At 42.9% G+C, this 69,587-nt stretch overlaps 1 protein-coding gene across 2 annotated transcripts; it reads right to left on the reverse strand.

Moving 5' to 3' along the window:
• Window positions 1-32,334: 32,334 nt before the first annotated feature.
• Window positions 32,335-57,261, reverse strand: LOC109890468 (adhesion G-protein coupled receptor G7). 2 transcript variants are annotated; one of them, XM_031823966.1, is made up of 17 exons: window positions 56,746-57,261; window positions 54,778-54,891; window positions 51,917-52,029; window positions 48,496-48,600; window positions 47,838-47,947; window positions 47,233-47,376; window positions 47,028-47,113; window positions 46,815-46,948; window positions 46,514-46,627; window positions 45,657-45,826; window positions 44,572-44,724; window positions 41,240-41,352; window positions 40,717-41,048; window positions 35,854-35,935; window positions 33,380-33,538; window positions 32,949-33,108; window positions 32,335-32,716 (listed from the first exon to the last, which is right to left on the reverse strand). In XM_031823966.1, the coding sequence occupies exons 2-17, from the start codon at window positions 54,831-54,833 to the stop codon at window positions 32,507-32,509; spliced, it is 2,241 nt and encodes a 746-aa protein (XP_031679826.1). In that variant the 5' UTR covers window positions 54,834-54,891; window positions 56,746-57,261; the 3' UTR covers window positions 32,335-32,506. The 2 variants fall into 2 exon arrangements, with proteins under 2 accessions (XP_031679826.1, XP_031679825.1); XM_031823965.1 differs by having other exon boundaries at window positions 51,917-52,213.
• Window positions 57,262-69,587: the final 12,326 nt, after the last annotated feature.

Raw genomic sequence — 69,587 nt, forward strand, 5'->3', positions numbered from 1 at the left:
CGGTGTCATTCAAACATCTTGCTGAGGCTTCTGGTAAACCGGATGGAGGAAACAAGACAAAAAGAGAGTCAAGGTTTTGTTTTACCTAATACAAGATTAATTAGGATTGTAACAAAATAATAAAATGGTTTCATTTTAGGTGAATAAAAGTAATACCACTGGTTGTCTTCTCATCACACAACTCTTCTGAATAAGCAGACCAGCCAACCGGTGTTCTTAGGAAGGAAAAAGGACCAATGATGGTGGAATTGCAGAAATTCCCTATAGAAGTAAAATACATTTCAACATGCAAACATGAAATATACATTCTGAATGTGAGATCCAGGGTTAGCTATAGTATTGTAGTGGTGTGTACTGTGAATGTGAGATCCAGGGTTAGGTATAGTAGTGTAGTGGTGTGGACTGTGAATGTGAGATCCAGGGTTAGGTATAGTAGTGTAGTGGTGTGGACTGTGAATGTGAGATCCAGGGTTAGGTATAGTAATGTAGTGGTGTGGACTGTGAATGCGAGATCCAGGGTTAGGTATAGTAGTGTAGTGGTGTGTACTGTGAATGGTAGATCCAGGGTTAGCTATAGTAGTGTAGTGGTGTGGACTGTGAATGTGAGATCCAGGGTTAGCTATAGTAGTGTAGTGGTGTGTACTGTGAATGTACCATCTGAACAGGTCTCTCCAGTCCACTCATCAGGACAGATACAAACTTGACTCTGTAGCTTACCACCGTTGATACAGACCAGAGGAGGGGTGGTGGTCGAGGTGGTGGTCTGAGAGGTGGTGGGAGAGGTGATGGTGGTGGGAGAGGTGGTGGTGGGGATTGTAGGAGAGGCGGTGGTGGGAATTGTGGGAAAGGTTGTGGCGGGAGAGGTGGTGGTTGGGATTGTGGGAGAGGTGATGGTGGGAGAGGTGGTGGTGGGGGTGGTGGTGGGGGTGGTGGGAGAGATGGTGGTGGGAGAGGGTCTGGTGGGAGAGATGATGTTGGGGGTGGTGGTAGAGGTGGTCGGAGAGTTGGTGGTGGGAATTGTGGGAGAGGTGATGGTGGGAGAGGTGGTGGTGGGAAAGGGGATGGTGGGGTTGGTGGTAGAGATGGTGGGAGAGTGTGTGGTAGAGGTGGTGGTGGGAGAGCTGGTGGTGGGGGTGGTGGAAGAGATGGTGGGAGAGGGTCTGGTGGGAGAGGTGGGGGTGGGGGTGGTGGTAGAAGTTGTGGGAGAGTTGGTGGTGGGAAAAGTGGTGGTGGGAGAGGTAATTGGTCCACACACTATTGTGTTTGGAAGTGAAGTATGTTCAGTAGTTGAAATGTCGGTAGTTGGAATGTCAGTTGTTGGCATGTCGGTTGTTGGCGTGTCAGATGTCGGTGTGCCGGTTGATAGCGTGCCGGTATTTGGAATGTCGGTAGTTGTGAAGTCGGTAGTTGGACAGTCAGTAGTTGGACAGCCAGTAGTTGGAGTGTCAGTAGTTGGAGCGTCGGTAGTTGGAATGTCCGTTGCTGGAGTGTTGGTTGCTGGAGTGTTGGTTGCTGGAGTGTTGGTAGCTGTAGTGTCAGATGTTGACGTGTCGGTTGTTGGCGTGCCGGTAGTTGGAGTGTCGGTAGTTGGAGTGTCGGTAGTTGGACAGTCGGTAGTTGGAGTGTCGGTAGTTGGACAGTCGGTAGTTGGACAGTCGGTAGTTGGACAGTTGATAGTTTTAGTGACTGTAGTTGGAGTGTCGGTAGTTGCAGTGTCGGTAGTTGCAGTGTCGGTAGTTGGACAGTCGGTAGTTGGAATGTCGGTAGCTGGACAGTCGGTAGTTGGAGAGTTGATAGTTTTAGTGACTGTAGTTGGAGTGTCAGTAGTTGGAGCGTCGGTAGTTGGAGTGTCCGTTGCTGGAGTGTTGGTTGCTGGAGTGTTGGTTGCTGGAGTGTTGGTAGCTGTGGTGTCAGATGTTGACGTGTCGTTTGTTGGCGTGCTGGTTGATAGTGTGCCGGTTGTTGGAGTGTCGGTTGTTGGAGAGTCGGTAGTTGGAGAGTCGGTAGTTGGAGTATCGATAGTTGGAGTGTTGGTAGTTGGAAAGTCGGTAATTGGAGTGTCAGTAGTTGGACATTCGGTAGTTGGAGTGTTGGCAGTTGGCGTTTCGGTAGTTGGAGTGTCGGTTGCTTGTGTGTCGGTTGCTGGAGTGTCAGTTGTTGGAAAGTTGGTAGTTGGACAATCGGTAGTTGGACAGTTGGTAGTTTTAGTGACTGTAGCTGGAGTGTCGGTAGTTGGAGAGTCGATAATTGGAGTGTCAGTAGGTGGACATTCAGTAGTTGGAATGTCAATAGTTGGCGTTTCGGTAGTTGGAGTGTCGGTTGCTGGAGTGTCGGTTGCTGGAGTGTTGGTAGCTGTAGTATCGGAAGATGGAAAGTCTGTTGCTGGAAGGTCGGTTGCTTGTAGGTCGGTTGCTGGAGTGTCGGTTTCTGAAGTGTCCGTTGTTGGAAAGTTGGTAGTTGGATAGTTGGTAAGTTGGTATTTGGAGTGTAGTTTAATGACATTTCGGAAGCTGGAGGGTCGGTAGCGAGAAGGTCGGTAGTTGGAGGGTTAGTAGTTGAAGGATCAGCAGTTTTAGTGTCGGTTGCTGGAGTTTCAGTAGCTGTAGTGTCAGATGTTGATGTGTAGGTTGTTGGACAGTCAGTAGTTGGACAGTCGGTAGTTGGACAGTTGGTAGTTGGACAGTCGGTAGTTTTAGTGACTGTAGCTTGAGTTTCGGGAGTTGGCGTGCCGGTAGTTGGTGTGTCGGTTGTTGGAGAGTCGGTAGTTGGAGTATTGATAGTTGGAGTGTCGGTAGTTGGAAAGTCGGTAGTTGGAGTATCAGTAGTTGGACATTCGGTAGTTGAAGAGTCGGTAGTTGGAGGATCAGTAGTTTTAGGGTCGGTTGGTGGAGTGTCGGTTGCTGGAGTGTCAGTAGTTGGATTCTCGGTAGTTGGAGGGTATGTAATTGGAGTGCCGGTTGCTGGATTGTCGGCTGCTGGAGTGTCGGTAGCTGGAGAGTCAGTAGTTGGAGGGTCAGGTGTTAAAGGGGCTGCAGTAGTTGGAGTGTAAGTAGTTGGCGTATAGCTGGTTGGAGTGTAGGTAGTTTGTGGGGGACTAGCTGGAGGGTCAGGGTTTAAAAGGACATCAGTAGTTGGGGCAGTGATGTCAATGGTGGTTGGAATGGCAGATGATGTGGTGAGATCCCCCTGTGATAAAGAGACTTTAAAAAAAGATAATCAACTCAGTAAAGCACACGAACAAGGGAACATAGTGTCAGTTCCTATAATCAGAGCAGATGATCCATGCTGTTCCAGTTTCATTGTGTCTGCATCAGTGTAGAAATGTTTCCTACTGTACTTTATGAGAGAAAGAAGTCATTATCACTGCCAATAAACGGTAGACAGTTGATAGCAAAGGCTACTCTGTTATCAACTGTATCTGAGACCTGACAGTAGTTTATCCACAGTCTGTAAACAATGGCATAGCGATACATCTAAATAGTGTTTGGATAAAAATTAAGTCTGAAACAATGTCTTTATTGATGCTATTGTATCCCTCGCAGCAAACAGACATAACATCAATCAATCATTGACTATAAAACAAACTTTAACATTCATTAAACACCACGTAAAAACAGTAAGGTCATATATTGGTAATAATCCATTGAGAAGTTAAATTAATCATACATTTTTGAACATCTGGACAGTGACAGCAATTTTGTTACGCAATTCTCAATCATACAACAAACTTAACAGCATCATACATCTGAACATCTGAAATCACTCTGAATGAATCAAATATAGAGCAAGTCTTACCTGTAGCAAAGACAGCTATAACCCATAGCTCCTTCATCTCTGCTGTTTCCAGTCATCCAGTGTCAGCAGACTGCACATTATTAGGACGTCTGTTGGTCTTATGCTGCGCTCCACCTATTACAGAGTCCACATTGACGTACAGGTACCAGTTAATGATTTAGTGTTGAAATTAAGGGAAAAGTACTGTACATTGGCTCCAACACAATCAATGTTGTCAACAGGATCAGTAAAGACAATGACACAAATTCTTTGAAAATAGATCAGACATGACTGGATAAATAAATGAGATAGACATGGATGGATACTGTGAGGACCAGTCAACCAATAGCATTACCCTTCTCTATGCAAAACATTCTTGGTTGCAGCTGGGAGGTAAAGTATATGTTTTGGTAAACATAACTTTTTTCCACTAGAGCAGGTGTAATTCGATCTCCTGATTAGAGGGGAAGAATAAAACAAAGTAATGGAAGTGTCATGGAGGTCTGGATTATAATGTGAGGACACTAGAAGGTATACCTCTTTAGAACAGGGTTTCCCAAACTCAGTCCTGCCCCTCAGTTCTGGATGGCTCCTCACATTAGGCCACATCATGCCCTGACCTAGTCATGGGTATGTCCCAAAAATATCTTCTTCGTCCTGAAGTGTACACTCGTTCACAATTTCATCCACAAATCTAAAAACATTGGATTCGCAGAGGCATTGTCCAACTCAGAGATGGGCAACTGCTGGCCCAGTGTAGACCCGCGGATACATTTAAAAAAATGAAAGAAAAAAATTAGGGTTTCAACTTACTTTTGAGAGTTAGAATAGTAGAATACACAAAGTGCAATTTCAATATTTGGTTGTGCATCAGCAGTTTTTCTCTTGTTATGTTAGTCTCTGATAGTCACTCAATTACCCCATGTCAGCTAACACTTGTTTAGATTGGTAAGATAGTCTAGCCAGTGATCTAAACTTGTAGTAATTGTGGTCGACACTCTCACTCAGATATCATTTAAAAAACTGCAAACATTTCTCTCCATCCAATAGTAAAGCGTAAAATTTCAGGAAATTAGCTGGAAAACTGTAAGTTTCTCTCCGCCCCATGTCAAAATGTGTAGAACATCAGGGACACACACACAATTCCACTTAGGGCCACAAAAGGCTAGGGCCGGCTCTGACTGCATGTGTAGGTATGGATGAGGTTACGTAGACCCGCGAGGCACTGCAGCCCCCTCATGATGAGTTCAGATGTTTTGTGGTCCCCACCCCATCAAAGCTGCATGTCCCTGGTCTAGTGGGAGTTTCTACCATATTTATTATTCCAGTCATTTCCTTTCAAATCAGTGAACAAGTGTGTTCAGTAATTTTGTAATCAATGTTCATAAATTCCAATTATATTTATCTGTCCGATAACCAGAGGTTGTAAAGTTCTGGTCTTAAATGAAACAGACAGAATTCCCAGCTCACTCCAGATTTATTTGCGAGAGCTCTCTCGTGCACACACAAATACATTCCTTTTATACCATCCTAACCTACGCAGATACATACACACTAACATTTGGATTCTCTCTTTTTCTACTGAAGTCTCACCACAGTTTTTTACCACTCAGCTGACAGTTCCAGTCCCCCTCAGATGCGGGAAACCTGGAGGGGCTCTCCGTGTCCTATCTTATCTCTCCAGAGTTATAGCTGGGTCGGTTCAAACATAGGTTAGGCACACACATGCATTCCTTTCTTCCTAGATCTATGCTACATAACCCCTTCCTAATGAACAAACATTATTTAACACTACTAGAAAGACAGGGTAGAATTCCTGCCAGTTATAGTTCTGTATACATCATTTAGTCAATATTCATAAAAATCCCATAACAATCCACACTTTGACTAAATATTATACTCACAAGCACACATCTATTTTTATTGGAAATATCTATTGTTATCCTAAATCAAAGTAACAGCTACCAATATATGTAATTACATTGACTGTTCTAGGCCTATTTCAGAATCATAACTCTTCATATCAGGATTTTTGTTATAATCTTCATCAAATAAACAGTTTAAACATCAAAACAAGGAAACCTATACATCAAAAATGGTCTCATCAAACATAGGCTCCTCGTAATTAAAAGACACAGAGCCCTCTCCTAGGCCTGGAAGTCTGTATTCTTCATCCCACTGGTCAGAGCTTTGAATTGTTCCATATCTCACCATCTGTTGAGTCATAAATCTCTCCAGAGTCCTGGAAATGAGAACTTTCACTCAATCAAACCACATCCGCACAAAACTAACACAGTCACACAGGTGAAAGTTGCCCACAACACCGTGATCATGACATTTTTTCCTTTCCCAAACACACTATCAAACCAATTTGTCAGAGCATTATCTACTCCAGTTCTCTGCCAGGGCCTTGGTCACTGATCCGTCTGGAGCTGTGTTATCGGGGATGAAAGTACAACATTCTGCACCGAACCTCATACACCCCCCTTCTCTTTTCAGCCAGTAACATATCCAAGGCTATTCTATTCTGTCATCCCATCAACCTAGTTGCAGCTGTTATCACCATAAGATGCTTGATTCCAATCCAGAACCAATCAGGTAACCCCCTTGGAACTCCAATGCTATCAATGTAAACTCTATTGTCAAGAGATCCTGACGGAGCACTCCTTCGCTCTCTTCTACCTGGCTCTGGGTAAGGGTGAAGGGCATGCCTAACTGCACTAGTGCACAACTACCGGTCCAATTGGTGGGCAGGTTAGGCCACGACTGCACCGTATTGAGGGGAGGATGGATGGGGCCATGTATCGTGAGACCAACAACCTCCTTCCCTCAGTAAGAACATTGAAGATGGGTCGTGGCTGGGTTTTCCAGCATGACAACGACCCAAAACACACAGCCAGGGCAACTAAGGAGTGGCTCCGTAAGAAGCATCTCAAGGTCCTGGAGTGGTCTAGCCAGTCTCCAGACCTGAACCCAATAGAAAATCTTTGGAGGGAGCTGAAAGTCCGTATTGCCCAGCGACAGCCCTGAAACCTGAAGGATCTGGAGAAGGTCTTTATGGAGGAGTGGGCCAAAATCCCTGCTGCAGTGTGTGCAAACCTGGTCAAGAACTACAGGAAATGTATGATCTCTGTAATTGCAAACAAAGGTTTCTGTACCAAATATTAAGCTCTGTTTTTCTGATGTATTAAATAGTTATGTCATGCAATAAAATGCAAATTAATTACTTAAAAATCATACAATATGATTTTCTGGATTTTTGTTTTAGATTCCGTCTCTCACAGTTGAAGGGTACCTATGATAAAAATTACAGACCTCTACATGCTTTGTAAGTAGGAAAACCTGCAAAATCGGCAGTGTATCAAATACTTGTTCTCCCCACTGTATATCTTTAACTTCCATACCTACTTGTTAGCTAGAATTTTTTTATTTATTAGTTTATTATCACAAAGTGTCCTATCCTAGGCCCCCCTAGGCCCCGTCCTATCCTAGACCACAACTTACCCATCCCCCCTTTGATACCTGGCTCTGCCCAGGTAACAACCTTGCCTACTCTAAACACTGACTTAGGTAAGATTAGTAAATTATCCTTTTGGCTGACATTATCATGTAGGAACGCCCCTTTCATTCTCCACATGTCCAATTCTCCCTTGGGCGTCCGTTCATGTCTATCCTGTATCAATTCTCTGTCAAGTGTCTTATCTACTTTAAGCGTTGTCTGTGCTGCTTTGTATGTTCTTAGATGTATATGTGCTCGTCTATTTAAACAGTAACCCTTTTCTCTCCTTTCTTATTTCACAGGCACTAGTCAATGCTACTATTTCGGCCTGCTTTGCTGAATAATTTCTGGGCATTGTTTCCGTGTTTTACACCTTAGCTCCTGAAAACAACTAAACATTCATTCCCCTTTTGACTCCACTCAGTAACTGTTTATGTACCCATTCTGTGTCACTCCTATCTTGCTCATTTCCTGGCCCCCCTTCTAAACCTTCTCCTCTCTGCTCTCAAACCTTCAAGGTCTCAGCAGTGCGGGGAGGGCTCCTCCGTCTGCCCTTCCTCCTATCTGTCTTTCGCTCTTTCTCATAGCAGTCAGTATCAAATATGGGTTGTTACCAACTATTGACTAAGTGTCTCACTGTTTGGCATTATCTGAAAACACGGATTTTAGGAAAAACATATGTATGGTGGCAATCTCTAAAGTCCTTACATAACCTTAATCTCGATCCTATCAATAATCCTAAATCTTCACAGATGTCATATATCCCTGTCAATTTTAATACTATTTAAATAAATAAAATTATACTGATCAAATAAAGCCGAAACGAATGCTAACCATATCATATGCTTTCTGTACTAATGAAATCCCTCCATCGGGAGTCCACTGTGTTTTATCTAACAATAACATGGGTTAACCTTAAAATCAGTCTCATCAATAATGTAATATATGTTGCATAATGTGGGATACGTTATCTACAGTAATTTACCATCCCTAAGAACAGCAACATCTTTTTTTTCATAATTAATTTTAATGCTTATAAAATCACTATTTTTCTATCTCAATCTATTTTCCTGCCTTATTTGCTTTAACTATGTCCTGTCCAAGCCTCAAAGGACCATATCCTCCCCCATTTATTATTGATGATAAATAGGATTTCTGTTCCTGTTGTAATACCAAATCAATAGTGGCTAGTTCGAAACCTTCAGTCAGTGTTTACAACAGAATCCTGAACCTCCTCCTCCTCCTCAACAGAGTACATTTCCCCGCTCCCCATAACTTGTCCTGCCTCAATTTCACTTTCTCCTCTGAGTCTTGCTGCTCCTAGTGAACTGCTTATCTCTCCACCTCTCCTAGCTCGACTCGCCCCCACCCTACTAAGTTCTGTTTAATGGTATGGCTTATCTCGGGACGCATTCCATTGAGTCCCTCCACTGCCGGGGATTCTTTTAACCCACTATTCTCCCGGAGCATCGTATATATATAAAAAAAATACTACTACCGGTCAAAAGATAAAACAAAGTTTCAAATAACATGATCAGATCAGTTACTACTCTGGAACCCTCCACAAAGAGAAATTATTGTACCCTTATGGCCATCGGAAGAGAGACTCAAGAAAGTCTGCCCTTAGTCCAAGGCTATGCCATTTCATTCGTCTTATTGGTTCAAATTACAACTATGTCAAAGAACTATATACTCATTCATAATTATCAGTTACTCAATTTACTCAATTTAATTAATGTGTTTAATTAAAACTCAGAAAACAAAACTTCTAATATTCCATATGTGAGTGTACCCCTTTAAGATATGTCTCTTGGAAAATGGAAATGTACTCCCTCCAATCATTCTTTTTTACATTTCCACAATGTTTCATGTAACTCATTCAGTCCTTCTCCAAATAGTCTCCCCAAAATGCTTGATAGGAATACCCTGCCATTAGACACACACAACTGGGATAAACATGCCCTGTCCCTTTCAAATAAAATAAACTCAGCCTGCAATCCACTTTGCAGACCTTTCATTGTTCCCCGTAATGTGAGTGACGTCAGCAGCAGGCGCTCAGCCCGTGCCCAGACAGCAGCAACTTCAGCGAATTGCAAATAATTGTTGGCTGACTGCAGCAGCAGTAGTACGCGTTCGACAAGCCAAACCCAATGAATATAGTTGGTCACATATGTTTGATCTTGAGTAGAACTTTCAACATCAATCAACATTTCTCCATCGCTCCATTGGGGGGGCAGGGTAGCCTAGTGGTTAGAGCGTTGGACTAGTAACTGGAAGGTTGCAAGTTCAAATCCCTGAACTGACAAGGTACAAATCAGTCATTCTACCCCTGAACAGGCAGTTAACCCACTGTTCCTAGGCTGTCATTGAAAATAAGATTTGGTTCTTAACTGAGTTGCCTAGCAAAACAAAAAATTCTAAATTGTACTGCCAAAAGTACAGAAAAGAGTGGGAGTCTGTAACTGTCAAATCCATTTGAGTAATGTTATTGTATATTCTATGTAATGGCCAGTTTTACGTTATCAAGCAATGATATCACAATGTCATTTAGCAACAAATCAACCTTCCTCCAGCAATTTACCCTGAAAATTAGTTGACAACACTGTAAGCAACCCTCTTGTTCCTGCCTCTAGGCAGTAAATCCAAACTTTCCAACTTTCTCTACTCCAAAATGTAAAAGTACCATGTACTTCGCTAAATTTATAACGTATGTCAGTCAATCCATAACAATAAAAAATATTTGATGGGCACAACTATCGTAATTATCTCTCCGTTATTATTTAGAATTCATTAGATTAACTGTCTCTTCTATGATTCAGTAATTTAAATACGACTCAATTCTCAATACATTATTCTAGCAGATCATTTAGGCAACAGACACCGTCTTTCATCGAAATTCGCTTCGCTATTATTTTGAATGAATTAGTCTCTCAATTTAACCTAGACAATCTATTAAAAAGTTCAATTTATCTTATACAAACACTAGCAACCGTATCTTTCCAGGCAAAACATACAAATAGTTTAATTCCAATCAAAAACTAAGATTTTAGTCAGAGCATTTACCAGGAACCAAACTCAGGTCTAAAGCTTGGAAGGCAGCTATTTAAACACCGAACCACCATCACTATTGGAATGATGGAGCCTCCCCGACAACAACCCTATTATTATAATCATTGGTAGTCGCAAACTCCGGCACCGAGACAATTCCCCCCAAAATAACCCTAACTGTTAGGGATAGGGGGGCAGCATTTTCACTTTGGATGAATTGGTTGCCCATAGTGAACTGCCTCCTACTCTGTCCCCGATGCTAATATATGCATATTATTATTACTATTGGATATAAAAAAAAATCTGAAGTTTTTAAAACTGTTTGAATTATGTCTGTGAGTATAACATAACTTATAGGGCAGGCAAACTTCCAAACAGCAAGTGGAAATTCTGGGGCTGGTTGATTTTCATCACTTATTCCCATCCCAGTAAGATATGGAACTGTTCGCACTTCCTACGCCTTCCACTAGATGTCAACAGTCAGTAGAACGTGGAATGAAGCCTCGATTGTGAGATGTGGGACCGGATGAGAGGGGAATGAGTCAGTGGTCTGGCAGAATGCCAGTTCCTGGTTGCGCACATGACTCTTGATATCGTCTTGCGTTCCATTACTCTGTAGACAAAAATGAATGCTCTAGTTGGAACATTATTGGATATATATGATAATAACATCCTGAAGATTGATTCTCTACTTAGTTTGACCAGTTTATTCAACCTGGAATATAACTTTTTGAAGTTTTCGTCCGAGTTCGCCTGGACCAGCGCAAGCTTTTGGACATGCTAGCAAAAGTAGCTAATTGGACACTAGTAATGGACATTATCGAACAAAACAACAATTCATTGTGGAACTAGGATTCCTTGCACTGCATTCTGATGAAAGATCATCAAAGGTAAGGGAATATTTATGATGTAATTTCGTATTTCTGTTGACTCCAACATGGAGGAGAAATATATTTACGTCTGAACGCCGTCTCAGATTATTGCACGGTATGCTTTTTTCGTAAGGTTTAAAAAACATCTGACACAGCAGTTGTATTAAGAACCAGTGTATGTTTAATTATATGTAAAACATTTATCTTTCGTCAAAGTTTATGATGAGTATTTCTGTTATATGACCTGGCTCTCTGTAATTACTCTGGATATTTTGGAGGCATTTCTGAACATGGCGCCAATGTAAACCGAGATTTGTGGATATAAATATGCATATTATTGAACAAAACATTAATGTATTGTGTAACATGATGTCATATGAGTGTCATCTGATGAAGATTATCAAAGGATAGTGATGAATTTTATCTCTAATTCTGCTTTTGTGACTCTATCTTTGGCTGGGAAAAATGGCTGTGTGTTTTTTTGGATTTGGTGGTGATCTAACATAAATATATGTTGTGTTTTCGCTGTAAAACATTTTAAAAATCAGACACGTTGGGTAGATTAACAAGATGTTTATCTTTCATTTGCTGTATTGGACTTGTTAATGTGTGAAAGTTAAATATTAAACAAATATATTTTTGAATTTCCCGCGCTGCCTTTTCAGCGGAATCTAACTGTGTCCTAGACATGTTTTAAAGGTCAAGGCATCTCTCCGGCGATGATTCTCCTTACTCTCTCTCTCTTCCATCAGAATTTAGGAATAGTTACTATTGTGATTTTTGATAAGTTATTAGGTCTCACACGTGAGCGAATTATCGTTTTTGCGACTCTCGACTGATTAATATATCTATCGGCACTTTTCATAGTCTCAGACTACTTCCCATACACAATAGACTATTTAGATCTCACACATAAAGTGGGGCAAAAAAGTATTTAGTCAGCCACCAATTGTGCAAGTTCTCCCACTTAAAAAGATGAGAGAGGCCTGTAATTTCCATCATAGGTACACTTCAACTATGACAGACAAAATGAGGGAAGAAAATCCAGAAAATCACATTGTAGGATTATTAATGAATTTATTTGCAAATTATGGTGGAAAATAAGTATTTGGTCACCTACAAACAAGCAAGATTTCTGGCTCTCACAGACCTGTAACTTCTTCTTTAAGAGGCTATTCTGTCCCCCACTCGTTACCTGTATTAATGGCACCTGTTTGAACTTGTTATCAGTATAAAAGACACAGCCTCAAACAGTCACACTCCAAACTCCACTATGGCCAAGACCAAAGAGCTGTCAAAGGACACCAGAAACAAAATTGTAGACCTGCACCAGGCTAGGAAGACGGAATCTGCAATAGGTAAACAGCTTGGTTTGAAGAAATCAACTGTGGGAGCAATTATTAGGAAATGGAAGACATACTGACCACTGATAATCTCCCTCGATCTGGGACTCCATGCAAGATCTCACCCCGTGGGGTCAAAATGATCACAAGAAAATCCCCCCCCATAAAGAAACACTTTTTTATTGAACTGTCCCTTTTTTCCCTATAACAGTAGGCAAAATGTATAGCAGTTCTCTAAGAATGTACCCCTAAATGAACCTTGTGAAACAAATGAACCTTGAATTATTGAAATTAGACATACATAAGTGACAGTGAATATGCTCAAAGTGTTTTCATAAACATCTCTATTTATCTGCACAATAACGAGGAAGACAGGTGAACAGTTTGGATGGAACGTTCCACAGCCATAATAAATCCCCCTTTAGAAGAAGAGTTTGACGCCACCACATGGCAGTTGAAGGTAGAAACAGAGATGTTGGTGTCAAAATAAATTCAAATGTTAATTACGAGATGCTTTGTAAACAACAGGTGTAGACTAACAGTGAAATGCTTACTTATGGCTCCTTCTCCAACAATGCAGAGTTAAAGATCAATGATATAAATAGTGACAGAATTAATAGATACACAGTGACATGCATACTTCAATGCATTGAGACTTAATCAAATCAAATCAAATTTTATTTGTCACATACACATGGTTAGCAGATGTTAATGCGAGTGTAGCGAAATGCTTGTGCTTCTAGTTCCGACAATGCAGTAATAACGAACAAGCAACTAACAATTCCAAAAAAACGACTGTCTTATACACAGTGTAAGGGGATAAAGAATATGTACATAAGGATATATGAATGAGTGATGGTACAGAGCAGCATAGGCAAGATACAGTAGATGGTATCGAGTACAGTATATACATATGAGATGAGTATGTAAACCAAGTGGCGTAGTTAAAGTGGCTAGTGATACATGTATTACATAAGGATGCAGTCGATGATATAGAGTACAGTATATACGTATGCATATGAGATGAATAATGTAGGGTAAGTAACATTATATAAGGTAGCATTGTTTAAAGTGGCTAGTGATATATTTACATCATTTCCCATCAATTCCCATTATTAAAGTCGCTGGAGTTGAGTCAGTGTCATTGACAGTGTGTTGGCAGCAGCCACTCAATGTTAGTGGTGGCTGTTTAACAGTCTGATGGCCTTGAGATAGAAGCTGTTTTTCAGTCTCTCGGTCCCAGCTTTGATGCACCTGTACTGACCTCGCCTTCTGGATGACAGCGGGGTGAACAGGCAGTGGCTCGGGTGGTTGATGTCCTTGATGATCTTTATGGCCTTCCTGTAGCATCGGGTGGTGTAGGTGTCCTGGAGGGCAGGTAGTTTGCCCCCGGTGATGCGTTGTGCAGACCTCACTACCCTCTGGAGAGCCTTACGGTTGAGGGCGGTGCAGTTGCCATACCAGGCGGTGATACAGCCCGCCAGGATGCTCTCGATTGTGCATCTGTAGAAGTTTGTGAGTGCTTTTGGTGACAAGCCGAATTTCTTCAGCCTCCTGAGGTTGAAGAGGCGCTGCTGCGCCTTCTTCACGATGCTGTCTGTGTGAGTGGACCAATTCAGTTTGTCTGTGATGTGTATGCCAAGGAACTTAAAACTTGCTACCCTCTCCACTACTGTTCCATCGATGTGGATAGGGGGGTGTTCCCTCTGCTGTTTCCTGAAGTCCACAATCATCTCCTTAGTTTTGTTGACGTTGAGTGTGAGGTTATTTTCCTGACACCACACTCCGAGGGCCCTCACCTCCTCCCTGTAGGCCGTCTCGTCGTTGTTGGTAATCAAGCCTACCACTGTTGTGTCGTCCGCAAACTTGATGATTGAGTTGGAGGCGTGCGTGGCCACGCAGTCGTGGGTGAACAGGGAGTACAGGAGAGGGCTCAGAACGCACCCTTGTGGGGCCCCAGTGTTGAGGATCAGCGGGGAGGAGATGTTGTTGCCTACCCTCACCACCTGGGGGCGGCCCGTCAGGAAGTCCAGTACCCAGTTGCACAGGGCGGGGTCGAGACCCAGGTTCTCGAGCTTGATGACGAGCTTGGAGGGTACTATGGTGTTGAATGCCGAGCTGTAGTCGATGAACAGCATTCTCACATAGGTATTCCTCTTGTCCAGATGGGTTAGGGCAGTGTGCAGTGTGGTTGAGATTGCATCGTCTGTGGACCTATTTGGGCGGTAAGCAAATTGGAGTGGGTCTAGGGTGTCAGGTAGGGTGGAGGTGATATGGTCCTTGACTAGTCTCTCAAAGCACTTCATGATGACGGATGTGAGTGCTACGGGGCGGTAGTCGTTTAGCTCAGTTACCTTAGCTTTCTTGGGAACAGGAACAATGGTGGCCCTCTTGAAGCATGTGGGAACAGCAGACTGGTATAGGGATTGATTGAATATGTCCGTAAACACACCGGCCAGCTGGTCTGCGCATGCTCTGAGGGCGCGGCTGGGGATGCCGTCTGGGCCTGCAGCCTTGCGAGGGTTAACACATTTAAATGTCTTACTCACCTCGGCTGCAGTGAAGGAGAGCCGCATGTTTTCGTTGCAGGCCGTGTCAGTGGCACAGTATTGTCCTCAAAGCGGGCAAAAAAGTTATTTAGTCTGCCTGGGAGCAAGACATCCTGGTCCGTGACTGGGCTGGATTTCTTCCTGTAGTCCGTGATTGACTGTAGACCCTGCCACATGCCTCTTGTGTCTGAGCCGTTGAATTGAGATTCTACTTTGTCTCTGTACTGGCGCTTAGCTTGTTTGATAGCCTTGCGGAGGGAATAGCTGCACTGTTTGTATTCGGTCATGTTACCAGACACCTTGCCCTGATTAAAAGCAGTGGTTCGTGCTTTCAGTTTCACACGAATGCTGCCATCAATCCACGGTTTCTGGTTAGGGAATGTTTTAATCGTTGCTATGGGAACGACATCTTCAACGCACGTTCTAATGAACTCGCACACCGAATCAGCGTATTCGTCAATGTTGTTATCTGACGCAATACGAAACATCTCCCAGTCCACGTGATGGAAGCAGTCTTGGAGTGTGGAGTCAGCTTGGTCGGACCAGCGTTGGACAGACCTCAGCGTGGGAGCCTCTTGTTTTAGTTTCTGTCTGTAGGCAGGGATCAACAAAATGGAGTCGTGGTCAGCTTTTCCGAAAGGGGGGCGGGGCAGGGCCTTATATGCGCCGCGGAAGTTAGAGTAACAATGATCCAAGGTCTTTCCACCCCTGGTTGCGCAATCGATATGCTGATAAAATTTAGGGAGTCTTGTTTTCAGATTAGCCTTGTTAAAATCCCCAGCTACAATGAATGCAGCCTCCGGATAAATCGTTTCCAGTTTGCAGAGAGTTAAATAAAGTTCGTTCAGAGCCATCGATGTGTCTGCTTGGGGGGGATATATACGGCTGTGATTATAATCGAAGAGAATTCTCTTGGTAGATAATGCGGTCTACATTTGATTGTGAGGAATTCTAAATCAGGTGAACAGAAGGATTTGAGTTCCTGTATGTTTCTTTCATCACACCATGTCATGTCATGACTTACTAACGGTGTGCATGTGCTACACCACTGGGTACCTAAGGAGTAGGGATGCAAAATTCTGGGAACTTTCAATAAATTCCCTGTTTTTCCAGATATCCTGGTTTGAGAATTCTGGATTTCCTGCTTATTCCTTCCTCATTCCTCCAACCAGGAGTTCGAGAAAACAATGTCATTTATTGAAAGTTCCTGGGATTTTGCAACGCTACCAAGGAGATATCCTAACTGTCATCTATAGTGACAATATCAGTGCCTGTTGAGGTAGAGAAAAACCAAATCATATGTAAATAAGAATTACTGTAAACTGTACATCAGACTTTGTTTGAGGAGCACAACACAGATATACAGTACAGTTTGAGCATCATAATTCCTGGTGACATCAACATCACCCCTTTAGCTCACAGCTACATTACCATCAGCATCAACTCTCCATTATATAATACCACAGTCATCCTTTATGCAAAATATATTGAAATACATCTATTGTAATCTTATTTTTCCCTTGTCTAGTTTAGGCCAATATCGATTGGATACATCACGACCCAGTGAGCCCATTCAATCCGGCCCAGATGCATACTCCACAATGCCACCAAAGGTCTCTTCATAATCACCTATTCCAAAACAGTCTATGGGAGGGATGCGCACAGTAGAGCCATGACTATGGAACTCGATTCCACAACAGGTAACTGATTGCCAGCTGTAGGGACCGACGCTGGAGGTGAGAAGCAGGTACGGGAATTGACATTTAATTATGAACAGACAAAGAGCAAGACAAAAATAAATTTAAAAAAATCATCAGCACCCGGATACACAATGACAAACAACAATCAATGGTGTTATTATACATTTCGTATTGTAGATATGTAGTGGTATAATAATGTTATATGATGTACTGTTTTAAATGTTGTTTTATGTGTAATGTAAGTGTCTTAATGTGTTAGGATCTCAGGAAGAGGCTAATGGGGATCCTTAATAAATACAAATATATGTATTTTTATCTTCTGGAGAAAAACAACAGCGTTGAAATGACTCAAACCAAATCTAAACTGTGTTGAAATGATAATGGACATACGTTTATAGTCTCTTCACTCTGTCCAGCTTGATAAAAGTCAAACAAAAGCTAGACAGTCGGGGAGCATTGAAAATTCCAAAAGTGCTGAACAGAAGGTCATTTTTAGCAAATGTTGACTGCAAGGAAGTATAATATCTAAAATACAATGGTGGTCATCACTGTCGGCTCACCTGACAGGTACTTTCCACCCTGAGTATTCTGTGTGCCGGATGGCTCCGCAATCGCTACTCCTTCTTCCTCCTTCAAGGAACTCAGAATCATGTCAGGAACCGCAGAGTTTAAACTTATTTGGCTACGGTGTATGTAAACTTCCGACCTCAACTGTATACAGACAATATATTTTAATCCTAGTAAATATTCCCTGTCTTAGGTCAGTTAGGATCACCACTTAATTTTAAGAATGTGAAATGTCAGAATAATATTAGAGCACATTTTTTATTTCAGCTTTTATTTCTTTCATCACCTTCCCAGTGTGCATACACTCAATAAGTATTTGGTAGCATTGCCTTTAAATTGTTTAACTTGGGTCAAACATTTCTGGTATCCTTCCACAAGCTTCTCACAATAAGTTGGGTGAATTTTGGTCCATTCCTCCTGACAGAGCTGGTGTAACCGAGTCAGTTTTGTAGGCCTCCTTGCTCGCACACGCATTTTCAGTTCTGCCCACAAATGTTCTATAGGATTGAGGTCAGGGCTTTGTGATGGCCACTCAAATACCTTGACTTGTTGTCCTTAAGCCATTTTGCCACAAATTTGGAAGTATGCTTGGGGTTATTGTCCATTTGGAAGACCCATTTGCGACCAAGCTTTAACTTCCTGACTGATGTCTTGAGATGTTGCTTCAATATATCCAAATAATTTTCCTGCCTCATTATGCCATTCATTTTGGGAAGTACACCAGTCCCTCCTGCAGCAAAGCACCCCCACAACATGATGCTGCCACCCCCGTGCTTCATGGTTGGAATGGTGTTCTTCAGCTTGCAAGCCTCCCCCTTTTTCTTCTAAACATAACAGTGGACATTATGGACAAACAGTTCTATTTTTGTTTCATCAGACCAGAGGACATTTCTCCAAAAAGTACAATCTTTGTCCCCATGTGCAGTTGCAAACCGTAGTCTGGCTTTTTTATGTAAGTTTTGGAGCGGTGGCTTTTTCCTTGCTGAGAGGCCTTTCAGGTTATGTCGTTATAGGACTTGTTTTACTGTAGATAAAGATACTTTTGTACCGGTTTCCTCCAGCATCTTCACAAGGTCCTTTGCTGTTGTTCTGGGATTGATTTGCCCCTTTCACACCAAAGTACATTCATCTCTTGGAGACAGAATGCTTCTCCTTCCTGAGGGGAAGTTTGTTTGTAGTTTGTACAGATGAGCGTGGTACCTTCAGGCATTTGGAAATTGCTCCCAAGGATGAACCAGACTTGTGGAGGTCTCCAATTTTTTTCTCTGAGGTCTTGGCCTATTTCTTTTGATTTCCCCATGATGTCAAGCAAAGAGGTACTGAGTTTGAAGGTAGGCCTTGAATTGCATCCACAGGTACATCTCAAATAGACTAAAATTATGTCAATTAGCCTATCATAAGCTTCTAATGTTGTGACATCATTTTCTGGAATTTTCCAACTGTTTAAAGGCACAATCAACTTAGTGTATGTAAAATATGTGAAATATGAGTGAAATAATCTGTCTGTAAACAATTGTTGGAAAAATTACTTGTGTCAAGCACAAAGTAGATGTCCTAACAGACTTGCCAAAACTATAATTTGTTAAAACTTCTTAAGGCTAGGGGGCAGTATTTTGACGTCCGGATGAAAAGCATGCCCAAAGTAAACTACCTGTTACTCAGGCCCAGAAGCTAAGATATGCATATAATTAGTTGATTTCGATAGAAAACACTCTAAAGTTTCTAAAACTGTTAAAATTATGTCTGTGAGTATAACAAAACTGATTTGGCTGGCGAAACCCAGAGGACAAACCATCCAGGGGAAAAAATTGAGGTCATAGGATTTTCCAATGGATTTCTATGGGAAACCCTATTTATGGGAAACCCTATTTATTAGTAACCTGGTTGCAGTTCCTATGGCTTCCACTAGATGTCAACAGTCTTTAGAAATTGGTGGATGTTTTTCTTTTGAGAAATTAAGAAGTAGTGCTGTTCTTTGTACGTGTCACTCTGAAGGTCCCTAGTCTTTTGTTGCGCGTGAACAGGAGCGCACTCCGTGTTATTTTTCTTCGGTATTGGAAACAGATCATCCCGTCTTAAATTTGATCTATTATTTACATTTTAGGATACCTGAGGTTGGATTAGGAACGTTGTTTGAAATGTTTGGACCAAGTTTACAGGTAACTTATTAGATACTCTGTAGTCATGTTGGGCGAGTTGGAACCGGTGTATTTCTGAATCAAACGCGCCAAATAAATTGACATTTTGGGGATATAAAGAAGGAATTTATCGAACAAAACGATCATTCATTGTGTCACTGAGACATTTGAGACATTTGGGATTGCAAAAAATAGAAGGTCTTCAAAGGTAAGGCATTTATCATATCGTTATTTCTGACCTTTGTGTCGCACATGCCTGGTTGAAAAAATATTTTAATGTGTTTGAATGCGGGGCGCTGTCCTCAGATAATCGTATGGTGTGCTTTCGCCATAAAGTCGTTTTGAAATCTGACACAGTGGCTGGATTAACAAGAAGTTAAGCTTTGTTTTGATGTATTACACCTATATTTTCGTGAATATTGAATATTGATATTTCTGTAGTTTTAATTTGGAGCTCTGCAATTTCATCGGATGTTGTCAAATCTATGCCGTTAACAGGATTGGCGCGTTTATTAACAAGACATTTGTGGAGTGTTTGAAAAATGAGTTTTAATGACTCCAACCTAAGTGTATGTAAACTTCTGATTTCAACTGTATATACAGTACTCATTAAGTATTGTAACATAACTCCTGATTTGAAATATAGTATATACAGCATCAGTGAAAGGTTTTCTACATTGTAGAATAATTGCGAAGACATCAGAATTATGAAACAACACATATTGGATCATGTAGTAACCAAAAAAAGTGTTAAACAAATATAACATATATTTTAGATTCTTCAAAGTAGCCACCCTTTGCCTTGATGACAGATTTGCACACTCTTGGTCTTCTCTCAACCAGCTTCACCTGGAGTGCTTTTCCAACAGTCTTGAAGGAGTTCCCTGTCACAACGTGGCCCTTTGGGGTGTATATCGTGGCTCTCCCCCTCTCTCACTCTCATCACAAATTGTATGACTTTACAACAGGCCATAAATTCTAAGACTCTCTCCCCCTGGTCATGCAGAAAGAGATGGGAAATAAACCTATGGAACAAAGAGCTTCTCCCAAAATTGGATGATTAAACAATATTTCTATATTTGAGAATGTGGGAATGGTCCAGGGGTATTTAAAGAACATCCCTGTCAAAGTTGTTTTATTTTGTGACATCAGGAAGGACAGTAGCACAGAATAACAGTAGCTTTGGAAGTGTACATTTTTCAGTTATATGTTTTCTACCTGAACGTTGTATAAAATATTTGATTGAATATGAAACTATTTGTGTTAAGATGTAACATCATGTTGTCCTTCTAAACAAGATACTTGTTTAGTTATAACCTTTTAACTAGTCAGTGACCACACCCACGTGAACCCAGACATTACATAGGCGTCATAGAACCGCATCTTCTTCCACAGACTATAAATCCCACTTCCTACAAAATATACATGAAGTCAGAGAACGCCGGGACATAGTCCCCATGTTGGAATTGCTACAATTCTATAGGCCATGGGACCATACAGCTGAGGTTTGGCTACACGGCTGGAAATAGTTAAACTCTGAAACTATTGATCACTACAGAATAAGAGCAAATCATAGACGTATAATTACTAGTCTGTAGCTAGAAATTCCATAAGTCTAGTACGAGAATACAGACAACAACCGAAACATCTATTCTAAAAACAAGCCTGACGCATCCATTACAACAGACACTATCCAGAGCCACGGAGAAAGCTACAACCACAAAGGACATTGTGACTTCTGGGGAAGTAAACCAGAGACTCTCTGATGAACTGACTCACCAGCAGATGGACAGGCAATTCCAACAGAGAAGACAACAACGACATACGGATATTAAAATATACATTGCAATTATTCTGGAATGAGCGGCCGTTCATGTGCAAAGGATTAGCATTTCAATGAATATAATTATCAACTGTGTGTAGTGAATCCATTTTGTCTTTCCTGCTCTCTCTCAGTCACCACATTTTCTTTGTATCATGTAATAATCCAAATATCTACTGGTTGTTTGTTATGTAATTCTGTGATTATTTAGTTAGTTAAAAAATAAATAATTAAGCCAATTTGTATATCGCGGATTCATGATTTAGGCTAGGGTTCGTGCAGATATTCAAGGGTTTAAGACGTTCAGTAATGAGAACTGATGAGGTAATAATAATTCTTTAACTTCTAAAGGTATAGGGGGCAGCATTTTCACTTTTGGATAAATAGCGTGCCCAATTTCAACTTCCTGTTACTCATGCCAAGAATATAAGATATGCATATTATTAGTATATGTGGATAGAAAACACTCTGAAGTTTCTAAAACTGTTTGAATCATGTCTGTGAGTGTAACAGAACTTATGTAGCTGGCAAAACCCCGAGAATAACCGTTCAGATTTTCTTTTTTTGGTTTCTGTCTGTTCAGTGTTCTCATTGGGAAACGGTATTTCTTAGGAACTTGTTTTCAATTCCTACCGCTTCCACTGGATGTCACCAGTCTTTGGAATTTGGTTGAGGTTATTCATTTGTGCAATGAAGAAGTACGGCCATCTAGGAACTGCGTAACACTGTTGAGAGTTGCGCAAGACTTGAAAAGTAGCTTGGTTTGTCGTCTTCCTGTATTGAACACAGATAGACCCGTCTTCAATTTGATTGATTATTAACGTTTAAAAATACCTAAAGTTGTACAAAAGTCGTTTTAAATGTTTTGGCAAAGTTTACAGGCAACTTTTGAAATATTTTGTAGTGACGTTGTGCAATTAGGAAGCAGTTTTTTTCTGGATCAAACGCGCCAAATAAATTGATATTTTGGATATATATGGACGGAATTAATCGAACAAAAGGACCAATTGTGATGTTTATGGGACATATTGGAGTGCCAACAAAAGAAGCTCGTCAAAGGTAAGGCATGTTTTATATTTTATTTCTGCGTTTTGTGTAGCGCCTGCAGGGTATAAATATGCTACCCTCTTTGTTTACTGTTGTGCTATCATCAGATAATAGCTTCTTATGCTTTCGCCGAAAAGCCTTTTTAAAATCTGACATGTTGGCTGGATTTACAACGAGTGTAGCTTTAATTGAGTATCTTACATGTGTGATTTAATAAAAGTTAGATTTGTATATAATTGTTTTGAATTTGCCACACTGCATTTACCCAGTTTTTTGCCCAAGAGGGACGCAACCGTCTCCTATACCATAAGAAGTTAAGAAGCCCTCCTGTTCTCCACTCATTACCTGTATTAACTGCACCGGTTTGAACTCGTTACCTGTATAAAAGACACCTGTCCACACACTCAATCAAACAGACTCCAACCTCTCCACAATGGCCAAGACCAGAGAGCTGTGTAAGGACATCAGGGATAAAATTGTAGACCTGCACAAGGCTGGGATGGGCTACAGGACGATAGACAAGCAGCTTGGTGAGAAGGCAACAACTGTTGGCACAATTATTAGAAAATGGAAGAAGTTCAAGATGACGGTCAATCACCCTCGGTCTGGGGCTCCATGCAAGATCTCACCTCGTGGGGCATCAATGATCATGAGGAAGGTGAGGGATCAGCCCAGAACTACACGGCAGGACCTGATCAATGACCTGAAGAGAGCTGGGACCACAGTCTCAAAGAAAACCATTAGTAACACATTACACCGTCATGGATTAAAATCCTGCAGCGCACACAAGGTCCCCCTGCTCAAGCCAGCCCATGTCCAGGCCCGTTTGAAGTTTGCCAATGACCATCTGGATGATCCAGAGGAGGAATGGGAGAAGGTCATGTGGTCTGATGAGACAAAAATAGAGCTTTTTGGTCTAAACTCCACTTGCCATGTTTGGAGAAAGAAGAAGGATGAGTACAACCCCAAGAACACCATCCCAACCGTGAAGCATGGAGGTGGAAACATCATTCTTTGGGGATGCTTTTCTGCAAAGGGGACAGGATGACTGCACCGTATTGAGGGGAGGATGGATGGGGCCATGTATCGCGAGATCTTGGCCAACAACCTCCTTCCCTCAGTAAGAGCATTGAAGATGGGTCGTGGCTGGGTCTTCCAGCATGACAACGACCCGAAACACACAGCCAGGGCAACTAAGGAGTGGCTCCGTAAGAAGCATCTCAAGGTCCTGGAGTGGCCTAGCCAGTCTCCAGACCTAAACCCAATAGAAAATCTTTAAAGGGAGCTGAAAGTCCGTATTGCCAAGCGACAGCCCCGAAACCTGAAGGATCTGGAGAAGGTCTGTATGGAGGAGTGGGCCAAAATCCCTGCTGCAGTGTGTGCAAACCTGGTCAAGAACTACAGGAAACGTATGATCTGTATAATTGCATACACAGGTTTCTGTACCAAATATTAAGTTCTGCTTTTCTGATGTATCAAATACTTATGTGATGCAATAAAATGCAAATTAATTACTTAAAAATCATACAATGTGATTTTCTGGATTTTTGTTTTAGATTCCATCTCTCACAGTTGAAGTATACCTATGATAAAATGACAGACCTCTACATGCTTTGTAAGTAGGAAAACCTGCAAAATTGGCAGTGTATGAAATACTTGTTCTCCCCACTGTACAATACAACATGTGCTTCCTTGTTCACTGGACAAATATGCTACCTTGTTCCCTATGGCTGATAAGAGTCAATGAATAACTTTGATCAGGGTCAGTCAACCCTGGTCTTGGAGGGCCACAGGCACATCATGTTTTTGATTTAACCGACCAGGAAGTGACCAATTAGCAGATGAAGTGCCTAGTTGGAACAAAATCCTGTAATACCTGCGGCACTCCAGGAACTGTGCTGCCTACCCCCTAACTAGATAATGGATAACCTCCCATTGTGTTTCCCAGAGAATTTGGACCACTATGTGTTTACTGATTCCAAGATAAATCTTACTGTGGACTTGAACAGGGAGAGAGAATGATTTTTAAAATTGTTTTTATTATTTTTCAACAGAACATTGTATAAGTGACAGCAACATGCTGAACTGTGAGTACATTTGGATATTAAATTGCCAGTATTAACTAAGTGGCTCAGTTGGTAGAGAACGGCACTTGCAACACCAGGGTTGTGGGTTCAATTCCCACATGGCAACAGTATGAAAATGTATGCACTCACTGTGGATAAGAGCATCTGCTGAATGACTCAATAAAAAGTAATGTAAAACACAAATAAAAAAAGAATGTTCCTCATCAACTGTTAAGCAGAATAAAGAAACAGAATACATGATAAACATGGTAAAAGCCAGTTGTTACTGATCTTCAAACTGTAAGATCCACTCCTCATAATGATGACCTAAGTAACTGACCTGAAGAACACTAAATGAAGACTGGTCATAAATCAGGATCATAAAAAATATGCCTATTGACTTACATTTCCTTGAATGTTACTGAGGGTTAATTCACACTGCAGAATGTGAGGAGGACCAAACATTGGAGAGCCGGTGTCATTCAAACATCTTGCTGAGGATTCTGGTAAACCGGCTGGAGGAAACAAGACAAAAAGAGAGTCAAGGTTTTGTTTTACCTAATACAGCATTCATTAGGATTGTAACAGATGAATAAAATGGTTTAATTTTAGGTGAATAAAAGTAACATACTACTGGTTGTCCTTCTCATCACACAACTCTTCTGAATAAGCAGACCAGCCAACCGTTGTTCTTGGGAAGGAGAATCCATCCTTGATGGTTGAATTGCAGAAATTCCCTATTGACATAAAATGCATCTCAACATGGACCAAGTGTATGACTGCAAACATGAAATATACATTCTGAATGTGAGATCCAGGGTTAGCTATAGTAGTGTAGTGGTGTGTACTGTGAATGTGAGATCCAGGGTTAGGTATAGTATTGTAGTGGTGTGTACTGTGAATGTGAGATCCAGGGTTAGGTATAGTAGTGTAGTGGTGTGTACTGTGAATGTAAGATCCAGGGTTAGGTATAGTAGTGTAGTGGTGTGGTGTGTACTGTGAATGTGATATCCAGGGTTAGGTATAGTATTGTAGTGGTGTGTACTGTGAATGTGAGATCCAGAGTTAGGTATAGTATTGTAGTGGTGTGTACTGTGAATGTGAGATCCAGGGTTAGGTATAGTAGTGTAGTGGTGTGTACTGTGAATGTGAGATCCAGGGTTAGGTATAGTAGTGTAGTGGTGTGTACTGTGAATGTGAGATCCAGGGTTAGGTATAGTATTGTAGTGGTGTGTACTGTGAATGTGAGATCCAGGGTTAGTTATAGTGTAAGCGTGTAGACTACCATTTGAACAGGTCTCTCCAGTCCACTCATCAGGACAGATACAGACTCCTCTCTTCAGCTCACCACCATTGATACAGACCAGAGAAGAAGTTGTGGTGGGAGAGGTGGTGGTGGAGGTGGTGGGAGTGGTAGAGGTGGTGGCAGAGGTGGTAGAGGTGGTTGAAGGGTTGGTGGTGGAAGTGATGGTGGGGAGAGGCAATAGTGTGGGTGGTGGGGAGTGTGGTACTGGTTCCACCCACTCTTGTGCTTGGAAGTGAAGGATGTGCAATAGTTGGAGTGTCAGTGGTTGGAGTGCAGGCAGTTGGAGTGCCGGTAGTGGAAAAGTCGATTAGTTGAGTGTCGGTAGTTGGAAAGTCGATAATTGGAAAGTCGATAATTGGATGGTGGGAAGTTGGAGGGTCGGTAGTTGGAGGGTCGGTAGCTGGAGGGTCGGTTGTTGGAGGGTTGGTAGTTGGAGGGTTGGTAGTTGGACTGTTCGTAGCTGGAGTGTCGGTTTTTTGAGGGTTTGTAGTTATGTCAATGGTGATTAGAATGGCAGAGGATGTGGTGAGATCCCCCTGTGATAAAGAGACTTTAAAAAAGATAATTAACTCAGTTAACCACATAAAGGGAACATAGTGTCAGTTCCTATAAACATAGGAGATGATCCATGCTGTTCCAGTAGCAAAGACAGCCATAACCCATAGCTCCTTCATCTCTAGTGTTTACAGGCATCCAGTGTCAGCAGACTGCACATTATTAGAGGATTGGTAGGTCTAATGCTGTGCTCTACCTATTACAGAGTCTGCATTGACATGCAGGTATCAGTTAATGATTTACTATTGAAATTAGGGGAAGGTACTGTACATTGGCTCCAACACAACCCACAGAAAGGCACGAGCAATGAACCGCCCTTGATGTTTCTGCCTGGTCGGTTCCCCTCTCTCTACTGGGATTCTCTGCCTCAAACCCTATTACAGGGGCTGAGTCACTGGCTGACTGGTGCTCTTCCATGCTGTCCCTAGGAGAGGTGCGTCACTTGAGTGGGTTGAGTCACTGTCCTGATCTTCCTGTCCGGGTTGGCACCCCCCCTTGAGTTCGTGCTGTGGGGGAGATCTTCGTGGGATATACTCGGCCTTGTCTCAGGAATGTAATTTGGTGGTTGAAGATATCCTTCTAGTGATGTGGGGGCTGTGCTTTGGCAAAGTGGGTGGGGTTATATCCTGTCTGTTTGGCACTGTCCGGGGGTATCGTCGGACGGGGTCAGAGAACGATATGTGGTCTGAAGGTTGTGCTGGCTATCTCTGGGAATCTGAGCTGCTTCTTGAGGTCTGCCTGCATCTCCCAGTCCCCTGCTGTGGTAAAGATCCCTTTGCTCCCTGTTCTCTTCGCTCTCTCCTGACCTGAGGAAGTGGATGAAACAGGAGCACTGGGTGAAATGTTTCAGCTTTGTCCTTGCATGCTCCAGTCCCGTGGCTAATTGAGTCAGTATTTCGCCATGCTATCAGTCAGACCTGCGTGGCAGGAGGAGAGCACATGCGCCAGATTGGCTGGTCGTCCACACAGTGTGCAACTGTCTGGGATGTCTGCTGTCGTGTCTTTGGTATCATTAAAACTGAAGACTGTTGGGGAGACAAAAATAACTCTCAATCAACAGATAACCCCTCACTCCATTGGGAAACCTGTAAAGCGTACGCCAGGGGTCTGATTATGTCATACACAGCCAATAAGAGACCTGTAAAGCGTATGAACGGGGTCTGATTATGTCATACACAGCCAATAAGAGACCTGTAAAGCGTATGCCAGGGGTCTGATTATGTCATATACAGCCAATAAGAGACCTGTAAAGCGTATGCCAGGGGTCTGATTATGTCATACACAACCAATAAGAGACCTGTAAAGCGTATGCCAGGGGTCTGATTATGTCATACACAACCAATAAGAGACCTGTAAAGCGTATGCCAGGGGTCTGATTATGTCATACACAGCCAATAAGAGACCTGTAAAGCGTATGCCAGGGGTCTGATTATGTCATACACAGCCACTAAGAGATCTGTAAAGCATATGCCAGGGGTCTGATTATGTCATACACAGCTACTAAGAGACCTGTAAAGCGTATGCCAGGGGTCTGATTATGTCATACACAGCCAATAAGAGACCTGTAAAGCGTATGCCAGGGGTCTGATTATGTCATACACAACTACTAAGAGACCTGTAAAGCATATGCCAGGGGTCTGATTATGTCATACACAGCCAATAAGAGACCTGTAAAGCGTATGCCAGGGGTCTGATTATGTCATACACAGCCACTAAGAGACCTGTAAAGCGTACGCCAGGGGTCTGATTATGTCATACACAGCCACTAAGAGACCTGTAAAGCGTATGCTAGGGGTCTGATTATGTCATACACAGCCAATAAGAGACCTGTAAAGCGTATGCCAGGGGTCTGATTATGTCATACACAGCCACTAAGAGACCTGTAAAGCGTACGCCAGGGGTCTGATTATGTCATACACAGCCAATAAGAGACCTGTAAAGCGTACGCCAGGGGTCTGATTATGTCATACACAGCCAATAAGAGACCTGTAAAGCGTATGCCAGGGGTCTGATTATGTCATACACAGCCACTAAGATACCTGTAAAGCGTACACCAGGGGTCTGATTATGTCATACACAGCCACTAAGAGACCTGTAAAGTGTATGCCAGGGGTCTGATTATGTCATACACAGCCACTAAGAGACCTGTAAAGCGTACGCCAGGGGTCTGATTATGTCATACACAGCCACTAAGAGACCTGTAAAGTGTATGCCAGGGGTCTGATTATGTCATACACAGCCACTAAGAGACCTGTAAAGCGTACGCCAGGGGTCTGATTATGTCATACACAGCCACTAAGAGACCTGTAAAGCGTACGCCAGGGGTCTGATTATGTCATACACAGCCACTAAGAGACCTGTAAAGCGTACGCCAGGGGTCTGATTATGTCATACACAGCCAATAAGAGACCTGTAAAGCGTATGCCAGGGGTCTGATTATGTCATACACAGCCACTAAGAGACCTGTAAAGCGTACACCAGGGGTCTGATTATGTCATACACAGCCACTAAGAGACCTGTAAAGTGTATGCCAGGGGTCTGATTATGTCATACACAGCCACTAAGAGACCTGTAAAGTGTATGCCAGGGGTCTGATTATGTCATACACAGCCACTAAGAGACCTGTAAAGTGTATGCCAGGGGTCTGATTATGTCATACACAGCCAATAAGAGACCTGTAAAGTGTATGCCAGGGGTCTGATTATGTCATACACAGCCACTAAGAGACCTGTAAAGTGTATGCCAGGGGTCTGATTATGTCATACACAGCCACTAAGAGACCTGTAAAGTGTATGCCAGGGGTCTGATTATGTCATACACAGCCAATAAGAGACCTGTAAAGTGTATGCCAGGGGTCTGATTATGTCATACACAGCCAATAAGAGACGGAAAAAGCGTGAAAAGCAAAAAACGTTAGAGGGTGAATTAGGAACTAAAGAGAAGGACTACATTAAAACTCCCACTCCTGCCCTATTAAAGGAAATATCAGTCATTAGATCAACGTTGGACTCTCTCCTAACACAGAACGCTGAAAGGCAAAAGCTATATGAACATGGCGATAAGCCAGGAAAGTACTTGGCATACCTAGCTAAAAAGAGAGCTGACTCTCAGTCAATTACTACTATTACTGATTCTGATGGCAATAATTTATATGAAAATAAATTGATAAATGACTAATTTAAGACATTTTATGCAAACCTTTATGCCTCAGAACTGTCAAATGATGCACCCAAATTAATGGAGAACTTATTTTCTAAGATTGAGCTCCTTACTATCTCCGAAGAACAGAGGTCTCTCCTTAATGCCCCCATTACCGAGGAAGAGATAATGTTCGCAATTAAGAATCTGCAAAATGGTAAGGCCCAGGACCAGACGGGGTTTGTAGTGAGTTCTATAAAGAGTTCCATGGCCTGATCCTTGAGCCATTGCGTTATATGTTTAACCACTCATTTTCAAATGACCAGCTCCCTCAAATGCTGAGAAGCCAACATATCACTGATTCTCAAAAAGGGAAAATGTCTTGTTCCTCGCACAGACCAATTTCCCTTCTGAATGTAGATCGAAAATTGCTTTCTAAAATTCTAGCCACAAGATTAGAGGACTCACTGCCACTAATTGTGAATGGAGACCAAACTGGCTTCATTAAGGTCCGTAAGTCATGCAACAATTTCAGACGGCCTCTTAATGTAATTCAAGCCTACCAACAAAGTGCTATGGATGGTATTGTGCTCTCCCTAGATGCTGAGAAAGCATTTGATCGTGTGGAGTGGTATTACCTATTCTTTGCTCTAAATACATTTGGTCTAGGGGACAACTTTATAAAATGGGTGAAAGTTTTATATGATGATCCTCAGGCTGCTGTCCTTACTAATGGGCTAAGGTCAAATAGCTCTATATACAGAGGTACCAGACAGGGCTGTCCTTTGTCCCCTCTCCAAATTTGCACTCGTTATGGAACCACTGGCCGAGGCCATCAGGGTAACGCCTGCTATACAGGGGCTGCTCATTGGTGATGTTCACCATAAAAAGCTTGTATGCTGATGATGTCCTGATATTCATCTCTAGTCCCGAGACTTCAATTACATCTCTTATTAATATTATTGAATTATTCAGCGAATTCTCAGGTTACAAGATTAACTTAACTAAATCAGAGGCTATGCCACTTGGTAACCTTCACTCTGTACCTAACACTTCTCCCCCCTTCCCTTTTAAATAGTCTCCCTCATGTTTTATGTATCTGGGTATATTTGTAACTCCTAAATTCCAGCAAATGTACAAAGCCAATTTTGTTCCCTTGTTTGATACAATAAGACAGGATCTGGAGCGCTGGAACTCTCTCCCGATTTCTTGGTTGGGTAGAATATCCCTCTTGAAAATGAAAATTTTACCTAGACTATTTTACCCAATCCAAATGATCCCAGTATTACTCTCCAATAAGGTAATAAAGGATGTAAATGGATGGCTAAGTTCCTTTATATGGAGTAAACGCAAGCCAAGACTTAACATGGCAATATTGCAGCTGCCAAGTTCTATGGGTGGCTTGGATCTGCCCAATATAGGGTTCTATCAATGGTGTGCCCACCTTTGTTATATTTCTGACTGGATCACAAATGATGACTCCTCTATTTGGTTAGACATTGAGACTTCTCTTTCAAAATACCCCTTACAGGATCTTTTATTTTTCAGAAGTTTCAAGTCTGTAGAAGATCACTGCAATAATCCCATTACACTTAACACACTCAAAGTATGGAGGTCAGTTCAACGCTTCCTGGGAAGGTCCAAACCAACCTCTGCACTTACCCCAATTCTTAACAACCCAGATTTTTGTCCAGGATTGCTGGATGCTGGCTTTAACTTTTGGCTTAATAAGGGCATACGCAGACTAAATTACTTATTTGCTGTCATTTGAGCAGATGGTCGAGAAATATCAACTCCCAAAGCAGGACTTTTTCCACTTCCTACAAGTAAGACATTATATTCTGAAGAGCACCACCTTAATTGGTAACCCTGTCTGAAAGTCTGTTTTATGATGCTTTAAGGACCTTTTCTGCTGTCAACACAGATGGTGAAACAAGTGTGGGAGAAATAATTGTCTGTTACTATTGATGAAGAGATGTGGGAGACAATTTGGAGATATGCAAAAACAATATCTATATGTAATCGTACTAGAGCAATCCAATTAAGAATACATGGAGAATACATGGATTGCTTATATCCCCAAATCGCAGACAACTTCCTCTTCTCCTCAGTGTCTTAAATGCAAAACTGATACAGGCAGCCTAACACATTGTTTATGGTCATGTACCAAAATACAAAGATACTGGTCTGGTGTTATGCAAGAAATTGAAAAGATCCTAGGGGTTGATCTAGAATTGGACCCAGTTTCTTTACTGTTAAGTCTCCCTAGTAGGCATGTTACTTCTGTGGGTAAGAGGAGGCTTTACAACATCCTTACCTTAGCAGTGAGGAAAAACATCCTTTTACAGTGGATTAGTGATAAGGTTCCTTCTATTTAAAGGTTGGCATATGATACTATTTGAATGGGTGCCTCTGGAATATCTGACATGTACATTGCATTCTAAAACAGATCAGTTCTACAAAGTATGGGAACCTTATCTAAATTACATAGAACCTGAGGTATCAGCTATTATGCTGCAAGGATTCTCTTAGAATGGTGGTGATCTATGTATTTCAGAACTACACTGTACGTTCCATGTGTGGAACCTAACTTCTTGGTTTAAACTGAGCTTTTTTGTTTAATTTCTGTTTGTAAGTTTGTTTAAAATGTATGTATTGAGAGACGCAATGATGGTGATGGGGTGAGAGAAGCACCGAGCGGGAAGAGGAAAATGGTGTACGTATGTATGGGTGGTCAATTTTAAGTGCGTCCCATCTGACCTCGCTAATGACCAAATGTGGCCCGAGGGGAAAATTTGTTTGACACCCCTGGGCTACACTGTCTTAAGCTATTTTCTGAGATTGTGTAAAATCGTGTTTTTTCTCACTATAAGAAAACTTAAACAAACATTAGCTTAAAAGACAATCACATAATTATTGAACACTTTTATTCAACAAAAAAAAAAATCTTTGGACAACAACTTCTGAGGGACTAGTCTGCACAGTAAATATACTCTACGTGGATACAAAATTGTGTGCAGTATATTGTATATTATAGTACAAGAGGAGAAGTTTTACAAACTAAGTTTGAACTTGCAGCCCATCAGTTAGATGTCTGTGAGGAACAAGTTGGAAATAACACAGTGTCCTGCTGTGTGTATGATTCCACTTTATCACTGTGCTCGCCTCGCCATAGACTGAACTTCCTAGTGTGAAGAGGGATGCCAGCACTAGAGACAGAACTCAAAGTACTTGACATCTTTTTCTTGACAATTGCTGTTCTTGCTGTGAACAGAATGAAAATCTGCAAGCCCTGTGGAACAAAAACAAGGACATTATCAAGTATTTTCAGGATCACACAAGGACAAACAAAAAGGTAGTGTTTCCATAAGGAGCAGCTCCATTTATTTATGTTTAGTAGGTGTCTAATTTTCAAATCATGTCTGGATTCTGTCGAATAATAGTATTCATAGTTTACATTTGAGTCATTTAGCAGACGCTCTTATCCAGAGGGACTTACAGTAGTGAGTGCATACGTTTACTACCTGAGTGGTGGTGAGTACACAGAAGGAGATGTTGAGTATGGTGTACATGGTCTGGTTCTGTGGAATGAGCAACAGATAGCCCAGGATCCAGGAGAGGCCGAGCACCACAGCCAGAGAGAAGCTACTGAGGAACTTCTTCTTCATCGATGTGTGTCTTGTACTGGGAAACATAACCAACATACTTAGATTGCTGTAATAGACTGTTGTAATAGAGTGCTGTAATAGAGTGCTGTAATAGAGTGCTGTAATGCTGTGGTAGAAGAACATTTGACTTCGAGTGGGTTAGAGCACAGTGCTAATTCAATTTGATGATTTGCTTATTAATGACTGAATTAATAATAAAAATATACATTGGATTTATAACAAGCTTTTCATTGAAAGACAATTAAGCTCGTTAGTAAGCATTTAAAATCAAGACTGATTAATGTTACCTAGTTAAATGTGGGTTGGTCTTGCACGTTGTAACTGCAAAATATACCAACATCACTGTGTTGAACATAAGCATGAATGCCACAGGTATCAGGAACCCCCAAAACATTGGCAGCTTGAAATCAAAGTTCCCCTTTGGATCGAGGGCAGCAAGCCAGCAACTGAGAGGTCAAATGAATGAGTTAGAGAGTGGGACAGACAAAACAGGCAGTGATTTGTATAACGTGGTATAAAGTAAACATGGTGGGTGGCATAAGTAAACAAGAAACCTTTCAACACAATGGATCATTCTTTTCGTTTTTTTACAACTTTTAAAATTGCTCTTTACCATCGTTAAAAGCATGTAATACGATCATTGATAGGGAAAAGCGTTTACAGTATTAGTTATATTGATAGTACAGTACAACACAGTTCACATGAGAACTTCAGCCAATCACTGTCCCCATGCACCCTACACTCTGCCAATGCTCTGACCATGCATCCTGTGACTGGTCAGATGCTCCTAGCTAGCCCGTCAGGTCCATTGCATGCTCTCTCAAGTGTGTCAGTATTAGCAGGTCCTGAACTGTGTTGTTTCCAGTGTCAGAGCCTGGGTAAACATACAGTGCCTTGCGAAAGTATTCGGCCCCCTTGAACTTTGCGACCTTTTGCCACATTTCAGGCTTCAAAACATAAAGATATAAAACTGTATTTTTTTGTGAAGAATCAACAACAAGTGGGACACAATCATGAAGTGGAACGACATTTATTGGATATTTCTAACTTTTTTAACAAATCAAAAACTGAAAAATTGGGCGTGCAAAATTATTCAGCCCCTTTACTTTCAGTGCAGCAAAGTTAATACTTTGTACGCCACCTTTTGCTGCGATTACAGCTGTAAGTCGCTTGGGGTATGTCTCTATCAGTTTTGCACATCAAGAGACTGACATTTTTTCCCATTCCTCCTTGCAAAACAGCTCGAGCTCAGTGAGGTTGGATGGAGAGCATTTGTGAACAGCAGTTTTCAGTTCTTTCCACAGATTCTCGATTGGATACAGGTCTGGACTTTGACTTGGCCATTCTAACACCTGGATATGTTTATTTTTTAACCATTCCATTGTAGATTTTGCTTTATGTTTTGGATCATTGTCTTGTTGGAAGACAAATCTCCGTCCCAGTCTCAGGTCTTCTTCCAGAATTGTCCTGTATTTGGCTCCATCCATCTTCCCATCAATTTTAACCATCTTCCCTGTCCCTGCTGAAGAAAAGCAGGCCCAAACCATGATGCTGCCACCACCATGTTTGACAGTGGGGATGGTGTGTTCAGGTGTGTTCAGGGTGATGAGCTGTGTTGCTTTTACGCCAAACATAACGTTTTGCATTGTTGCCAAAAAGTTCAATTTTGGTTTCATCTGACCAGAGCACCTTCTTCCACATGTTTGGTGTGTCTCCCAGGTGGCTTGTGGCAAACTTTAAACAACACTTTTTATGGATATCTTTAAGAAATGGCTTTCTTCTTGTCACTCTTCCATAAAGGCCAGATTTGTGCAATATACGACTGATTGTTGTCCTATGGACAGAGTCTCCCACCTCAGCTGTAGATCTCTGCAGTTCATCCAGAGTGATCATGGGCCTCTTGGCTGCATCTCTGATCAGTCTTCTCCTTGTATGAGCTGAAAGTTTAGAGGGACGGCCAGGCCTTGGTAGATTTGCAGTGGTCTGATACTCCTTCCATTTCAATATTATCGCTTGCACAGTGCTCCTTGGGATGTTTTAAAGCTTGGGAAATGTTTTTGTATCCAAATCCGGCTTTAAACTTCTTCACAACAGTATCTCGGACCTGCCTGGTGTGTTCCTTGTTCTTCATGATGCTCTCTGCGCTTTTAACGGACCTCTGAGACTATCACAGTGCAGGTGCATTTATACGGAGACTTGATTACACACAGGTGGATTGTATTTATCATCATTAGTCATTTAGGTCAACATTGGATCATTCAGAGATCCTCACTGAACTTCTGGAGAGAGTTTGCTGCACTGAAAGTAAAGGGGCTGAATAATTTTGCACGCCCAATTTTTCAGTTTTTGATTTGTTAAAAAAGTTTGAAATATACAATAAATGTCGTTCCACTTCATGATTGTGTCCCACTTGTTGTTGATTCTTCACAAAAAATACAGTTTTATATCTTTATGTTTGAAGCCTGAAATGTGGCAAAAGGTCGCAAAGTTCAAGGGGGCCGAATACTTTCGCAAGGCACTGTATATGTATGGGATGAGTGACTACAAAAAATCATCCCCATGTGCATCTTCTCCTGTGTGTGAATAAAGTTCCTGTGTGTTAACTCTTGGACTCTCTAACCGGGGTCGGTGTCAGTGGGTCATAGACTAGTAAATACGTTGAGGCGGGTCGCTCTCAGTACAGTATAGAGAAGTAGTATAGTACAATTCAGTACAGTAGTAGTAGTAGTAGTAGTAGTAGTATAGTACAGTAATGACTCACAATTCCTCCTGCCTGTAACCCAGTGGCTCATCCACTCTGTAACTAATTCCTAAGGTGAGGGCCACCACAACCGCAGGCAGTCCTAAAAGACAGAGAATGATGTTATTTCCTGGTAGTTTTGCATGCAGCCATATATAGAGCTTTCTAAAAAGTATTCAGACCCCTTGACTTTTTCCACATTTTGTTACAGCCTTATTCTGAAATTGATTAAATAAATGTTGTTTTCCTCATCACTCTACACACAGTACCCCATAATGACAAACCGAAAACAGATTGAGAAATTGTTGCAAATTTATTGAAAACAAAAAAACAGAAATACCTTATACCTTAGCAAAAACCAAGCCATGAGGTCGAAATAATTGTCCGTAGCGCTCCGAGACAGGATTGTTGTCGAGGCACAGCTCTTGGGAAGGGTACAAAAACAATGCAGCATTGAAAGTCCAGGAACACAGTGGCCTCCACCATTCTTAAACGAAATAAGTTCGGAGCCACCAAGACTCTTCCTAGAGCTGGCCTCCTGGCCAAATCGAGCAATCGGTGGAGAAGGGCCTTGGTCAGGGAGGTGACCAAGAACCCGATGGTCACTCTGACAGAGCTCCAGAGTTCCTCTTTGGAGATGGGAGAACCTTCTAGAAAGACAACGGTCTCTGCAGCACTCCACCAATCAGGCCTTTATAGTTGAGTGGCCAGACGTAAGTCACTCTTCAGTAAAAGGCACATTACAGCCCGTTTAGAATTTGCCAAAATTGAACCAAGATTGAACTATTTGGCCTGAATGCCAAGTGTCACGTCTGGAGGAAACCTGGCACAATCTCTACGGTGAAGCGTGGTGGTGGCAGCATCATGCTGTGGAGATGTTTTTCAGCATCAGAGATTGGGAGACTAGTCAGTAACAAGGGAGAGAGGAACGGAGCAAAGTACAGAGAGATGTTTGATGAAAACCTGCTCCAGGGTGCTCAGGATCCTTCCAACAGGACAACAACCCTAAGCACAGGAGTGGCTTGGGAACAATCTCTGAATGTCCTTGAGTAGCCCAGCCAGATTTGGAGAATAAACTGGATGAGCTCCGTTCAAGACTATCCTACCAATGAGACATTAAACTGTATTATCTTATGCTTCACCGAGTCGTGGCTGAACAACGACATGGATAATATACAGTTGGCCGGTTTTTCCGTGCGTCGGCAAGACAGAACAGCTGTCTACAGTAAGACAAGGGTGGTAGTCTATGTCTAACAGCTGGTGTGAGAAATCAAATATTAAGCATCTCATGATAAGCTGTAGACCACACTATTTACCTAGAGAATTTATCTATACTTTTCGTAGCTGTCTATTTACCACCACAAACCGATGCTGGCACTAAGACAGCACTCAACGAGCTGTATAAAGCCATAAGTAAACAAGAAATTGCCCTCCTAGTGGCCAGAGACCTTAATGCTGGGAAATTTCAAACCCGTTTACCTATTTTCTACCAGCATGCTACATGTGCAACCAGAGGAATGGGGTAAAAAATAAAAAGACAACCTTCACTCCACACACAGAGATGCGTACAAAGCTCTCCCTCACCCTCCATTTGGCAAATCTGACCATAATTCTAATCAAATGTCACATACACATGGTTAGCAGATGTTAATGCGAGTGTAGCGAAATGCTTGTGCTTCTAGTTCCGACAATGCAGTAATAACCAACAAGTAATCTAACCTAACAATTTCACAACTACTACCTTATACACACACAAGTGTAAAGGGATAAAGAATATGTACATAAAGGTATATGAACGAGTGATGGTACAGAACGGCATAGGCAAGATGCAGTAGATGGTATCGAGTACAGTACATACACATATGAGATGAGTAATGTAGGATATGTAACAATTATATTAAGTGGCATTGTTTAAAGTGGTTAGTGATACATGTTTTACATCAATTTCCATTATTAAAGTGGCTGGAGTTGAGTCAGTATGTTGGCAGCAGCCACTCAATGTTAGTGGTGGCTGTTTAACAGTCTGATGGCCTTGAGATAGAAGCTGTTTTTCAGTCTCTCGGCCCCTGCTTTGATGCACCTGTACTGACCTCGCCTTCTGGATGATAGCGGGGTGAACAGGCAGTGGCTCGGGTGGTTGTTGTCCTTGATGATCTTTATGGCCTTCCTGTGAAATCGGGTGGTGTAGGTGTCCTGGAGGGCAGGTAGTTTGCCCCCGGTGATGCATTGTGCAGACCTCACTACCCTCTGGAGAGCCTTACGCTCTCGATTGTGCGTCTGTAAAAGTTTATATGAGTGCTTTTGGTGACAAGCTGAATTTCTTCATCCTCCTGAGCTTGAAGAGGCGCTGCTGCGCTGTCTGTGTGGGTGGAACAATTCAGTTTGTCTGTGATGTGTACGCCGAGGAACTTAAAAAACGTACTTCCCTCTCCACTACTGTCCCGTCGATGTGGACAGGAGGGTGCTCCCTCTGCTGTTTCCTGAAGTCCACGATCATCTCCTTTGTTTTGTTGACATTGACTGTGAGGTTATTTTCCTGACACCACAATCCGAGGGCCCTCACCTCCTCCCCGTAGGCCGTCTCATCGTTGTTGGTAATCAAGCCTACCACTGTAGTGTCGTCTGCAAACTTGATGATTGAGTTGGAGGTGTGCATGGCCTCGCAGTCGTGGGTGAACAGGGAGTACAGGAGAGGGCTCAGAACGCACCCTTGTGGGGCCCCAGTGTTGAGGATAAGCGGGGTGGAGATGTTGTTACCTACCCTCACCACCTGGGGGCGGCCCGTCAGGAAGTCCAGTACCCAGTTGCACAGGGCGGGGTCGAGGCCCAGGGTCTCGAGCTTGATAACGATTTTGGAGGGTACTATGGTGTTAAATGATGAGTTGTAGTCGATGAACAGCATTCTCACATAGGTATTCCTCTTTAGGGCAGTGTGGTTGTGTCGTCTGTGGACCTAATGGGGCGGTAAGCAAATTGGAGTGGGTCTAGGGTGTCAGGTATGGTGGTGATATGGTCCTTGACGAGTCTCTCAAAGCACTTCATGATGAGGAAAGTGAGTGCTACAGGGCAGTAGTCGTTTAGCTCAGTTACCTTTGATTGATTGATTGATTGATTATGTCCGTAAACACACCAGCCAGCTGGTCTGCGCATGCTCTGAGGACGCGGCTGGGGATGCTGTCTGGGCTAGCAGCCTTGCGAGGGTTAACACATTTAAATGTTTTACACACGTCGGCTGTAGTGAAGGAGAGTCCGCAGGTTTTGGTAGTGGGCCGTGTCAGTGGCACTGTATTGTCCTCAAAGCAAGCAAAGAAGTTATTTAGTCTGTCTGGGAGCAAGATATCCTGGTCCGCGATGGGGCTGTATGTTGTTATGATCACACTACGCCTCGTTAATCATAAGGCATACCCCCCCGCCCCTCTTCTTACCAGAAAGATGCTCATTTTTGTCGGCGCGATGCGTGAAGAAACCAGCTGGCTGCACCGACTCCGATAGCGTGTCTCGAGTGAGCCATGTTTCCGTGAAGCAAAGAACGTTACAGTCTCTGACGTCTCTCTGGAATGCTACCCTTGCTCGGATTTCATCAACCTTGTTGTCAAGAGATTGGACATTGGCGAGTAGTATGCTAAGGAGTGGTGCGCGATGTGCCTGTCTCCGGAGCCTGACCAGAAGACCGCTTCGTTTGCCCCTTTTACGGCGACGTTGTTTAGGTTCGCCGGCTGGGATCCGATCCATTGTCCTGGGTGGTGGGCAAAACACAGGATCTGCTTCGGGAAAGTCGTATTCCTGGTCGTAATGATGGTGAGTTGACGTTGCTCTTATATTCAGTAGTTCCTCCCGACTGTATGTAATAAAACCTAAGATTACCTGGGGTACCAATGTAAGAAATAACAACAAAATACTGCATAGTTTCCTAGGAACGCAAAGCAAGTCGGCCATCTCTGTCGGCGCAGGAAGTCATTCTATTCTCCTGATTCCTACTTACAAGCATAAACTAAAGCAGGAAGTACCAGTGACTCACTCAATACGGAAGTGGTCAGATGACGCATATGCTAAGCTACAGGACTGTTTTGCTAGCACAGACTGGAATATGTTACGAGACTCATCCGATGGCATTAAGGAGTATACCACATCAGTCACCAGCTTTATCAATAAGTGCAATGATGACGTTGTCCCCACAGTGACCGTATGTACATACCCCAACCAGAAGCCATGGATTACAGGCAACATCCGCACTGAGCTAAAGGCTGGAGCTGCCGCTTTCAAGGAGCGGGACACTAACCAGGATGTAAGAAATCCCGCTATAACCTCAGACGAACCATCACACAGGCAAAGAGTAAATACAGGTCTAAGATTGAATCCTGCTACACCGGCTTCGACACTTACGGAATACAAAAGGAAACCCAGCCAGGAGCTGCCCAGTGACAGATATATTACCAGGACATATACTCCAAGCATGCGCTGACCAACTGGCAAGTGCCTTCACTGACGTTTTCAACCTGTGTAAATGTGATAACTTTTATTTTTAATAAATGTTAAAAAAAATGGAAAAACCTGTTTTTGCTTTGTCATGATTGAGTAGTGTGTGTAGATTGAGGGGGGGGGGGGGACAATTGAATCCATTTTAGAATAAGGCTGTAACGTAACAAAACATTGAAAGGTCATGGGGTCTGAATACTTTCCGAATGCACTGTACAGAGTAATATACTACACATACATAATATAAAGACATAACATCACTATACAAGTAGCTTTTATGTTATAGTTCAGGCTTATTAGAGCCTGAAAATATCACCTAGCATTAGTTTTGGTTCAAGAGCCCAAGTATAATGCAAGCCAAAGCCTCTCAAACAACAAAATAATGTATTTTTCTCCATGCTGTCCTACCCCATCCGATGGCCATGGTATAGGCTGTGAAGTGTGACGGGCTGGTGGCCAGGCTGTTTCTGATCATCAGGAAGACATTTGTGGCGTACAGCGTGTTCCAGGTGAACGTCCCCAACAGGAAGTACTGCAGCAGGACTGCCACTGCAGTACAGGGCCCTCTGTCCTGCTCCGTGTGTGTGTCGGACGGGGGGAGAACGTTGTCCTCGAGTATTTCAGGTTTGTCCTGCTGTTTATGAGGGTTGTCCACTCCCAACATGAAGAGCAGGGTGAAGATCAGGAGACACACGCAGACACTCACTAAGAGGACCGTTGGGTTGGTTTTGCGTGATTTCCTAGGGACAGGTGATAGTGTTGTCTATGTTAGAGAAGTAAGATGTGTAGTTATGGATGTATTGGTTCATTAATTGTTTTTTTTATAATGGTTTCACCTATCAAGTCCTGTTGGATCAGACAAAGGGCTTCTTTACACTGTTGAGAAGCACCCAATAGTATGAATTGGTTCTGGAACCCTGTAGGATCTTACCTGGTTGAGACCTGGAATGTTATTGTTAAACTCAACCCTATGATGGATATGGAGCATCCCAATATGGTGATCCAGTTTAGCGCTTCAGCGTATTTAAAATCCCTCCTGAACGACTGTAGAAAGAAAATAAAAAATACATTTCAACACTAAGTTTCTGTCACAGTCATACTGTATAAAGTCATCACCCTCATGTGTCTGGATTATGCTGCGGTAAACCATAGGTTCCCAAAATAGTGTTCACGACCCCATGTGGGGTCGCCTGATATGAAAATGGGATCGCAGGAGAATTTCCTAAATCCTGCTAAAGATTTAAATAGTTTTATTATTAAGTTGTATAAAATATTATAATATTGTCTTTGTATCTCAAAATCATTATAATGTGGTTAACCTTAAAAAAGCTAAATGAAAATTATTCAAATATAAAATTCAACCAGAAAGCGCCCTTAGTGGGAAAAGGTCGCACTTGACCGTTGCACTTGAATAATTTCCACTTAAGGTGACCACATTTAAAATACAAAAAATGCGGTACAACAGAAGGATTTACGGGACAGTGTTACCTAATCTGTACCTAACTTCAAAATAGGCCAATGTATCATCACTGTCAATTTGTGAACGATAATTGACATTTTTTTTGCTGAATTTTATTTTTCTGTGCCTGTGCTACAAACGGCTATATCAGTCTGCTAATACAGGACTAGTAAAAGCCCAAGGCACTACTTTTGTGAAAATATGAATTAATATTATTTTGTATTTCAGATTTTTCAGGGGGTGCAGCACCCTCAGCACCCTACTTCCCACTGCTATGTTTAGATCTTTCAGTCTAATATGGCTATTTACTTACTTTTCTAGCTCTTCATCAGAAGCATGTTTTTTGTAAGTAGTAAGGAGGCCTGACGATCCTCTCCAAGTTTAGCAGAAATTTAGGCTGAAAGGATTTAAGAAGTATTTGTTGACGAAAGGCCTATGACATAGGCCTATGTCTCGTCTTGAGCTGCAAAAATATCAGATATCAATAACGATAATCTCAATAGTCTCAATGTCAACAGTGAATAAGTGACTCCAGGATGCTGGCCTTCTAGGCAGAGTTGCAAAGAAAAAGCCGTATCTCTGTCCATTGTGTGTTCTTTTGTCAATCTTAATCTTCTCTTTTTATTGGCCAGTCTGACATATGGCCTTCTCTTTGCAGCATCTCGGAGTCACCTCTATTGAGGCTGGTGTTAATCAATCAGCACAACAGTTTTCAGCTGTGCTAACATAATTGCAAAAGGGTTTTCTAATGATCAATTAGCCTTTTAAAATGATTAGCTAACTCAATGTGCCATTGGAACACAGGAGTGATGGTTGCTGATAATGGGCCTCTGTTTTTTGATCAATTTGATGATATATTCATTGACAAAAAAAAGGTGCTTTTCTTTCAAAAACAAGGAAATTTGTAAGTGACCCCAAACTTTTGAATGGTAGTTTATATTCTTTCATAAGCGCAACATGACTGCAAGAGACAGGTTGGAATGCCTGACTGAAATACTGGACAAATCCCCCCCAAAAAATGCAAAAATTGGTGGTGTTTCAACTTCTTGATAAAATGCGGAACATGACTGTTTGGTTGCGGAGTAAAGGGCCAAAAATCAGGATTGTCCGGATAACATCCGGGACTTATGGTCACTCTATTCTCAGGTGAATGGCAAGGCCCACTACTGCATGAAACCACAAACGATTTCAGATATATTACAGCAACAATAGATATGGTGAAAACAAGGTGTGGGGAGGCTGAGGCACAGAAACATTAATACCGTGGTCAGATAACACAGCAAAAATAAGAATTAATTGGCCTCCCAAGTGGCATACCGGTTTAAGACCCGGGTTCGATCCCAGGCTATGTCCCAGTGGCCAGAGACGGGAGACCCATGAGGCAGCGCACAATTGGCCCAGCGTCGTCTGTGGGTTAGGGGAGGGTTTGGCCGGCTGGGATGTCCTTGTCCCATCGTCCTTGTCCCTCCTTATGGTGGGCCGGGCGCACGCACGCTGACTTTGGTCGCCAGCTGTACAGTGTTTCCTCCGACACATTGGTGCGGCTGGCTTCGGGTTAAGCGAGCAGTGTGTCAAGAAGCAGTAAGCAGTGCGGCTTGGCGGGGTCGTGTTTCAGGGGAGGCATGGCTCTTGACCTTCCCCTCTCCCGAGTCCGTACGGAAGTTGCAGCGATGGGACAAGACAGTAACTACCAATTGGGGAGAAAAAGGGGTAAAAAGTACACAAAATAATAACAAAATCAAATTAAGCATTTATGCTATAGCTAGTGATCAATAGGAAACTGACTGAACCGCTCAAACTCCCCAGCTTTCAAAATGGGCGTTAGGAGTGAGGGCCAAGATGCCCATTCATTAACTTTTTTAGTTCGCTACATGTCGGGGATGTTATTCACGAAGACAAATTGTTCTGTCCCACAATTCTCGAGCATGAAACTGCACAAAGGATGCGCTGCGCGACTAGATTGACCAAAAACAGAATCCATGGGATCGAATAGCGTGCAAAAAACAAAAACTTTGTTGACTTTCTTTGTAATGAAAAGAAAATACGTCTCGTTGCCTATGTAAATGATATATTTGGGAAACTGAATGAACTGAACGCAAGCATGCAGGGGAAATACAAAAACCTTCTACAGATGAGTGACCGATTCAGTGGATTCAGAGGAAATGTTTATTACTGGAGAGAAATCTGTTTGACTGTTATCCTGCCTCTGTTGATATGCCGGTAAGTGAAATCGAAAACAGATTGTGCTGTCATATGACCGAATGCTGCAGATAACGCATTTTGGTTCCTGACCCAAAGGGAATAAATATCCTGCCGTCTCCCTCTGAGTATTAAAACTCATGGTAACTCTTGACAGCTCATATCTGTGTGAGCCTGGATTTTGTGGATTTACTGCATTAAAACCAAATATCGATCCAGGTTGGAAGTGACAGCAGAGATGAGGTGCGCATTGTCAACCACACCCCCTGACTTTGAGAACCACCGACACAACATGAATCATGTCTCCTATCTCACTATCTCAGTAGTGGTGGTGAGATAGTAGCAAATTGGTCTGACAATGTCCCCTGACTATCATAGCCCCACATTAAAATGATGTGATGGTGAGTTGAGAAGACAATCAGAAATACTGTTAGAATGTTTTGCAACTGACTGCCATAGCCCATCTTAATTACTACAAAAAAATCTACATGTTTGGGGTCACGAGAATGATCAGATATCAAAATGGGGTCATGGGCCAAAAAAGTTTGGGAACCCCTCCATAGGTGTGGTCAGTAAAAGGGAGATGAAGGCATCTAGCTACTCACCATCAGCACAGCAAAGTTAGTGGTGTGATTACAGAAACATCGCAGGCCGTCTTCTGAGTGGTTGACTTTGGAGCAGCCAAAGGTGCTCCAGTCTTTCAACGTGTAGTTCCACCACACGCAGGCAAAGTCATGGAGGGAGGCGTTGGGGACAGTCTGAGAAGTAAGAACAGAAACAATCTCACTGTAAATCCTTCAGAAAAACACATGCATTCACAGTATGCAAGTCAAATATGAAGCATAACAGGTCATTAAATACATGTGTGAAAGAAGTAGTTACAATTATACAGTGGGGCAAAAAAGCATTTCGTCAGCCACCAATTGTGCAAGATCTCCCACTTATAAAGATGAGAGAGGCCTGTAATTTTCATCATAGGTACACTTCAACTATGACAGACAAAATGAGAAGAAAAAAAATCCAGAAAATCACATTGTAAGATTTTTTATGAATTTATTTGCTAATTATGGTGGAAAATAAGTATTTGGTCACCTACAAATCAGCAAGATTTCTGGCTCTCACAGACCTGTAACTTCTTCTTTAAGAGGCTCCTCTGTCCTCCACTAGTTACCTGTATTAATGGCACCTGTTTGAACTTGTTATCAGTATAAAAAACACCTGTCCACAACCTCAAACAGTCACACTCCAAACTCCACTATGGCCAAGACCAAAGAGCTGTCAAAGGACACCAGAAACAAAATTGTAGACCTGCAGCAGGCTGGTGCTAAATACCTTTTAGCCCCACTGTATATCAGATTATATACCAAATACAACATATGCTTTCTTGTTCCTTGTGGCACATAAGCGTCAATGGATAACTTAGATCAGGAGTGTCAAACTCATTCCATGCAGGGCCTAGTGTCTGCTGGTTTTAGTTTTTTCCTTTCAAGACAATCAGATGAGGGGAGTTCCATACTAATCAGTGACCTTAATTATCAATCACATACATAGGAGAAACAAAAACCCACAGCCACTCGACCCTCCATGGAATGAGTTTGACACATGTGACTTAGATAATGAATAACTTCCCAACACGTTTCCCAGAGAATTTGGACCACTTTGTGTTTATTGATTCCGAGAGAAATCTTACTGTGGGCTTGAAGAGCATCTCAACATGTAACCCAGACACTTGTCCCAGGTTAGCAGAGATGACCGTTCTGCTGGTCCCTGAAGAAGCACTGAAAGCACTGGACCTGAAGAACCGGTCATTTTGGTAGAGCACAAAACCAATGGAGTGGTTTGTGTTTTTACTATGCAAAACTGAGTGGAGTAAAATTGAAAGAGGGGAGAAGGAGAGCGAAGGGGTGAAGAGAAAGAGAGCGGGAGGGAGAGAAAGAGAGAGAGAGAGAGAGAGAGAGAGAGATTATTGTTCATATACGTGAGTAGCTTGACCTTACCTTGTAGGCTTATCGTGGAAGCCAAATTACTTCATTAGTTTACTTATCCATATTGAATGGAATTTATTTTGGGTAACAGACGTACACCAAAATGTACAATGTGGACCCAGAGGATATTAATTGTATTAATTAAAAGGTTTGTTTCCAAAGGGGTCCTCGATGGTAAAAACAATAACACGGGGCGGCAGGTAGCCTGGTGGTTAGAGCGTTGGGCCAGTAACCGAAAGGTTGGTGGATCGAATCCCCGAGCTGTCGTTTTGCCCCTGAACAAGGCAGTTAACCCACTGTTCCGAGGCCGTCATTGTAAAAAAGAATGTTCTTAACTGACTTGCCTAGTTAAATAAAATATATATATAATGATTAAAAAGGCTCAACTAAATTACAAACAACCATAAATATCATGTAACTCAACTTAATTGAAGTATCTACATTTAGTCACTGCTGACCTGATTTCTGAGACCACAAAGAGCAGTTAAACTCTCTGTGATATCAATTTAAGGAAATTGAAGCTTGAGTTCATACATTATGTTTGCATAAAACATTGGCTCACCTGGTGGGAATTTGATAACAATCTGGACATCGGTAGAACCTCCTTTGTCAGCTATCAGTTCAGAGGTATTGATGTTGAGATTTATTCCGTTTGCCACAAAATTGCCAGAACTTCCTGGAGAAGGAGATTCATTTGATTTAGCAATTTAAAGCAGAGCAATATAGTGTTACTTCTGTATTTGTCTGTAATCCATACCAAACCTTACTGACCAACATTGAGAAGTTTTACCCATGTCTGTCAATACAGATATAAACCATCACTTTAAATGCCAGTGTGTAGGTTCACTAGCAGTCTCACTCACCAGTCAGAGCAGTAAACTGGATCCCTACTGAGTCACTTGGTACTTGGACAGACTGGACTGCCAGGTTGGGCTGAACCACCAAGGACACATTATTGTGCTGGTCCAGGGAAAAGTTCTCCAAGGTCTCTGTGAGGCTGGGAGGGAAACACAGAAAAAGATTAGTGTACATACCCATAAACACACACCACCACCCATGCACACACACTCCAGTACCTCTGGACAGCGTCTCTCTCCTGTGTACTCTCCTCACTGGCATTGAGCAGCTGACTGATGGTAGTTATAGCTGCCACTGCGATGTCCTGCAACATGATCAAAACCAGGGGATGAACCTCAAGTGTTCAAATCACTGCAGTAACAACCTCACGTTTCTCTCCAGAACATGTCATAGTTCACAACTTGATTTCAAAACATCTTATACCTCTGTGATATTTGCAGACAGAAGCAGTGTGTTAGCAATCTGAGCTGCTGTGGTGATGTTGTCAGCTGACAGCTGCTCTGGTTGGGAGGTCAGGATCTGAGTACTGAAGGCTAACTGTAGTAAATCACCTGAACTGCTGGAGATCTGAATAGAGACAATTATTTTTATTAATTTTAGTTTTTCAACAGAACATTGTATAAGTGACAGCAACATGCTGAACTGGGAGTACATTTGGATATTAAATTCCCAGTATTAACTACGTGGTTCAGTTGGTAGAGAACGGCACTTGCAACATCAGGGTTGTGGGTTTGATTCCCACAGGGCAACAGTATGAAAATGTATGCACTCACTGTGGATAAGAGCATCTGCTGAATGACTCAATAAAAAGTAATGTAAAACACAAATAAAAAAGAATGTTCCTCATCAACTGTTAAGCAGAATAAAGGAACATAATACATGATCTGAAGGTAAATGCCAGTTGTTACTGATCTTCAAACTGTAAGATCCACTCCTCATAATGATGACCTAAGTAACTGACCTGAAGAACACTAAATCAAGACTGGTCATAAATCAAGATAATAAAAAAAATATACCTATTGACGTACATTTCCTTGAATGTCACTGAGGGTAAATTCACACTGCAGAATGTGAGGAGGACCAAACATTGGAGAGCCGGTGTCATTCAAACATCTTGCTGAGGCTTCTGGTAAACCGGCTGGAGGAAACAAGACAAAAAGGTCATCAAGGGCCTCCAGAGTGGTGCAGTGGTCTAAGGCACTGCATCGCAGTGCTAGCTGTGCCACTAGTGATCCTGGTTTGAGTCCAGGCTCTGTCGCTGCGACCGGGAGACCCATGGGGCAGCGCACAATTGGCCCAGCATCGCCCGGGTTAGGGGAGGGTGTGCCCGGCAGAGAGGTTCTTGTCCCATCGCATACTGGCGGGCCGGGCACAGTGCACGCTGGCACGGTGTTTCCTCCGACACATTGGTGTGGCTGGCTTCCGGGTTAAGAGGGCATTGTGTCAAGAAGCAGTGCGGCTTGGCTGAGTTGTGTTTCGGAGGACGCATGGCTCTCGACCTTCGCATCTCCCATACGGGAGTTGCAGCAGTATCCAACTACCAATTGGATACCACAAAATTGGATGAGAAAAAATATATTATAAAATAAAAAAATTTGTCAAGATTTGTGTTACCTAATACAGCATTCATTAGGATTGTAACAAATAAAAAAATGGTTTCATTTTAGGTGAATAAAAGTAACATACTACTGGTTGTCTTCTCATCACACAACTCTTCTGAATAAGCAGACCAGCCAACCGTTGTTCTTGGGAAGGAGAATCCATCCTTGCTGGTGGAATTGCAGAAATTCTCTATCGAAATAAAATATATTTCAACATGGACCAAATGTGTGACTGCAAACATGAAATATACATTCCGAATGTGAGATCCAAGGAATAGTGTTGTGCACTGTGAACGTGAGACCCAGGGTTATATACAGTCGTGGCCAAAAGTTGAGAATGACACAAATATTCATTTTCAAAGTCTGCTGCCTCAGTTTGTATTTTGGCAATTTGCATATACACCAGAATGTTATGAAGAGTGATCAGATGAATTGCAAAGTCCCTCTTTGCCATACAAATTAACGGAATTCCCCCCAAAAAATTCCACTGCATTTCAGCCCTTCCACAAAAGGACCAGCTGGCATGTCAGTGATTCTCTCGTTAACACAGGTGTGAGTGTTGACGAGGACCTGGATAACAGACTGGAAGCTTCAAAAAGAGGGTGGTGCTTAGAATAATTGTTCTTCCTCTGTCAACCATGGATACTTGTAATGAAACACGTTCCGTTATCATTGCTTTGCACAAAACGGGCTTCACAGGCAAGGATATTGCTGCCAGTAAGATTGCACCTAAATCAACCATTTATCAGATCATCAAGAACTTCAAGGAGAGCGGTTCAATTTTTGTGAAGAAGGCTTAAGGGCGCCAAAGAAAGTCCAGCAAGTGCCAGGACCGCCTCCTAAAGTTGATTCAGCTGAGGGATCGGGGCACCACCAGTACAGAGCTTGCTCAGAAATGGCAGCCGGCAGGTGTGAGCAGCAAAGAAGCCACTTCTCTCCAGGAAAAACATCAGGGACAGACTGATATTCTGCAAAGGGTACAGGGATTGGACTGCTGAGGACTGGGGTAAAGTCATTTTCTCTGATGAATCCCCTTTCCGATTGTTTGGGGCATTTGGAAAAAAAGCTTGTCCGGAGAAGACCAGGTGAGCGCTACCATCAGTCATGTGTCATGCCAACAATAAAGCATCCTGAGACCATTCATGTGTGGGGTTGCTTCTCAGCCAAGGGAGTGGGCTCACTCACAATTTTACCTAAGAACACAGCGATGAATAAAGAATGGTACCAACAAATCCTCCAAGAGTAACTTCTCCCAACCATCCAGGAACAGTTTGGTGACGAACAATGCCTTTTCCAGCATGATTGAGCACCTTGCCATAAGGCAAAAATGATAACTAAGTGGCTCGGGGAACAAAACATTGATATTTTGGGTCCATGGCCAAGAAACTTCCCAGACCTTAATCCCACTGAGAACATGTGGTCAACCCTCAAGAGGCTGGTGGACAAACAAAAACCCACAAATTCTGACAAACTCCAAGCATTGATTATGCAAGAATGGGCTGCCATCAGTCAGGATGTGGCCCAGAAGTTAATTGACAGCATGCCAGGGCGGATTGCAGAAGTCTTGAAAAAGAAGGGTCCACACTGCAAATATTGACTCTTTGCATCAACTGACACTTATGAAATTCTTGAAATTATACTTCAGTATTCCATAGTAACATCTGTCAAAAATATCTAAAGACAATGAAGCAGCAAACTTTGTGGAAATTAATATTTGTGTCATTCTCAAAACTTTTAGCCATGACTGTATAGTATAGTAGTGTTGAGTGGAGTCAATGGTAGATCCAGGGTTAGGTATTAGAGGTCGTCCGATTATGATTTTAACGCCGATACCGATTATTGGAGGACCCCAAAAAAGCAGCTAACGATTAATTGGCCGATTTTTAATATATATATTTGGAATAATGACAATTATAACAATACTGAATGAACACTTATTTTAACGTAATATAATACATCAATAAAATCTATTTAGTCTCAAATAAATAATGAAACATGTTCAATTTGGTTTAAATAATGCAAAAACAAAGTGTTGGAGAAGAAAGTAAAAGTGCAATATTTGTCATGCAAGAAGCTAACGTTTAAGATGAGAACATATGAAAGCTGGTGGTTCCTTTTAACATGAGTCTTCAATATTCCCAAGTAAGACGTTTTAGATTGTAGTTATTATAGGAATTATAGGACTATTTCTCTCTATACCATTTGTATTTCATATACCTTTGACTATTGGATGTTCTTATAGGCACTTTAGTATTGCCAGCCTAATCTCGGGAGTTGATAGGTTTGAAGTCATAAACAGCGCAGTGCTTGAAGCTCAGCGAAGACCTGCTGGCAAATGCAGGAAAGTGCTGTTTGAATGAATGCTAACAAACCTGCTGCTGCCTGCCACCGCCCAGTCAGACTGCTCTATCAAATAATAGACTTAATTATAATATAATAAACACACAGGAATACGAGCCTTACGTCATTAATATGGTCAAATCCGTAAACTATCATTTCGAAAACAAAACGTTTATTTTTTTCAGTGAAATACGGAACCGTTCCGTATTTTATCTAATGGGTGGCATCCCTAAGTCTAAATATTGCTGTTACATTGCACAACCTTCAATGTTATGTCATAATTAGGTACAATTCTGGCAAATTAATTACGGTCTTTGATGGAAGAAATGGTCTTCACACAGTTTGCAACGAGCCAGGCAGCCCAAACTGCTGCATATACCCTGACTCTGCTTGCACAGAACGCAAGAGGAGTGACAAAATTACCATAGTTAAAAGAAATTCATGTTAGCAGGCAATATTAACTAAATATTCAGGTTAAAAAATATATACTTGTGTTTTGATTTTAAGAAAGGCATTGATGTTTATGGTTAGGTACACATTGGTGCAACGACAGTGCTTTTTTGCGAATGCGCTTGTTAAATCACCCGTTTGGCGAAGTAGGCTGTGATTCAATGATGAATTAACAGGCACTGCATTGATTATATGCAACGCAGGACAAGCTAGATAAACTAGTAGTATCATTAACCATGTGTAGTTAACTAGTGATTATGTTGATTGATTGTTTTTTATAGGATAAGTTTATTGCTAGCTAGCAACTTACCATGGCTCCTTGCTGCACTTGCGTAACAGGTAGTCAGCCTGCCACGCAGTCTCCTTGTGGAATGCAATGTAATCGGCCATAATCGGAGTCCAAAAATGCCGATTACTGATTGTTATGAAAACTTGAAATCGGCCCTAATTAATTGGCCATTACGATTAATTGGTAGACCTCTATTAGGTATAGTAGTGTAGTATTGTGGAGGAGTCTGAATGGTAGATCCAGGGTTAGGTATAGTAGTGTAGTATTGTGGAGGAGTCTGAATGGTAGATCCAGGGTTAGGTATAGTAGTGTAGTATTGTGGAGGAGGCTGAATGGTAGATCCAGGGTTAGGTATAGTAGTGTAGTATTGTGGAGGAGGCTGAATGGTAGATCCAGGGTTAGGTATAGTGTAAGTGTGTGGATGTACCATCTGAACAGGTCTCTCCAGTCCACTCATCAGGACAGATACAGACTCCACTCTGCAGCTCACCACCGTTGATACAGTCCAGAGGGCTTGTGGTGGGAGAGGAGAGACTGATACTGGTAACAGGGATAGAGGTAGGGTAACCAGTAGTTGGAAGACCAGTAGTATTTAGGTAGCCAGTAATTGGAGTGTCAGTAGTTGGAGGGTAAGGGGTTAAAGAGGCAGTAGTAGTTGAGGTAGTTATGTCAATGGTGGTTGGAATGGCAGAGGATGTGGTGAGATCCCCCTGTGATAAAGAGACTTTAAAAAAGAGAATTAACTCAGTTAACCACATAAACAAGGGAACATAGTGTCAGTTCCTATAATCATTGGAGATGATCCATGCTGTTCCAGTTTGCATCAGTGTAGAAATCATCCTGCATCAGTGTAGAAATGTTTTCTACTGTAGTTTATGAGAGAAAGAAGTGATTATCACTGCCAATAAACGGTTGACAGCAAAGGCTACTCTGTTATCAACTGAATCTAAGACCTGCCAGTAGTCGATTTACAGTCAGTGTCTGCATACAAAAATACATCTGAAATAATTTCTTCATAGACACTAATACATTTGAAGTCGGAAGTTTACATACACTTAGGTTGGAGTCATAAACTCGTTTTTCAACCACTCCACAAATTTCTTGTTAACAAACTATAGATTTGGCAAGTGGGTTAGGACATCTACTTTGTGCAATACACAAGTAATTTTTCCAACAATTATTTACAGACAGATTATTTCACTGTATCACAATTCCAGTAGGCCGGAAGTTTACATACACTAAGTTGACTGTGCCTTTAAACAGCTTGGAAAATTCCAGAAAATGATGTCATGGCTTCAGAAGCTTCTGATAGGCTAAATCACATAATTTCAGTTAATTTGGAGGTGTTTCTGTGGATGAATTTCAAGGCCTACCTTCAAACGCAGTGCCTCTTTGCTTGACATCATGGGAAAATCAAAAGAAATCAGCCAAGACCGCAGAAAAAAATTGTAGACCATAAGTCTGGTTCATCCTTGGGAGCAATTTCCAAACACCTGAAGGTACCACGTTCATCTGTACAAACAATAGGACGCAAGTTTAAACACCATGGAAACACACAGCCGTCATACCGCTCAGGAAGGAGACGCATTCTGTCTCCTAGAAATGAACATACTTTTTTTGCAAAAAGTACAAAACAAATCCCAGAACAACAGCAAAGGACCTAGTGAAGGTGCTGGAGGAAACGTGTACAAAAGTATCTGTATCCACAGTAAAACGACTCCTATATTCACATAACCTGAAAGGCCGCTTAGCAAGGAAAAAGCCACCGCTCCAAAACCGCCATTAAAAAGCCAGACTATGGTTTGCAACTGCACATGGGGACAAAGATTGTACTTTTTGGAGAAATGTCCTCTGGTCTGATGAAACAAAAATAGAACTGTTTGGCCATAATGACCATCGTTATGTTTAGAAGAAAAAGGGGGAGGCTTGCAAGCCGAAGAACAACATCCCAACTGTGAAGCACGGGAGTAGAAGCATCATGTTGTGGGGGTGCTTTGCTGCAGGAGGGACTGGTGCACTTCACAAAATAGGAAAAGTATGTGGATATGTTGAAGCAACATCTCAAGACATCAGTCAGGAAGTTAAAGGTTGGTCGCAAATGGGTCTTCCAAATGGACAATGACCACAACTATACTTCCAAAGTTGTGGCAAAATGGCTTAAGAACAACAAATCAAGGTATTGGAGTGGCCATAACAAAGTCCTGACCTCAATCCCATAGAAAATTTGTGGGCAGAACTGAAAAAGCGTGTGCGAGCAAGGAGGCCCACAAACCTGACTCAGTTACACCAGCTCTGTCAGGAGGAATGGGCTAAAATGCACCTAACTTATTGTAGGAAGCTTGTGGAAGGCTACCCAAAATGTTTGACCCAAGTTAAACAATGTAAAGGCAATGCTACCAAATACTAATTGAGTGTATATAAACTTCTGACCCACTGGGAATGTGATGAAAGAAATAAAAGATGAAATAAATAATTCTCTCTACTATTATTCTAACATTTCACATTCTTAAAATAAAGTGGTGATCCTAACTGACCTAAGACAGGAAATATTTTCTAGGATTAAATGTAAGGAATTGTGAAAAACGGAGTTTAAATGTATTTGGCTAAGGTGTATGTAAACTTCCGACTTCAACTGTATATCCTTCGGTTATAATCCATTGATAAGTTAAATGTATCATACATCTTTGCACATCAGAAGGGAAAGCAACTTTCCAATACAGCTCTGCATCATACAAGAAACGTAACAACATCATCATACATTGAGTATACCAAACATTAGGAACACCCCCCACCCCCTCTTAGCCCTCAGAATAGCCTCAGCTCATCAGGGCATGGACAATACAAGGTGTCAAAAGTATTCCACAAGGATGCTGGACCATGTTGACTCCAATGCTTCCCACAGTTGTGTCAAGTTGGCTGGATGTCCTTTGAGTGGTGGATCATTTCTGATACACACAGAAATAGTTGAGCGTGAAAAACACAGCAGCGTTGCAGTTCTTGACACAAACTGGTGCGCTTGGCATCTACTACCATACCCTGTTCAAAGGCACTTTCATTTTTTGTCTTGCCCATTCACCCTCTAAATGGCACACAAACACAACCCATGTCTCAATTGTCTCAAGGCTTAAAAATCCTTAGTTAACCTGTCTTCTCCCCTTTATCTACACTGATTGGAGTGGATTTAACAAGAGACATCAATAAGGGAAAGAGCAGGTGTTCTTCATGTTTTGTTCACTCAGTGTACATCTTAAATCACCCTGAATTAATCCAATATAGAGCAAGTCTTACCTGTAGCAAAGACAGCTATAACCCATAGCTCCTTCATCTCTGCTGTTACCCGTCATCCAGTGTCAGCAGACTGCACATTATTAGGACGTCTGTTGGTCTTATGCTGCGCTCCACCTATTACAGAGTCCACATTGACGTACAGGTACCAGTTAATGATTTAGTGTTGAAATTAAGGGAAAAGTACTGTACATTGGCTCCAACACAATCAATGTTGTCAACAGGATCAGTAAAGACAATGACACAAATTATTTGAAAATAGATCAGACATGACTGGATAAATAAATTAGATAGACATGGATGGACACTGTGAGGACCAGTCAACCAATAGCATTAACCTTCTCTATGCAAAACATCCTTAGTGGCAGCTGGGAGGTAAAGTACATGTTTTGGTAAACAGACCTTTTTTGAACTAGAGCAGGTGTAAAATAAATGATGAAACTGTCTTGGAGGTCTGGATTAGAATGTCAGGACACTAGAGGTTGTACATCTCTAGAACAGGGTTTCCCAAACTCGTTCCAGGGGTAAGAAGTGAGTTTCCCAAACTGGGTGGGGGTAGAAAATTCCACTTAAGGCCCCCAAAAGGTTAGGGCTGGCTCTGACTGCATGTGTGGGAGCCACTTCCCTCCTGATTCTGATTTTTTGTTGTGGTCCCCACCCCCATCAAAGTTGTCCATCACTGTTCTAGTGTGAATTTCTACCATATTTATTATTCCAGTCATTTCCTTTCAAATCAGTGAACAAGTGCAAACTTGTGGAGGAAGGAGCGGTAATTAGAATGTATGTCTAAGACTGGAGATACAGTAACTAGCGTACTATCCCTTGCAGGACAGTTTATGGCAGCCAGCTCCATAGATCAGGATGAGATATAAGAGGATGGGTTTCTAAAGGCAGCAGGACGGGTCAACATTAAACCCTGGAGTCTCAGACAACTCAAGTCTTAATCTGTCCACAGGCTCCAGCGCCAGGAGATGAGATAATGGAGGTTAGAGGGTTTACCAGGAAGACGACAGGACAGCCTATTGATCCTAATGAAGGCTCAAAGGCTGAACTTTAAAAAATAATAATTTAACTACACTTTATTGAACTGTCCCTTTTTTCCCTATAACAGTGGGCAAAATGTATAGCAGTTCTCTAAGAATGTACCCCTAAATGAACCTTATGAAACAAATGAACCTTGAAATTCTTGAAATTAGACATACATAAGTCACAGTGAATATGCTCAAAGTGTTTTCATAAACATCTCTATTTATCTGCAAAATAATGAGAAGACTGGTGAACAGTTTGGATGGAACGTTCCACAGCCATAATAAATCCCCCTTTTGGCGCCACCACATGGCAGTTGAAGGTAGAAACAGAGGCTGCGTCAAAATCAAATTAAATTGTCCTTTGTCACATGCTTCGTAATCAACAGGTGTAGACTATCAGCAGCGGTGCCTTGGTAAAGCCAAGCCCCCAACAACAACAACAAAAAAGCCATATTACAACCTGTGTTGTGATAATTGTGCTATAACCTAATTCATATGCTTTGCGACCGTGATATATAAAGGCAGAGGTCTAAAGGCAGAGACAATAAGACAAAAGTGGCAGAATAAATTCAACCACACCTTTGTTTTATCACAAAACCAGATAGCTCTGTCCAATGAAGTCCACAAAGCATATTGCGTGTACAGTAACAGAGTTAGTTACATGACCTACAGCGTTGTCAAGTAAGTTAATGTTTCGACAGTGTATGATCACTAAACGACTATTGAATTAGAACCAGTGTTACCGCAAGTCGCAAAGAAAACAGGAGCTGCTTCCACTAATTCCAGCACCATTTCAACTTCAACATTTGATCATTAAATCACATCTGCTTTGTCTAATACAGTCAAAACAAAAAGATACCAAAAACAATAAAGGCTAATCAACGTACGCTAAATATGAGGTGGTTTGATTTCTGTGTGCAAGTAGAAAAACATGTTGTCTCACCCTACTTGTAGAGAAACGCCAATGCCATCCTCCTCTCTTTCATGTTGAGGACACGGTCTTATCACTCTGTCATTCCGCAGTACACGCTTTTATTTGTTTGTTGTCCTAGGCTACCTGGCTAAAATTCTTGTTCGCTAGCCTAACTTCAATTCGAGGCAACATTAGCGAGTTAAAACATTAGCCTTCTACATCTAACGTTACTGTAGCTACATATTGAACTTCCATCCTCAGGCAAGAGGCACAGCAATGTATGAATTAATGGTTGGAACAGAATCGCCATTATCATTGGCCATTACGGAGGATAAATACAACCACAAGTCCAAATCACTATCTCCAACCATGGCTAATTTAGGAAAGGGCATTTGTTTTGTTAGCTAGCCACCGGGGGACAACAACACAACGAAAAGCATCAATTCAAGTTTATCTGTCAATGATGTATGCTCTCAATGGAATTTGAAAGGAGTGACGCCAAAATCCAAGCTTGCTTTTTTTTGTGAGCCGGCATGGAGCCAGATAGCTGCCAAAAGGTTTAACGTACACATCGTTACGCTTCGAACACACCAACTGTGTTTGCGTTTCGAAACACCAGAAGTACATTCATTTCCAATGGAACGCTGCATCAAGTATATGTATGCGTAGACTTGACAGAAAGTAGCAAAATATGAATGTAGATTTTTTGTTGCACACATATTCAGTAAAAAAAAAGTGGGATTACATAATAAAAACAGTTTGACTGGAGAATTTATTAAAATTTTTTATAAATGTATTTGCCAAGTATATTATTTATTCGATGACATCCACAAATTAATTGTGAGAGCCTATAATATAATTTCCCTCAAATGCAGTTTTGGAAATTTCTATCCAAGGTGGCATAGCAGTTCAGACGTCTTTTGTCCTCGTCTTGTCGTGTCCTGTATATAGATATATTTACAACTTTTTCCCATACATTTTATTTTTATTTTCCATCAACTCATCTTCAAAACACTCTCCTGCAACCCGCCTCACCAATGTATATTTATAAAAAAGTATTATTTACCTCAGATCTGTAATCCTCCAAGAAGCTAGCCAGAAACTCCAAGAAGCTAGCCTGAAACTAGCCAGAAGCTAATCCAGAAGCTAGTTCAGAAGCTAGTTAGCTCCTTTACTGGCAAATCGTTAGTATTCAGCTAACCACGGTTTGTGGTCATCAGCTATCCTTTAGCTCGAAAATCTATCGCCAGTTCTGTACGGCGCAGCGCGGCTCGGAACGGAACATACCGGACCAATTTTTCTCTCCATGTCCCTGGATTTCGACTGCTCTCTGGACATTCATACCCGGATCTCACAGCTAGCTAGCTGCTATCCGTGTGACTATCGGCCTTCGTCGATTCCGGAGCAAACATCAATTATTCTGGAGCTAGCAAGCTCCGTCAATCACTCCTGAGTTCCATCAATCACACCTGGGCTGCAGTCACCTATCCGGACCCGTTTTACTGCCTTCGCGGAGCCCCACCGGGCCTTCACAACTGGACTGCCGACGTTATCTACCCGAAGGAGTTATTCGGCTGGCTCCTCCGTCGCGACGTTACCTGAACGCCCATCTGCGGCCTGCTAACCGTTAGCTGTCTTACCGGCTGCTATCTGAATAGACAATCGGACAATTTTTTTTATTTTTTATTGTTATTATTATGTTTTCTTCTTGGGCCTCTATAACTATATCTATTGTTTTTTTTTTGTTGTTGTTGTGTGATTTGGATTAATCCCCTCTACCACACGGAACCCCACTAATCTACTGACGGAACGCAAGAGGTGGCTAACAACAGACCTCCATCCTATGCTAGCTTGCTACCGATGCCCTGGCTAGCTGTCTAAATCACCAACCAACCTCTCCACTCACCGGACCCTTTTGATCACTCGACTAAGCATGCCTCTCCTTAATGTCAATATGTCTTGTCCATTGCTGTTCTGGTTAGTGTTTATTGGCTTATTTCACTGTAGAGCCTCTAGTCCTGCTCACTATACCTTATCCAACCTATTAGTTCCACCACCCACACATGCAATGACATCTCCTGGTTTCAACGATGTTTCTAGAGACAATATCTCTCTCTTCATCACTCAATACCTAGGTTTACCTCCACTGTATTCACATCCTACCATACATTTGTCTGTACATTATACCTTGATGCTATTTTATCGCCCCCAGAAACCTCCTTTTACTCTATGTTCCAGACGTTCTAGACGACCAATTCTCATAGCTTTTAGCCGTACCCTTATTCTACTCCTCCTATGTTCCTCTGGCGATGTAGAGGTGAATCCAGGCCCTGCAGTGCCTAGCTCCACTCCTATTCCCCAGGCGCTCTCTTTTGACGACTTCTGTAACCGTAATAGCCTTGGTTTCATGCATGTTAACATTAGAAGCCTCCTCCCTAAGTTTGTTCTATTCACTGCTTTAGCACACTCTGCCAACCCGGATGTTCTAGCTGTGTCTGAATCCTGGCTTAGGAAGACCACCAAAAATTCAGACATTTTAATTCCAAACTACAACATTTTCAGACAAGATAGAACTGCCAAAGGGGGCGGTGTTGCAATCTACTGCAAAGATAGCCTGCAGAGTTCTGTCCTACTATCCAGGTCTGTACCCAAACAATTTGAACTTCTACTTTTAAAAATCCACCTCTCTAAAAACAAGTCTCTCACCGTTGCCGCCTGCTATAGACCACCCTCTGCCCCCAGCTGTGCTCTGGACACCATATGTGAACTGATTGCCCCCCATCTATCTTCAGAGTTCGTGCTGCTAGGCGACCTAAACTGGAACATGCTTAACACCCCAGCCATCCTACAATCTAAACTTGATGCCCTCAATCTCACACAAATTATCAATGAACCTACCAGGTACCTCCCCAAAGAACTTAAACACGGGCACCCTCATAGATATCATCCTAACCAACTTCCCCTCTAAATACACCTATGCTGTCTTCAACCAAGATCTCAGCGATCACTGCCTCATTGCCTGCATCCGTAATGGGTCAGCGGTCAAACGACCTCCACTCATCACTGTAAAACGCTCCCTGAAACACTTCTGCGAGCAGGCCTTTCTAATCGACCTGGCCGGGGTATCCTGGAAGGATATTGATCTCATCCCGTCAGTAGAGGATGCCTGGATATTTTTTTTAATGCCTTCCTAACCATCTTAAATAAGCATGCCCCATTCAAGAAATTTAGAACCAGGAACAGATATAGCCCTTGGTTCTCCCCAGACCTGACTGCCCTTAACCAACACAAAAACATCCTATGGCGTTCTGCATTAGCATCGAACAGCCCCCGTGATATGCAGCTGTTCAGGGAAGCTAGAAACCATTATACACAGGCAGTTAGAAAAGCCAAGGCTAGCTTTTTCAAGCAGAAATTTGCTTCCTGCAACACTAACTCAAAAAAGTTCTGGGACACTGTAAAGTCCATGGAGAATAAGAACACCTCCTCCCAGCTGCCCACTGCACTGAAGATAGGAAACACTGTCACCACTGATAAATCCACCATAATTGAGAATTTCAATAAGCATTTTTCTACGGCTGGCCATGCTTTCCACCTGGCTACTCCTACCCCGGACAACAGCACTGCACCCCCAACAGCAACTCGCCCAAGCCTTCCCCATTTCTCCTCCTCCCAAATCCATTCAGCTGATGTTCTGAAAGAGCTGCAAAATCTGGACCTGTCATGTCTTGTCATATTATGTCTTGTTCCTGTTCTTTCTCTTCACTCTGTCTCCCTCTGCTGGTCGTATTAGGCTACCTTCTCTTTCTCTCCTCCTCCAGCTGTTCCTCATCTCCTCTAACTACCTCGTTCACCCTTTTCCCACCTGTTCCCTTTTTCCCTCTGATTAGGTCTCTATTTCTCTCTCTGTTCCTGCTTCTTTCCTTGTCAGATTCTCGTTTGAGTTTCTCATGCCAGAACCAAACTATCGTCTTGTTTGCTTCACCCTTGTCCCATCCTGTTGGAATCTGCCTGTTCTTCTGATGCTACGTGTGATCAGGTACCTCTGTCCGCTACGACCCGCGCCTACCCAGAGAGACCAGCAGTCTGTCGCCGCAACCCAGCTATTCTCCTCTGCTGCTAAGAAGGGGACTCTTTAGTAAATATCAGAAGGACTTTCTGTTTCATTTGTCGCCCTCTCTGAGGGTTGTCTATTTTGCCATTTTCTACATCTGAAGAGGATCTATGTCTTCCCTGTGTTTTTACATTAAAGGACTCTGTTTTTGTTAAATCGCTTTTGGGTCCTCACTCAAGAGCACAACAGAAGAATCTGACCAAGAATGGACCCAGCGATTTCGGATCCTTTCCACTCAGCCGTCGAGATCCAGGGAGCGATGCTAGGCAGACACGAGCAGGAATTGTCTGTTGCTCGACATGCCGTTGAGACCCTGACCGCCCAAGTCTCCGACCTCACAAGACAGGTTCACCATCTCCGCCTCGATCCACCGGCCACTTCCAGGGCTTCCGAATCTCCGGAGCCCAGAATCAATAACCCGCCGTGTTACTCTGGGGAGGCCACTGAATGCCGCTCGTTCCTCACCCAGTGTGATATTGTGTTTTCTCTCCAGCCCAACACTTACTCCAGGAGCACAGCTCGTATCGCCTACGTCATATCTCTCCTTACTGGACGGGCTCGTGAGTGGGGCACGGCTATCTGGGAGGTGAGGGCTGAGTGTACTAACCAGTATCAGGACTTTAAGGAGGAGATGATACGGGTTTTTGATCGTTCTGTTTTTGGGGAGGAAGCTTCCAGGGTCCTGGCTTCCCTATGTCAAGGTAATCGATCCATACAGATTACTCTATTGAGTTTCGCACTCTTGCTGCCTCCAGTGACTGGAACGAGCCAGCTTTGCTCGCTCGTTTTCTGGAGGGTCTCCGCGCTGAGGTAAAGGATGAGATTCTCTCCCGGGAGGTTCCCTCCAGCGTGGATTCCTTGATTGAACTCGCTATTCGCATAGAGCGACGGGTTGATCTTCGTCACCGAGCTCGGGGAAAGGAGCTCGCGTTCTCCGTTGCCCCCCTCTCCGCATCACTACCATCTTCCTCCGCCGGCTCGGGTGCTGAGCCTATGCAGCTGGGGGGTATCCGCATCTCGACTAAGGAGAGAGAACGGAGAATCACCAACCGCCTCTGTCTCTATTGCGGTTCCGCTGGTCATTTTGTCACTTCATGTCCAGTAAAAGCCAGAGCTCATCAGTAAGAGGAGGGCTACTGGTGAGCGCTACTACTCTGGTCTCTCCTTCAAGATCCTGCACTACCTTGTCGGCCCATCTACGCTGGACCGGTTCGTCAGCTTCCTGCAGCGCCTTGATAGACTCTGGGGCGGAGGGCTGCTTTATGGACGAGACCTGGGCTCGGGAACATGACATTCCTCTCAGACAGTTAAAGGAGCCCACGGCCTTGTTCGCTCTGGATGGGAGTCCTCTCCCCGGGATTCAGCGTGAAACGCTACCTTTAACCCTCACTGTCTCTGGTAATCATAGCGAAACCATTTCTTTTTTAATTTTTCGTTCACCTTTTACACCTGTTGTTTTGGGTCATCCCTGGCTAGTTTGTCATAATCCTTCTATTAATTGGTCTAGTAATTCTATCCTCTCCTGGAACGTCGCTTGTCATGTGAAATGTTTAATGTCTGCTATCCCTCCTGTTTCCTCTGTCTCTTCTTCACAGGAGGAGCCTGGTGATTTGACGAGGGTGCCGGAGGAATATCACGATCTGCGCACGGTGTTCAGTCTGTCCAGGGCCACCTCTCTTCCTCCGCACCGGTCGTATGATTGTAGTATTGATCTCCTTCCAGGAACCACCCCCCCCCGGGGTAGACTATACTCTCTGTCGGCTCCCGAACGTAAGGCTCTCGAAGATTATTTGTCTGTAGCTCTCGACGCCGGTACCATAGTCCCCTCCTCCTCTCCCGCCGGAGCGGGGTTTTTTTTTGTTAAGAAGAAGGACGGGTCCCTGCGCCCCTGCATAGATTATCGAGGGCTGAATGACATAACAGTTAAGAATCGTTATCCGCTTCCTCTTATGTCTTCAGCCTTCGAGATCCTGCAGGGAGCCAGGTTTTTCACTAAGTTGGACCTTCGTAACGCTTACCATCTCGTGCGCGTCAGGGAGGGGGACGAGTGGAAAACGGCGTTTAACACTCCGTTAGGGCACTTTGAATACCGGGTTCTTCCTTTCGGCCTCGCAAACGCTCCAGCTGTCTTTCAGGCATTAGTAAATGACGTCCTGAGAGACATGCTGAACATCTTTGTTTTCGTCTACCTTGACGATATCCTGATTTTTTCACCGTCACTCCAGATTCATGTTCAGCACGTTCGACGTGTCCTCCAGCGCCTTTTAGAGAATTGTCTTTATGTGAAGGCTGAGAAGTGCACTTTTCATGCCTCCTCCGTCACATTTCTCGGTTCTGTTATTTCCGCTGAAGGCATTAAGATGGATCCCGCTAAGGTCCAAGCTGTCATTGATTGGCCCGTTCCTAAGTCACGCGTCGAGCTGCAGCGCTTTCTCGGCTTCGCAAATTTCTATCGTCGTTTCATCCGTAATTTCGGTCAGGTGACAGCTCCCCTCACAGCCCTTACTTCTGTCAAGACGTGCTTTAAGTGGTCCGATTCCGCCCAGGGAGCTTTTGATCTTCTCAAGAATCGCTTTACATCCGCACCTATCCTTGTTACACCTGACGTCTCTAGACAGTTCGTTGTCGAGGTTGACGCGTCAGAGGTGGGCGTGGGAGCCATTCTTTCTCAGCGCTCCCTCTCTGACGACAAGGTCCACCCTTGCGCGTATTTTTCTCATCGCCTGTCGCCGTCGGAACGTAACTATGATGTGGGAAACCGCGAACTGCTCGCCATCCGCTTAGCCCTAGGCGAATGGCGACAGTGGTTGGAGGGGGCGACCGTTCCTTTTGTCGTTTGGACTGACCATAGGAACCTTGAGTACATCCGTTCTGCCAAACGACTTAATGCGCGTCAGGCTCGTTGGGCGCTGTTTTTCGCTCGTTTCGAGTTCGTAATTTCTTATCGTCCGGGCTCTAAGAACACCAAGCCTGATGCTTTATCTCGTCTCTTCAGTTCTTCAGTAGTCTCCACCGACCCAGAGGGGATTCTCCCTGAGGGGCGTGTTGTCGGGTTGACTGTCTGGGGAATTGAGAGGCAGGTAAAGCAAGCACTCACTCACACTCCGTCGCCGCGCGCTTGTCCTAGGAACCTTCTTTTCGTTCCTGTTCCTACTCGTCTGGCCGTTCTTCAGTGGGCTCACTCTACCAAGTTAGCCGGCCACCCCGGCGTTCGGGGTACGCTTGCTTCCATTCGCCAGCGTTTTTGGTGGCCCACTCGGGAGCGTGACACGCGTCGTTTCGTGGCTGCTTGTTCGGTCTGCGCGCAGACTAAGTCCGGTAACTCCCCTCCTGCCGGCCGTCTCAGACCGCTTCCCATTCCCTCTCGACCGTGGTCTCACATCGCCTTAGATTTTATCACCGGACTGCCTTCGTCAGCGGGGAAGACTGTTATTCTTACGGTTGTCGATAGGTTCTCTAAGGCGGCTCATTTTATTCCCCTCGCTAAGCTCCCTTCTGCTAAAGAAACGGCACAAATCATCGTCGAGAATGTTTTCAGAATTCATGGCCTTCCGTCAGACGTCGTTTCGGACAGGGGTCCGCAATTCACGTCTCAATTTTGGAGGGAGTTTTGCCGATTGATTGGAGCTTCCGTCAGTCTCTCTTCCGGCTTTCACCCTCAGTCTAACGGTCAAGCAGAACGGGCCAATCAGACTATTGGTCGCATCTTACGCAGTCTTTCTTTTCGTAACCCTGCGTCTTGGTCAGAACAGCTCCCCTGGGCAGAATACGCCCACAACTCGCTTCCTTCGTCTGCGACCGGTCTATCTCCTTTTCAGAGTAGCCTCGGGTACCAGCCTCCGCTGTTCTCGTCTCAGCTCGCCGAGTCCTGCGTCCCCTCCGCTCAGGCTTTTGTCCAACGTTGTGAGCGCACTTGGAAGAGGGTCAGGTCTGCACTTTGCCGTTATAGGGCGCAGACTGTGAGAGCCGCTAATAAGCGTAGAACTAAGAGTCCTAGATATTGTCGCGGTCAGAGAGTATGGCTCTCCACTCAAAACCTTCCCCTTAAGACAGCTTCTCGCAAGTTGACCCCGCGGTTCATTGGTCCGTTCCGTATTTCTCAGATCATTAATCCTGTCGCAGTGCGACTTCTTCTCCCGCGATATCTTCATCGCGTCCACCCGGTCTTCCATGTCTCCTGTGTTAAGCCCGTTCTTCGCGCCCCCGCTCGTCTCCCCCCCCCCCCCCATCCTTGTCGAGGGCGCACCTATCTACAGGGTCCGTAAGATTTTGGACATGCGTCCTCGGGGCCGTGGTCATCAGTACCTAGTAGATTGGGAGGGGTACGGTCCTGAGGAAAGGAGTTGGGTTCCCTCTCGGGACGTGCTGGACCGTTCGCTGATCGATGATTTCCTCCGTTGCCGCCAGGTTTCCTCCTCGAGTGCGCCAGGAGGCGCTCGGTGAGTGGGGGGGTACTGTCATGTCTTGTCATATTATGTCTTGTTCCTGTTCTTTCTCTTCACTCTGTCTCCCTCTGCTGGTCGTATTAGGCTACCTTCTCTTTCTCTCCTCCTCCAGCTGTTCCTCATCTCCTCTAACTACCTCGTTCACCCTTTTCCCACCTGTTCCCTTTTTCCCTCTGATTAGGTCTCTATTTCTCTCTCTGTTCCTGCTTCTTTCCTTGTCAGATTCTCGTTTGAGTTTCTCATGCCAGAACCAAACTATCGTCTTGTTTGCTTCACCCTTGTCCCATCCTGTTGGAATCTGCCTGTTCTTCTGATGCTACGTGTGATCAGGTACCTCTGTCCGCTACGACCCGCGCCTACCCAGAGAGACCAGCAGTCTGTCGCCGCAACCCAGCTATTCTCCTCTGCTGCTAAGAAGGGGACTCTTTAGTAAATATCAGAAGGACTTTCTGTTTCATTTGTCGCCCTCTCTGAGGGTTGTCTATTTTGCCATTTTCTACATCTGAAGAGGATCTATGTCTTCCCTGTGTTTTTACATTAAAGGACTCTGTTTTTGTTAAATCGCTTTTGGGTCCTCACTCAAGAGCACAACAGGACCCCTACAAATCAGGGGGCTGGACAATCTGGACCCTTTCTTTCTAAAATTATCTGCCGAAATTGTTGCCACCCCTATTACTAGCCTGTTCAACCTCTCTTTCGTGTCGTCTGAGATTCCCAAAGATTGGAAAGCAGCTGCAGTCATCCCCCTCTTCAAAGGGGGGGACACTCTTGACCCAAACTGCTATAGACCTATATCTATCCTACCGTGCCTTTCTAAGGTCTTCGAAAGCCAAGTCAACAAACAGATTACCGACCATTTCGAATCTCACCATACCTTCTCTGCTATGCAATCTGGTTTCAGAGCTGGTCATGGGTGCACCTCAGCCACGCTCAAGGTCCTAAACGATATCTTAACCGCCATCGATAAGAAACATTACTGTGCAGCCGTATTCATTGATCTGGCCAAGGCTTTCGACTCTGTCAATCACCATATCCTCATCGGCAGACTCGACACTCTTGGTTTCTCAAATGATTGCCTCGCCTGGTTCACCAACTACTTCTCTGATAGAGTTCAGTGTGTCAAATCGGAGGGTCTGCTGTCCGGACCTCTGGCAGTCTCTATGGGGGTGCCACAGGGTTCAATTCTTGGACCGACTCTCTTCTCTGTATACATCAATGAGGTCGCTCTTGCTGCTGGTGAGTCCCTGATCCACCTCTACGCAGACGACACCATTCTGTATACTTCCGGCCCTTCTTTGGACACTGTGTTAACAACCCTCCAGGCAAGCTTCAATGCAATACAACTCTCCTTCCGTGGCCTCCAATTGCTCTTAAATACAAGTAAAACTAAATGCATGCTCTTCAACCGATCGCTACCTGCACCTACCCACCTGTCCAACATCACTACTCTGGACGGCTCTGACTTAGAATACGTGGACAACTACAAATACTTAGGTGTCTGGTTAGACTGTAAACTCTCCTTCCAGACCCATATCAAACATCTCCAATCCAAAGTTAAATCTAGAATTGGCTTCCTATTTCGCAACAAAGCATCCTTCACTCATGCTGCCAAACATACCCTTGTAAAACTGACCATCCTACCAATCCTCGACTTTGGCGATGTCATTTACAAAATAGCCTCCAATACCCTACTCAACAAATTGGATGCAGTCTATCACAGTGCAATCCGTTTTATCACCAAAGCCCCATATACTACCCACCATTGCGACCTGTACGCTCTCGTTGGCTGGCCCTCGCTTCATACTCGTCGCCAAACCCACTGGCTCCATGTCATCTACAAGACCCTGCTAGGTAAAGTCCCCCCTTATCTCAGCTCGCTGGTCACCATAGCATCTCCCACCTGTAGCACACGCTCCAGCAGGTATATCTCTCTAGTCACCCCCAAAACCAATTCTTTCTTTGGCCGCCTCTCCTTCCAGTTCTCTGCTGCCAATGACTGGAACGAACTACAAAAATCTCTGAAACTGGAAACACTTATCTCCCTCACTAGCTTTAAGCACCAACTGTCAGAGCAGCTCACAGATTACTGCACCTGTACATAGACCACCTCTTTCCCAACTGTATTTAATTTTTATTTATTTATTTATTTTGCTCCTTTGCACCCCATTATTTTTATTTCTACTTTGCACATTCTTCCATTGCAAAACTACCATTCCAGTATTTTACTTGCTATATTGTATTTACTTTGCCATCATGGCCTTTTTTGCCTTTACCTCCCTTCTCACCTCATTTTCTCACATTGTATATAGACTTGTTTATACTGCATTATTGACTGTATGTTTGTTTTTACTCCATGTGTAACTCTGTGTCGTTTTATCTGTCGAACTGCTTTGCTTTATCTTGGCCAGGTCGCAATTGTAAATGAGAACTTGTTCTCAACTTGCCTACCTGGTTAAATAAAGGTAAAATAAATACAAAATAAAAAAATTAATGCAATAATAAATAATCAAGATAGCAGAGTAGGCTCTTTCAACAATGAGACCAAAGTTGAGGAGGGTGGTCTTGATCGCGCTGTTGGGCCGGGACCAGCCCCACCGAAAGCGCAGGTCTGTGTGGGTCCAGTGATGGTTAAAGTCCCGAAAACAGGCAGGGGAGTTCCACGGTCTCATTCAACAGCTTCGAATGTTTGGAGAGGAATTCCGAAGTTACGTTCATCTGGACCGAAGCCAGTTCGATCACCTGCTCCAGATGGTTGGAGCCAGGATCGCCCGGATGGATACCAACTACCGGGAGTCCATCAGCCCAGTTGAACGCCTGGCAATTTGTCTCCGGTAAGCTACATTCTAGTACATTTTTAAAGCCATTGATACCATCATTGATTGATACATTGTTTTTATGTGCAACCTAGCTAGCTAAATGGCTCTCTAGTTAATAGTCCCTATTTGATATCAGATGTACTTTTACAGAATGTTCATTAGGACTATAACTTTTCCCAAAGTTGGTTTATAATTATTTTTTAATTATGCAATGTTAACAAATGAAAAGAAAGTTGAGGTGCCTTCTGCCCTGATGAAGGTAGGCTAGTCTTCTCCAGGACCCATTGTTGTTCAAGACAGTTACATTCATTCATTACATTCTTATTGGACTCATACACTCATAGAGAAAAAGGTTCCAAAAGTGTCCTGCTTTCCCCATAGGATAACCATTTTTGGTTCCAGGTATAACCCTTTGGGGAAAATGTTATACATGGAACCCAATAGGGTTCTACTTGGAACCAAAAGGGGTACTACCTGGAACCAAAAAGGGATCTCCTATGGGGATAGCCGGAGAACCGTTTTAAGTAGACAGTACTATTCTTTCTAAGAGTAGAGTTGGCCTGGGCTACAGTTTATTGATATAGTCATAGACTGAATTGTACTGTTTCAAGGCATTGTTAATGATGGTTGATGAGTATTACAATATAATTAGTAGAGCATAATAAACAGTAATGAGGTAGCTATATGAGTAGATAGAATATGTGGGTGGAATTCAAGTTACACACAATATTGATAATTATTTTGAATTATATTTTAGATTCTTGGCGACAGGGGACTCCTACAGGACCATTGGATTCAGCTTCCGAGTTGGACGGTCCACGGTGGCAGGCATTGTCCCCTCTGTGGCACAAGCCATTTGGGACTGTCTGGTTGGTGAATACATGCCTGTCCCCAAGGAGGAAGACTGGAGACTCCTACAGGACCATTGGATTCAGCTTCCGAGTTGGACGGCTTAACCCCCGGATTTTCATATTTCCCCCATCTATTAAAACGTTTTTGACCAAAAATGGATCAAAGATCTACTACAGCATCAAACAAGTACAAGATAACCTTTCCACTACATGTGGTCAACACTGTGTATTGTACCTATGCCAAAGAGCTCGTGGAGTTTCTTTTGAAGATGTTATGTCTCTTTATAATGATGATTTAAGAAGTAATGATAGCACTGTAGAGTGTTTTGTTAGAAAATATCAAAAGTGTTCAAGTCTGTGTCCTTTAAGACCCTGTAATTAAGCCGTATGCTCACGTCAAATGTTTAAAGAATGTCACAAATGTTAAATTGTATCATTTTTTCAAATAAAATTGATTTCATTTCATCAAAAGTCATTCAAAAGTCTAACCACCTTGAGAGATCAGGATTAGAAAAAGGTGCAGATGCGTTCAGGGTTGAGGACTGAACCATAAATGAGTTATCATCAGCACGTTCAAAAGGGGGAGGGGTTGCTAGAACATCTTTAGGGGTGCTGGAGCTCTTTGAAGGGTTTTGTTTTAAAGTTT

This window comes from Oncorhynchus kisutch, linkage group LG5 (assembly GCF_002021735.2).
Source record: "Oncorhynchus kisutch isolate 150728-3 linkage group LG5, Okis_V2, whole genome shotgun sequence".
Taxonomy (NCBI): Eukaryota; Metazoa; Chordata; class Actinopteri; order Salmoniformes; family Salmonidae; genus Oncorhynchus; species Oncorhynchus kisutch.

What these genes read in the sequence shown, in the direction of transcription:
- LOC109890468 (XM_031823965.1), bottom strand. Translation starts at nt 54,814, where the DNA reads ATGAAGGAGCTATGGGTTATAGCTGTCTTTGCTACAG. An exon ending in TGTCTGCAAATATCACAGAG is followed by an intron (nt 47,114 to 47,232) that starts GTATAAGATGTT and finishes ATCATGTTGCAG; the next exon opens with GACATCGCAGTGGCAGCTAT. An exon ending in GAGAGAGACGCTGTCCAGAG is followed by an intron (nt 46,949 to 47,027) that starts GTACTGGAGTGT and finishes TTTCCCTCCCAG; the next exon opens with CCTCACAGAGACCTTGGAGA.